Source organism: Parasteatoda tepidariorum, unplaced genomic scaffold (genome assembly GCF_982258835.1).
Source record: "Parasteatoda tepidariorum strain Cologne lab strain unplaced genomic scaffold, Ptep-v5.0 scaffold_12, whole genome shotgun sequence".
Lineage (NCBI taxonomy): Eukaryota > Metazoa > Arthropoda > Arachnida > Araneae > Theridiidae > Parasteatoda > Parasteatoda tepidariorum.
In genome coordinates, this window is record NW_028257371.1 from 1,135,519 (window position 1) to 1,207,607 (window position 72,089).

General features: G+C 30.6%; 3 protein-coding genes and 1 long non-coding RNA gene across 4 annotated transcripts; 2 read left to right on the forward strand and 2 right to left on the reverse strand.

Moving 5' to 3' along the window:
* The first annotated feature begins 19,798 nt into the window (after positions 1-19,798).
* On the forward strand, positions 19,799-23,618 carry LOC147800852 (uncharacterized). Its single transcript, XR_015431072.1, has 3 exons — positions 19,799-20,228; positions 22,741-22,942; positions 23,466-23,618. It is a non-coding gene; the product is annotated as an uncharacterized LOC147800852 (long non-coding RNA).
* A 2,100-nt stretch (positions 23,619-25,718) lies between these two features.
* LOC147800853 (afadin-like) lies at positions 25,719-35,881 on the forward strand. The gene is made up of 7 exons (XM_087156300.1): positions 25,719-25,845; positions 27,545-27,712; positions 28,708-28,882; positions 30,074-30,162; positions 31,740-31,868; positions 32,807-32,875; positions 35,684-35,881. The coding sequence occupies exons 1-7, from the start codon at positions 25,831-25,833 to the stop codon at positions 35,879-35,881; spliced, it is 843 nt and encodes a 280-aa protein (XP_087012426.1). The 5' UTR covers positions 25,719-25,830.
* An 11,590-nt stretch (positions 35,882-47,471) lies between these two features.
* On the reverse strand, positions 47,472-48,267 carry LOC147800854 (uncharacterized). Its single transcript, XM_087156301.1, has 2 exons — positions 48,086-48,267; positions 47,472-48,033 (listed from the first exon to the last, which is right to left on the reverse strand). Exons 1-2 carry the CDS (start codon positions 48,265-48,267, stop codon positions 47,472-47,474), a joined length of 744 nt encoding a protein of 247 aa, XP_087012427.1.
* A 1,238-nt stretch (positions 48,268-49,505) lies between these two features.
* On the reverse strand, positions 49,506-53,125 carry LOC147800855 (uncharacterized). Its single transcript, XM_087156350.1, has 2 exons — positions 52,466-53,125; positions 49,506-52,420 (listed from the first exon to the last, which is right to left on the reverse strand). The coding sequence occupies exon 2, from the start codon at positions 50,261-50,263 to the stop codon at positions 49,676-49,678; it is 588 nt and encodes a 195-aa protein (XP_087012476.1). The 5' UTR covers positions 50,264-52,420; positions 52,466-53,125; the 3' UTR covers positions 49,506-49,675.
* Between the last annotated feature and the right edge of the window lie 18,964 nt (positions 53,126-72,089).

Here is a 72,089-nt window from a genome sequence, read left to right on the forward strand (position 1 = left end):
GATAATTAAATTTTTTGGTAGTTTACAATATGGTTTACGACAGTTTTAAACAGCTTTAAGCTGGAGTGAATATGATGGCATTAATCCCATTAATAATATTTTAGTGGTAGTTGAAATATCATCATTGACCTTTGGCCGTTACGTGTGATTTGGATGTAAAAATATGATAATTGTCTCAGAGAAATAAATAAAATCATTTAAGAAAAATTGATTTATTAATTATTGAAAATGGCCATAATTCAAAAATAATAGGAAAGGGCAGCACCTCATAATCAGTATTAGGTTTGAAAATACTGTTTTTCATTTGGATATTGAGCATTATTTTGAAAAGCATTGCTCGTAAAAGTAAATATATATGCATTTTAATATTTTAACAGGATTCCTGTGGTCCTTAAGAACGTAAGAGATCCGTAGCATCAGTATTGTAACTATAAAAGTTATCTTTAAAATTAAAATTTTGAGACCAGAAATTTTGAGTTAAAGAAATTAAATATTTTAAGTTTTTGTGCCTCCATTTCAGTATCTTAAGAGCTTTACAAATTCTGTATCGTATCAGCTATATATAAGAAAAAGAAATCATAGTAGCGGTGTAATGAATGTAACTTATCGTAATTGAAGAACATGTTGTGTGACATTTTATGGTGAGTTTGCGAAAAAAAGTTTCAGAATGTATCAAAACATTAGGGTGCTATTTGAAAATCATCTTTGTCCAAAGAAGACCATCTGGCTGAATGAAGCGATTTTTTAAACAATTCAGCAGTAGCATTTTTAAAAAGTGCTGCTTCTTTTCGATTTTTGTTTTTTAAAACACCTTAAAGGCCTAACTAACCAGTTACCTAAATTAACCAGTTAATTGGAACGCCTAAAACTTGCAGGCAATGCCTGAAACTATTCATATTTCACACATTTCCTAAGCATTCCATATAATAAAAAACCTGAAAAGTATAAAATGCATTTCCAATTCGTTTCGAAAGTAATGAAATGTAATTCAAACGTCATTGAAGCTTACCATATTACAGCATGTAAATTAATTTCTTCATTTGTATATGAACATTTTGTTTCCTTGAATAAGGCATGAATTCTTCAAAGCCTAAATTTTGTTTTATCCAACTTTCCCTACGCATTTTGAATACATTTTTTTAATGGCGCTCTCATTATTTTTTCTTAATAGCATTTGAATTTTTGAGGAATGCACGGAATTTTAATTTACAGAATAGCCTTATCACAACCTTTTTTTCTTACTTTGCCTAATATCATTTGTCATTCTATAGAATGGCAAATTACATATAGTGTCTATGGAAATACATATAGTGTCTATTACATATAGTGTCTAGGGAAAGTATGTAATAATTCTCATATTTCGTACTTTGCCCCCCCCCCCAAATAAAAGGACTAGCATTTCATGCAATGTCACGGAATGTTTCATACTTTGCCCAGGTAACATATACATGCATACAACTCTGAATTAAAGGTTCATAAATGAGTTTCATTAAAAAATTTTAAGAAGCATTTTAAAACTTCGTTAAATAAAACAGGCAACTTAATTTGTCACGAATCGCCAACAAGACTGAGAATTAGTATAACCCTGAAACGGAAAAATATTTGTGGTAAGAAATTAATAATAAAGAGTTATAAATAGATTTTTGTTTTCCATTAGGCGTGACAGTGAGTAATAAACAGTTAGCCATTACTTTGATCGATACGAAAAGAATAAAATATTTTATGTTAAATTTTTATAAAAACTAACTAGTTGATTTAATTTAAATATAATATAATTAATAATGATTAGTAAATAAGTTTAAGTTATTAAAGAAATTTTAAAAGCTAGGAAATATTGTGTCATCACTGAGTGAACTTTTAATTAATAAAACCAAAGTATTTTAAAAGTTCTTTTAATTGCTCAAATTCATTATTTTTTATAAATTAACGATTCGCCTATTTTACAAGTATTTAAAAATATGTAGTGTACCGAAATTTGGTTCAAACCGTGCTATCTTTCCCCCCCCCCCTTTTTTTTTTACTTGGTAATATATTTTACAATCAACATAATTTTTTTTTAAATAATTATTTTTTTTTAAAATTAGATGTAAATAAAATGAAGCTTATCATAAAATGGACATAAAAAGCTTTACGTAGATTTAAGCTGATATAAAGAATTTGAAGAGATGCTCTCAGGATGACGAGATGCTAGGACCAGTGGGACGGGAGCGCTAGGTTCTGGGTTCGATCCTCGGATTGGGCAAGGTTGACTCAGCCTTTCATCCCTTCAGTGGGGTGATAAATGAGCACCAAGAATGCTTGGGAACTAAACACTGGGGGTTTTGCGTTCGGCTGATCACCTAACCAGAACAACTGCTTCTGCACCCCAGAGCATAAGGTCAAGAAAATTGAGAAGGGCACTGTAGGCCTTGGCCCTCTATGGGCTGTCTGGCTACCGGGTTTAGTTTAGCTCTTATTGTTACACGGGCCTTGACTGCTAGACATAAAGACACCAAACTGTGATTGGAAAAATTACAATATGAGACTACAATGAATATAAATTTGTCCATTGTTCACCTCGCATTATATTTTCCTATTACAATTCAAAAGAATTGTTTCTCTTACAACTCAGACAAAACCTTCTTTTACAGAAAGGGAGGTCGCATGGATGAAAGAACATAAAATGAAGGGGGGGGGAATAGTTAATGCCCGTTTTTCAGAAAAATAACGAAGATTTCTAAGTTTGACAAATTTATGACGTGGGTGGGTTTGCTGCTGTGCTGGGGTTTGGTTTTTCCTCGAATTAGCTTTCTTAAATAAATCAGCTTTCTTAGGCATTGTTTTTCCACTATGATCTTCAGTTAAGTTAATTTAATTAGATTATTAATTAGATATCAAAATTGATTAGATATTTAATTAGATTGATTAACTTGATTACTATTTAGTTAATTGAGCGATGATGGTTCTGGGGCCATCTAATGAGGTGAATCGGGTTTGAATTCCAACAATTGCTAGTCGCGATACGAAGTCCGCATCCGGCTTGCACCGACTACAGTGCTGACGTAAAATATACTTAATGGTAGAGGAATCATCAGGGATCTGTTTAGAAGAAATTTGCGTCCGTTAAAGGACCCTTCACAAAATATCTTTTCATTAAAACGGACCCTTCACAAAATATTTTAACTTAAAAACGGACCCTTCATAAAATGATTTTTCTTTTAATCGGACCCTTCACAAATTTGTTTATCTTCATTATTATTTTGTTAATCGAATAAACCCTTTCCAGGGCAGAAAACAAGAAAGATGGATGTAAACGAATTAAGTTTTGTCTTCGGCAGACGATTCTTCCATTATTCGTCCGAAATTAATATTCTGCGTTCAGCAGTATAGGCTTAATACCAAATATTTGTATGTTGCATCTCTAATTTAGAAGCAGCAATTGTTGTTTATTTTTTAAAATTTAAATTTTTTAATTATAATTTTACAGTGTTGAGCATAGTCTTGTATATCTTTACAATTTAAGAACTCCTTGAAAAAGTTTTTTTTTGCAATAGCGGACCCTATTTGCACAAATTCATAAAAGCGGGCCCTGGTTGAAAGAATGTGAGTAATTTTTTCACAATTTCACGAAAAACGGGACCTTTTCACAAAATATCTGGACGGATCATGGTGTGTGATTCACGTTGCCGTGAGTCTAACAGTGGGAGGTTTTCGTGTTTTTCCTCTCCATGTAGTGCGTGTTAGTTCCACCAAAAAGTCCTCCACGAAGGCAAATTTCTGCCAACTCGTGATTATTTCTGGCAACAATACTTTTCACTAGCTTATGAATAAATTAAATTTGGGGTGCATCCTCCCTGCTTAATAGGTTAAGAGAGCAATTTGTAATTATTATTTTTTTTTCTTCAAATAAGTGGCAATAAAGCAAGGTGTAATTTGATAATGTCTTTTTTTCCCTTCTAAACAAGAAAGGTCAATTGTCGAGTCAGACCACAAAGATATATTATCAAGATTTTTAAATAGTTCCTTGAGATGTTTCACCATTCTTGCGGCTATGATAGCTCTCATTAGCTCCAATCTGGGTAGAGTTAATTTCTTAAGGGGTGCTAGTCTGGACTTAGAAATTACAAAACTAGTACTAAAAGTACTTCTAGATGTTTTGTACCTGAAGTATGCTACAGCACCAAAAGACTTCAGTGAAGCATCGGAAAATACGTGTAGTTGCATGTCTTTGTCTACTAAATTTAATTCGGGAAAATAATATCGAGGAATATTCAAGTTCTGAAGTTCATTAATTTCATCGCACCATTTGTCAATTAATTCACCACTAACATTCTGTCAGTGATGTTTGACTTCAATGAACTGTGTCTTAACGATCAGTCCACTGAGGGATTTCGATGAGCTACGTTCATAATTTTGCCATAATTCAATATTTCGTTTTAGCTCAGATTACAGGTCACGCGATTTTTCCAGATGATAAGTGATTAATAATGGTCGGAGTTAATGCTTTTTCCCCCCATCATACTAGCCGTGCATTTTTCCATATATGTCTTTGCATTTTCACGAGTCTATGATTTGATTGTGGACTCTGCGCTGCAAAACAAAACAAGAATCCAAAACTAAAGCTGATGCGTTTTCAGAAATAAAAGAAAATATTTTTTAAAAAGATAAAGAAACTGCAGACTTTACAGAATCTCTCATTTTAAAACAGGAAAGGAATTTTTTTTTATAAAAGTATTTCTGTGAGATAAGTAGCATGAAATTCTCTTAGTAGCGTATTTTTAAGATTTGTAGCTTTTGAAAAATAATAAGTAGCCCAAAAAGTAGTGGGTAGCCCAAATTCGATTTTGTGTAGCGGGCAGTTCTAAAAGTAGCCCAATCCGCTACTTGTAGCCCAATCTGGCAACACTGGGCATGAGTGTATCGAGAACAACTAAAAATAAATATAATTTGATTGGCGACGAATTGACGCCGCCAAAAAGAATTAATTCGTAACAATTATTATTATTATTTCATAAATTACTGTTACAGCCATGGTGGCTCGCGGAATTGAGCGTTCGCTTTCCAATGAGGTGAACCGGGTTCGAATACCCCACCCGGCTCGTATCGATCACAGTGCTTATGTGGTACCCTCAGTGGTAGACGGATCATAGGTTAGTCCCCTTGCTGTCAGGCTAACCGAGGGAGGTTCTCGTGGTCTTCTTCTCCATTTAAGGCAAATGCGGGTTAGTTCCATCAAAAAGTCCTCCACGAAGGCACATTTCTCCTAATACTTGATCCAGGACTTCCGTTGTCTTCTGGATTGGGTTCAAAATTACAAGGCTGCAGAGTTTAACATTAGTAGTCGTAAACCCAAAAATCATCTTTGTGAGTATAACCAGATGATCTTCATATTTTTCGAAATATTTAATTCAGCACAAAAATAAAAATAAATCGCAATTTAAGTGTCAGTGTAAAACAATATTTATAAAATAATTTATTTTAACCAAGATTAAATTGAACTTAAGATTATCAACTTTAGCTTTATACGCAAAGGAAAGCCACAAAAATGGATTTCAGATTGCTTGGCGGTAATAGGATTCCAGCTAACTTTTCATCATCATCTCAATGAAGTTATATTTTATAAGCAACCATTTTTTGTTATTGATCAGGCCGAGCCATTGTGGCTCAGAAGACCAGGAGTCCCCTTGCCATCAGGCGAACCGTAGAATGATATCATGTTTTCCCTCCCTATGTAACACAAATGCGGTTTAGTTCGATAAAAAAACTCCACGAAGACAAAATTTCTCTCAATATTTGATCCAGGAGTTCCCTCGTCTTTTGGATTGGGTTCAAAATTACAATACTACGGAGTTGAATATTAGTAGTAGTAAACCCTAATTGGTTGAACAACCCGGTTGTTCAACTGCGGTTATAATATTTAATAAACTAATTCTAACAAAAATAAATTTATAATAACTTTTAAGTTTTATTCAAGTGCAAGTGGAAAGCAACATACGGTAGCACCATGTAACAAGAGAATAAAATGTACTTAATTTCTATGCTTAATTTTGCTTATTTTCGCATGCTTAATTTTCGTTTTCTTTTTTTTTCAGTAGTGAAAAATAATCCATTTAAAAAATAAAGATAATTTTCTAATAAAAATTCAATTAAATTTTTCAGAAAAAGGGAGCTAAACGCTTGAAGAAGCGTCATGAAGAGTAAGTAGTGATTTATAATTATTATTATTGTAAGATTTAACGCATGAAAGAATATATTTTTATGTTTTCAATGCTGATTTCCTAAATATATTTCATTCGCAAAAAATAACTTCAAGTTTAATAAACTAAAGTTAATATTTTTCTAAAGATTTTAAATTTTTATTTCTAGACTTTTTAAAATGGGTCTTAATAGTTTGATAGGTTATGTATTTTTCACCATCAGAGTTTAGAGAGAAGTCCTTTTCGTGAGTACTTCATTGAACATCGTTTGCTGTCAAGGAAATTAGGCGTGGTTTGACTCATTGAAGATTTTGATGAAAATAATAGTTGAAGATGAAAACATAATTAATAAAACTTTTATTTAATAGTTGATACAAATTATTATTAATTTTATACATAAGACTTTTTAAGTTATATTACACAATAATACTAATAAAGGACAATTGATGTGAATCCCACATGACCTGTCTAATCAAAAGCCAAATTAAATAGTAATTGAATTGTTCCCAACAGACAGTTGTTGTTAATTTACGTCGCACTAGAGCTGCACAATGGGCTATTGGCGACGGTCTGGGAAACATCTCGGAGGATGATCCGAAGACATGCCATCACAATTTTGATCCTCTGCGGAGGGGATGGCACCCCCGCTTCGGTAGCCCGATGACCTGCGCGTGAAATCGAGCACTTTACGGTACCACAGTTTAACGAGGACCCATACCGCACACCCTCGGTCCCTACTCAGACTGATCCAAGTGGTCACCCACCCGCACGCTGACCGTAGCCAGTGATGCTTGACTTCGGTGATCTGCTGGAAACCGTGTCTTAACGATCAGTCCACTGCGGGACCCCAACAGACAGTTATCGAAAAATAATTTTCGGGGATTTATCGAAAAATAGCATAGTCCAAAATAAGACCCCTTAATCAATATTAGGTTTGAAAAATACCTTGGCGATCGCCAACAAGAGTAACTGAAACATATTTGAGGTAAGAAGAATAAAGAGTTATAAATGTTTTCGATTACAGTGAATGAATGGGTCTGCATTGGTAATGAAATAAAAAAGGCTTTTAAAGCTACTCTACTGATTGGCATGCACGATATTTATATAAATATTTTTGTTCTTTTAGTGAGCTGGTGCTACCAACCTGCTCCTGTTGTGTGGGCCGGAAGCGTCGTCGTTCTTCCAGCGATGATGACAACCTCCCTGAGGCTGTGAGTTTAGTCTTTTGAATTATAATGGAATCACTTTTAATGTTTTCTGCACTTTTTTTTTATCAATTTTTTCTTTTTTGAATAAAAAAAAATCAACCTATTTTTTATTTTGTAAATAAATATAAAGAACTAAAACAAAATTAATACAAAAGTTTTAAGATGAAATTTTAATTTTTTTATGTGTAAGAAAAACAACATTTAATTTACCATCAGTGTTCAATTCCGAATTATCTCTGGTAAAAGGAAAAAAAGTTAAATATTAATCTTTGTATGATAGTTTTTTAAAAAAGGGACAACATAAAATGATACTTTCCAGTGAAGTGATGCGCCATTTTTTTTTTGTCGATGTAAATTCAGCAACCATCGTAAATACAATCGCACAAAACACGTGTCCTACAATCCAACACCTAAATAAAAACTTGACAAAGATCAAATCACAGCTGATTATTATTTAAGACAAGAAAACAAACCGAATTCTGCTACGTCCGAATTTTCTCGGGATAATAAATATTCGCAATATACCAGAGTTAATTCGGATTTATTAGGAAAGTGGTTAATAGAATGCGTCATTGTAACTGAGTGTTGGATACTTGTCTGAATAATTAGTGCTCGCAAAGTCACTATCTATATTAAATCGACAGACGGCCAGCCAATGGCTGCGGGTTTGAATCCTGCTCTGGGCATGGATGTTTCTCTCTCTTGTGTTGTCCTCTGTTGTGTGTGATGTATGAATGTGGCCCACCCTATAAACTGGTTTGTGGCGTGGGCAACGTTACTCGCCTGGCAGTGTGGCGTTATTCGCCTTCGTGACTTTGGTTCACAGGAGCCCACTGGGTAACGTGAAATGAGTTACAACTCTGGCATCTTCTAAGGCGAAACGAATGAAGTTCAGTGCCTGCCATTGGAGAAAAAAAATATTAAATCGTTATCTTGGAGTTGTCTTTATTTGTAAGTAAATTGTGAAGCCAGACTTTTAGAAATAAGTGTCTCTTCAAACATGCTGTTTGTTTAGTGGTCCTAGAAATTCTGTCATTGCAAAAGAGCTGTTTGTTACAGAAACTAAATGGATATTAAATTAGATAATAATTTTCGCATTAGAGTTCAGGAAAACATATCCCAAATTCGTCAATGAATGACATTTGATAAATTAATTGAATTATTGAAATTCAATTTTTTTTTAACTATTCCAATTTTATTCCATGAAAGCATCCTAAGCGAATGTTCTCATTATCAAAACTTATTTGGCCCATCTTGCTGACGGGGCCTGGTTAATTACTAGTCAAAAAAGCATTTTTTAAAAAAAAAAAATGCTAAATTGTCTCATTTTTACATAAAAAGTTTTGCAAATATTAAACTGATGCTTCCAATGAATCGTGTTTAACCTCAATTCTAATGAGAGTACAAATGTACACAGAATACAATACTTCATTTATCTAAATGGAAATGTCAGATGCATTTGTTATAAGAGCAAAATTATACTTTTCTTTAATAAAACCACGCACTATCAGAATGGTATTTGAATCGAGCTTAGAGATTTTTTATATTCTGTTTAAATCCTTTTATTTCTGCACTGTAAAGCAAAATAATTATGGAAACTTTTAATGGTTTGAGGAATTTTAAAAGAAAGTGTTATAGTAGAATCTATTGTATTTTCGAGATGGCTTTAAAATTATCTCTTCCTTTAATTTGAATAAAACTTCCTTTAAGCCTCATATAACTCAGAATGCAATTTGATATAAAATAATGATAAGTATAATAATAATAATAGTAAATAATCTGCGATTAATAACCTCTCTTGAGGGCTCTCAATTTATCGACCTAAAAGTACTTGGAATCACTGACGCTCAACACTGAAAGTATTTTAACATTTAATATTTTTAAATTGAATAAAGGTTTTAATAGGAAAAACTAATTGAAAGTTTACACTTTCGTATGTATAAGTCTTCGGAAAAAATTAGTTGACATTTCTGCAAATTTGCAGCGAAAACTTAGTTATTATATATATTTAAAACTTTGTTTTGGTTTCTTTGTGTATTTTAAGTTGCTTGGTTTTAATTGTGTTGAATTTGTTTTTATTTTCAACAAAATTGGGGATGAATGCAGTTTATGATATGGTATAGTTTTAAATAACTTTACGCTAGTGAGAAAACTTAATTTTTGAAACTTTCATGCAAAATATTATTAGTTCTTTTTTTTTTCTGAAATTCATTATTTTTTATGTATACACTCTACCACTATTTGAAAAATGGTTGAAAAATATAATACAACAATATAGTTTTATATGGCTTTAAATATAGTTTTTAAACAGCATTATTATTATTTTTTTTGCAATATTTTTTACATCCTCGCTTTATTCATTAAATTATATTTATTTTGAAAAGAGACTTCCAAATTATCCTTTTTCGTTACGCAATCCCTGACTGTAATCAAATAAGACTTAAAAACTGTGATTTAAACTTTATTACAATATGAAACTACAATTAATAAAAATTTGTCATTCGTTTGCCTCACGTTAGTTTCTCCTTTTACCATTCAAAAGAATTGTTTCGCTTACAACTCTGGATGCGCAAATCTATAACGTGGAAAAAGTGGTTCTCTCCGAGAGTTATTACAAATTTAAGATGGGCCGGGCTGATGTTCGGTTTTTTTCCGAATCAGCTTTCATGCACATAAACCATTCTTCCCCTTCATCTATATATGCATTGATTACTGTTTAATTAACTGTGATTCTACCAAAAATAATTTTACAACTTTATTCAAGAGCACGTGAATAGCAATATATTGCAACAACTAAATGAACTTCTCGAAAGCAATGTGTTTAATTTCAGTTTTCTTTTTCAGCAGTGAAAAATAATCTATTTACTTAATTTTCTAATATAAATTCAATTTAATTTTCAGGAAAGAAAGATCAAACGCTCGAAGTGGGAGCACGAAGATCTGTAAGTAGTTTTATTATTAATATTTTAATGCTGAAAATGTTCATGAGAAGCTTTTCAACCGATCTTTGTTTTGACTGCTGCTCATTCGACATTTATTTCAAAAGTTTTTAAAGTAAACTTAATATTTTTCTTTATTTTTAAACTCAAATGTTTTGGAGAAATATTGTCATATTTGAATCTCTTGTATTATCGTTTGTGTTTTGACACCCTTATTGAGTTCAATTTTATTAAGTTTATAATACAGGGATGAGATTTTCCCGCTTTTTACCGGATTTCCGCCTTTTTCGCTTTTGTCTCGAATTTCAGCTCTTTTATCAAAAACTCAGATTCTCTAAAAGTTCAAGTTTTTTTTAATATAAATATTCCGCTTTTTCTGAAAATTCAGCCGTTGAAATAAAATAATTACATTTATTTCCGATTTGATATATAGATATAATATATCGAAGGATATATAGAAAATTCAAACTACGTAACTGCCAATCCTTCCACATATCTACTTATTTTAGTTATTAGCTTTTACGATCAGAAAATAAGATTTCCTCATTTTTACCCGTCCGCTAGATAGCTCGTATTTTCGTAATCCAGACGTTGCTTGCTGCATTTTAATGTCAAACATCGATTTTCGTATTTACCTGATTTAAAAGTTGCGCGTTGCAATTCCTATTCTCGCGATTTTAATATTGTTCATTGCAATTCTTATTTACGAAATTTAAAAATTCAGTTCCGCGATTTGTATACAGGCGTTTTTAAAATTCTATGCAACGATTCGTATTCACGCGAGTTTAACCAATGTCGTGATTCATTTTTGCCGTTGTAATATCCAACATCTGGTTTCGTATTTACATGTGATTTAAAAATTAGGCCTTGATTTCGCATTCGCGCCATTTAGAAAATATGCATCGTAATTTTTATTTACGCGATCTGAAAGTTACGCATCATGATTTGTATATTCACATTTTTGAAATCCAATATCGAGTTTCATTCAAGTGATTTCAATATCGTGATTTATATTCATGCAATTTTAAATTCCGTTATCGCGATTCTTGTAAAAAGTAAGTTTTTTTCTTGAATTAGTTACTATAAATGTGGCAGTTTTTCTGTCGACGATTATTGCTATATATAGGCATTACAATATCAGCGAAGCTGGATGAGAATATGTTTCTGATATTTTTGCTATAAATCACGTAAGATTTACTCTCGTGAAAATTCAGTTTTTTTCCCTTTTGGTCAATCTCATCCCTGATAATGCAATGTACTCGAGCATGATATTTTTAAATTTCATTTATTATTGAAAACATGCATTTTAACAAAACATGATCTTTTCAGGGGCGCTTTTGGCGCACACATGGAGATCATGCAACAGAGATACTGGGGCAGAGGAAAAAGATCTGCCATTCTCGAAGCCATACAACAGGAAAGGTCAAGGTTGCAGGTAATTTTTTTTTTAAAATTAAATGTTTACCATTGGATGCACCCTCCCGAATGAGACCCCGGAAAACGTTGCATAGATATTAAAATTAAATAGTAAATTAAGTAATTTGGATTAATTTGATTGGTATCTTTACCTCAGCCAAAATTTCAAATTAATTTGGATCTAAGTACCCTTCTTCTTGCGCAGAATGATTTTTCAGAGACTTTCGACATCAATATGGGTGTTCGATAGATAGCACTATAGCCTCTAATTTTCTGTTTAGTACAGTACAGAACTCGTTATCCGGAAATCAAAAAACCGGAAAACCGGAACGAAATTCGATAAATTTTCCTGCCATTTTTCAAACAAAAAAAAAATTTTTCCTCATAGGATTTTAGGATTTTTCTTTCTATTTTGAAAGATCTTTACCTTACCATCATTTTGGAAATAATCATTAGTGTATTACTTTATCGTTTTTTGTTCTTTTTAAGATTATTTTCAATTTTTTTTTTTTTTTAGTTGGGTTTAACGGTAAAAAAAACGACTTTTTGTAGCGATTCAGAAAACCGGAAAAATCAGTTATCCGGAATAGCGATGGTCCCGATCGTTCCGGATAATCGGTTCCCTATACTTGAATCCTTCATTAGAAAATTAGATATCAAAGACTTAATTACCAGTAAAACGACTCGCAATTTGTGCCTCTGCTGATGACATAACAATATTAGGTGAAAATTTTAAATGATTTAATTGCATCAACAAACAGTAGCATGCTTTACTTAATGAACAAAAAATAATATATATGAAGAAAAAAAAACTAATATTACCAGGAACTACAGTGAATGTTTTAATGTGCTATCGTGGATGGTTTTGCATATCTAGACTCAGTTATAAACACTTCAAATACAATTTCCGAAGAAATTTCTTAAAGAATTCGGGACCAACACTCAACGTACCCATTACTGGTCAAATGACCGTTCAAGAGCATCGAAAATGCGCTTATCGTTTTTGCACATTTGACTTTTTCTAACAAAATCTTTCTTTTTTATATACAGTTAATAATTATTTTTTCTATACATTTTGTTTGCTTCGAATCGTCTACCTATTTCTACCACAACATTGTACATCTATCATAATTGTAATTAAATATAATATAAATACTTTTATTATTATCTTTTATGTATTTTTTTTAAAAAAAACTTTTTAGGCTGATTTTCAGGAACCTGGCCCATCCCATGCATCCATCTTTATTCCATCTCCTGTAAGTATCATAAACCACTTATCTAATGCCTTTTTATACTACTTTATTTAACTTTTAATTCCTAATAAAAATTCTTTTTTATGAGAATTAAGTAGTATTGTTTCTATTACTTTCGAGAACAAAATGTAAATCAATAAATCTGTAAAAAAAAAAAAAAAAAAGCAAAAAAGAGCTTTATCATTTATGCAGGTATTCAAACAAATTAAGGCGATGTGAACTTGGGAGTTTTCCTATTAATTCTGGCAAGTGCTTCTCTGATCATGCTACAGGCCCAGATCAAATTGTATTAGATCAAATAGTATAATTATTGTGTAGAAAAATAACCTATCAAACCAATAATCTAAATTTCATAAGATTATATTTATAAGAGAATTTGATTTATCTTCATTTAACTTTCAAACACTTCACAACTTAGCTAATTTACAAACTTGAAAATGCAATTGCAAAACCTAATCACGCATTTCGATAAAAGCAGAGAAAAAATTCTTCTCTTTGTTCAATATTTAATTTTAAGAAGTATAAGTATTATAGTATAACAAAAGAAATAATTAAATATTACAAAAAATCTCAAATGTTAGAGAACACATTCTTTTTGTTTTAATTTTTGAAAGGAATCAGACTGAGAATGTGTCAAACTTTTTAAATTAAGAATAACTTCCTTAAGTAAGCGCATTACATTTTTTTCTGTTCTTTTTCAGCTTTTTTAATGTGTCGGGATTTAACGATTCTTGTCAATTATTTTTACTAGACCTACTGTTACTTTCAGTTCTGAACTCAATCTATTTAAGAAAAGAAAAAGATTTTTCATTGATTTTTTTAATTATTGTTTTTCACTTTAAGCGTTACAATTTAATAAGGGTATTTTATTTTTAGCTTTGTTATAAAAAGTTCATTTTTTTTTTAAAAATTTATTTGATAAAATTTGATTATTTTTAAACCAATAAATCTTCAGTCATTTTTAATTATGAAAAAAAAATAAAGCAGAGCCTACATTTATTTAATTTGCTTTGATTTTTGAGAAAATTAAAGCAAATTTTGTGTTATTTTTTGTTAAAAAAAATTGGCTATTAGTTAAAACAAATAATTTTTATTAATTAAAATAAAAAGTTAAGAAATGTTTTGACTCGTTTTGATAATTTAACAATTGTACTTAAAAAAAAATTTCATTTAATTTTTCTTAAAATTCTTTCAATACTTGTTTTTTTTTCTTTTTTTTTCTTTTTTGAAAATTTGTTAGATAGTCAGTATTGTTTCTAAACAAATAAATCTTAGTCGATTTTATTTTCAAAAAAGAAAATAATGATACATAAATAACAAACTGAAATTTATTTTTACACTTATTAAGCATAGAATTTGACCATTAGTAATGTAACTTTATTATTTTTAGTAAATAAATAACAAGGTCTAAGGTTTCAAAAGCACGTTCTTTTTTCAAAAATAATTTAAAATTTTTTTTACTAAACTGAACATTTCTTTGGTTTGTTTTTAACTTTCGTTTTTTTCCATTTAATTATAATGCATGATTGTAAAATATTTTGTTACGGTTTTATTATTATTTTTAAACCAATAAATTTGAAGTCATTTTTAATCTTAAAAGAAACTAAAATAAAGCTTGTGTTTGTTATTACTTTAAGACATCTTTATTATTTTAATTGAAAAAATTAAGCAATGCTTTTGATAAATACACACGTGGGCAACCTTTGTGCTAAAATACAAAGTAAGGTAAACAACGTTTAAGAGCACAAAAATATTTATAACGTTGTTTACCTTAGTAATGCTTTTGATGCTTTTTTTAAAATTAAAGATTTTTTAGAAGAAACATTTTTTTAGAATTAAGACTTTTTTTCGTAATAGATTTATTCCCTTTATCTATTTTTGATTGATTTAAAGATTTCTGATGGAAAATTTTTGAGCCTATGCTAATTCGCGATACACTGCTATATCGCGTTGTCTAACAGACGACGTATCACGATATAAAATTTCCTACATCGCTCACTCCTAATCGTGAGTAAAAAATGTTTTCGTTCGGTTTTAAAATAGTTTTCCACTCTTTTACTTTGAAGGATTGTGCATTTATTTATTTTTCTGCTTTCAGGATGATGAAGATGACGATGGCGATGATGAAGATGATGATTCATCTCTTAGCATCCGACCAGTTGGCCTGTCGAAACGACGCAGACTTAGCACTTCGAGAGATAATGAAACATCCTCTGAAGAAGTGAGTTCATTCTTCTAACTGATCACTTTTATTATTTTCTGTTCTGTTTAGCATCTTTTTTGTAGTTTTTAATCAGTAGTTTCAGTTTTCCATCTTCGACCAATCGATATCTTAGTTAATTACAATTGAGGTGGGATTTTTTTTATTTTTTATAACCGTCGTTGAACAGCCGGCACAATTTCGGGGTTACGATAATGTTCAATTTCGTAGCCTTGTAATTTTGAACCAATCCAGATGACAAAGAAATTCCTGGATCAGTACCCCCAGAGGTATAATTTGTAATGGGAACATGGAGGACTTTGTGACTCGACAGATTTAACGTGCATCAGTCACCATTTAATACACGGGTATTCTTCGTCTTGATTTTTTATTTATTTTATGACCGTCGTTGAACAGCCGACTCGATTTCGGGTTTACGACTACTGATCAAAGCTAACCCCATCCCGCCCGGGTAACGACTACTAATGTTCAACTCCGTAGCCTTGTACTTTTGAATCCAATCCAAAAGACAAGGGAACTCCTGGATCAAGTATTAGGAGAAATTTGTCTTCGTGGAAGGCTTTTTTGATGGAACTAATCCGGAATTTTGAGCTACATGGAGAGGAAAACCACAAGAATCTCCCACGGTTAGCCTGACGACAAAGGGACTCTAACCCATGATCCGTCTACCACTGAGGATATTTCACGTCAGCACTGTGGTCGGTGCAAGCCGGAATTCGAATCGACCAGCCATAGCCGGGATCGAAACCGGTTCACCTCATTGGAAGGCGAGCGCTCTATCCCCTGAGTAATCGCGTTCGACCTGATTCTTCCCATTAGCTGATCTAGCTTGCTGTCCATATTGCAACATCGGGAACTGGTTTCGAATTTTCTGACCATTGAGCGATCTATTTGCTTAAAAACAAAACTTATTTTAGTTCGGAAATATTCTGAAAAATATGCATTGAATTAGTATTTGCCTATAAAGCTAATGAGACTGGAAAAAAATTGATCTGCAATTTCAATATTCGAATAGCTTTGAGAGGGAAGAGCAAGATAGCATTTAATTTATCTTAAGCTACTTTTGAATTTTTTCAACAATAGCATAGTTCTGCTAGCAGATAATTCAGTTTAATCCAAAATTAGTTTCATTGAGAGTTTACGATAGCTTCTTAATAATCTTAAATATTTTATTGCTTATGTGAAATGAGCGCAAGCACTGAGTGAAAAGAATAACTTTTTTCCCCAATTATCGGATTTTAGGACTCAATTTTAGGACTCATAAGTTTTAGGACTCAATCTTAATGCTTCGAGGAGATGATTTCAAATATGTTTATAAATTTTTGTAAATAAAATTTCAAAATACACCAAATTCAAAGACACCAAAAATCGCACTTTCTCTGAATAAACAAACCTGACTTTCTCTTGGCGGATTTTTGATCCCCAAAATTTAAGAGCTGACGCCATATGAAAAATATATTCCCAATAGTTTGATCAGGAGAATGGTCAAAAATCTGGTCTCCTAAATGGTAATTTTACTTTCTGCGTCTTTCATAATTTTTTTTTTAAGTGAATTGAAACTGATTTGCATGCAAGTATAAAATTCGTTTTTCCTAAGAAAATTCCATGCAAAAAATAAGTTTTAGTAAATATTTAGTAGTATAAATATTTACTAAACCCTTTATAAGCCGTAATACACAAGTGGGCGACCTTTGTGCTAAAATACGAACTAAGGTAGACAACGTTAAAGAGCACAAAAAAATTATTAAAAGCAAGCAAAAGCACAAAAAAAATTTTTTTTTGTGCTCTTTAACGTTGTCTACCTTAGTTCGCCTTTATAAGCCGATTAACCATTTATAAGCAGATTAACTCCTTTATGAGGCAATGTGAAATATACTTCCCACACATTTTCTTAGTTCTCAAATGTAGAGTGGGAGAAATTTTTCACAAATGGTTTGAATTGGGACTTACTTATAGCTTTTACAATTTCTTAAAAAAACATAAAAGAAGTAGAAGAATTATGGACAATAGAAGAATTATGTTTTAAAAAAGTAGACGTTAGCGAGAGGAAGCGAGTTAGCATCTATTTTCTCTTCTGTCAAGTGCGTTTGTTCTTTTAATCATCTCTCATGAAATTCATCTGTGGTTACAACCCTAGCATTTATAAATTTAGTTTAATTTAATCTAGGTTCAATTTGTAAATTTGGTTTCTTTGATAATTCTTTACAGTAGGTAAAATTTCCCAACCACTTTCTAATTAAAAAAAATAATTAAAAAAATGTAATTTTATGCTGAATGGATTTTGTTTCATAAATAAATATCTATCCAGACAAGCTTAACATAACACTTCTAGAAAAAATAGCCCTGTAAAGGTTTAATAGCAAAATATAGTATTTGGCTGTATTAAATATGTTTAGTCATAAATTAATGCTTTTGATAGTAGTAAATTAGAAATTTTCATTTTCCTCACAGGCATCTCCACCTCCTCCTCTTGTGTCAGATGATTCTGATGACGTTTCTCCTCATGATGAACCTTCTCGGGATGAACCCGTTTCTGCTCCTCCATCCCCAGCTAGAGCGGGACCCAGCTTCATACTGAGTAAGTGTTCCTAAGTGTGCAAGTTTAAGCAGGGGTCTGTCCAGACATTTTGTGAAAGGTTCGTTTTTCGGGAAATTGTGAAAAAATTACTCACATTCTTTCAACCAGGGTCCGCTTTTATGAATTTGTGCAAATAGGGTCCGTTATTGCAAAAAAAAACCTTTTTCAATGAGTTTTTAAATTGTAAAGACATACAAGATTATGTTCAACACTGTAAAATTATAATTAAAAAAATTAAATTTCAAAAAATAAGCAACTGCTGCTTCTAAATTAAAGATGCAACATGCAAATATTTGGTATTCAGCCTATACTGCTGAACGCAGAATATTAATTTCGGACGAATAATGGAAGAATCGTCTGCCGAAGACAAAACTTAATTCGTTTACATCCATCTTTCTTGTTTTCTGTTCTTGAAAGGGTTTATTCGATTAATAAAATAATAATGAAGATAAACAAATTTGTGAAGAGTCCGTTTCTAAGTTAAAATATTTTGTGAAGGGTCCGTTAACGGTTTCTTCTAAACAGGTTTAAGTAAGTGTTCCTATATGCCAATTGGCATAGTCAGTAGTGTTCGCAAAATGAATGTTGCGGAGTAAAAGTCATTGCGTTTTGTGTAAAAAAAAAACCGAAGAATTTTTAAGTATCCGGAAAAGTGTTCTAATAAAACCATTTTTCAAAATAAATAAAATTTCATTCAAAACATGATAAACATTACAACTATTTCACAGCGAAATAATTTTATTTTAAAACAAAACACACTATAAATGCAATACATTACCTTCACTGTTTAAAATAAATGGTTTACAGTTTGGTAAAACATGAGTTAAAATATATAACTGTTATTAATTTTTTTCATGACTTTTTGATACAGTTTGAGTTTATTCCTCCGATTGAAATTCTTTGCGTATTTGAAATTAATTTCCAACCAGACATTAAAGTTGAGCAACAGTTAATAATGTGTGTACCACACAAAACCGGGATGAATATCTCAGATTACCCACTTTCTTCAAACTTTAGCACCATAATCAATGTAAGGACTTTCCGCCATGCCAGATTTAAAGTGAACCTTGTTAAATATCCTCCCAGCTTTTCATTAGATTGTGCAATTTCCATTTTCAGTGTCCAGCTGCCCTTCTCAAAAATGAGTCAGCCCAGAGAACTTTCTGTAGTTGAAAACAAATAGTTTCTTCATAGTTGATTTTCTTGAAAATGAAGAGCTATTGCTGAAATTGAAAAAGAAAATAAATTATACTTTTCAACGAAAAAAATCCAAATTTAAAATTATGAAACGGTGAATATTTATTAGAAACTTAAATTATTTAGTTCGAAAATGTTTTTTTAAAAATTGTAATATCCTTTACAAGGAAATTCAATAGGTAATACCCGGTGTCGATAACTGCTTCAAAAAATCTCAGCAGCGCCACACAGGAATCAAAAAACAATTCAGTCAGTATGCTTAATTAAATGTTTTCACATATTTATTATTTTTATGGTTTCATTAAATTTTTACAACCTTAGATTATTTCTAATTGAAATTTTTTTCAAAAAATATGATTTAATCAAAGTAAAATATAAGTTTCCAAAATGTGACTTTTAACTGTCTTAAATGGAATTTTTGTGAACCTATTGATATTGGTCACCAACTCATTAGGTTATTTTCTGGATGTCTTCTCATGATATCTTCTGGCTAAAATGGCATTGGCTGAAAATGATATTTTAAGTAATATTTAATTTATTTTCTTCCATAAATAAATGTCTGTTTATTAATAATATGGGGTAACCCTTTCGCAAAAAATGTCACTGGACCATAAGTAATGAAATGGATAACTTTATAAGCTCGAATGTTAGATTGAATACAATTTAATGCTATATTACATTAGTTCTAATATTAGAAGATGGGATTCATGAGTCTAGCATTTTCTAGCATGGCAGTATTATAATTGCATCTTTCTAATGATATAATATCAATAATTTGAAATAATATCATTTTTCTACCTGGTTATAATAAGCTGATCTTTACCCTGCCACTCTCCCCTCCTATGTTATTTATCATCTCGTTTAATTTTTCTTTTATAGGTGACAACTCATCTATGTTTTCTGTCAACACTTCTGATTTCTCCTCAAGCTCTTCATCAGAATCCTCCGACAGCTCCCCCGAGTACTCCCCCGAGCCCTGTGTGAGCTCCACTGAGTCCTCCGATACCTATCAGAGCTCAGTTAAATCAGACAGAAAGGGGAGAAGAAAGAGTGAAGCTGAAAGACTAAGGGAATATACAGCAGAGATTGGAGTGAAAATATCTGTGGCTCGAATGATGGAATTGAAACCAAGGTTAAGAAAACGACGGAAGGCGGTTTCATATAAGGGGATGTGCTGATCAGACCCTCGGATCTGATCATCCTGCTGCTTGTCTCATCCCGGTGGTGATTATCTTCTCTGGTCAGTTAAGTTTTTGTATCCTGTTTTGATTTTCTTTGTTAGGTTTATCCGATCAATGATTTAATTTTTTCCTCTTGCCTGAACTTGGTTGCTTAGCAACGGAGTAAAGTTAGTTATTGCTCTCTAGAATTAGTCTGGATTATCTTAAATTATTCCTTTGCGGCTCGATTTTGCGAGGCAAGTTTTTTTGGGACTTTCGCCTAATATATATAACCTCTTAAATCCCTCCCACAATTTATGATTCAATCTCTTTAGCATTTTGTCTACCCTCCTATTTTGTGGGTCAATCGAAATATGCAAAGAAAACTAAGTTAAATGGCAGAAAATACGTTTTTGTGTCTGATTTTGTAACTTAAAAGTTAGCACTAATTAAAATTTAATTATAATTTGTTTATAATTTCACTTATTTAGATTCATTTTGAATCTAGTATTTTTAGAGCATACGTTATACTCGAAATCTAGTATACACACACACACACACAAATTCTTTATTTTATTGTATGTATAGATTAGTTGTCGTCCTACCTGATGGCTTTTCATTGTTAGATAAAGCAAAACACATTTTTACTAGTTCATTCTATTAAAGATTAACTGTAATCCGTATTATTTGGCATAATGCGTTGCTCAAGGCAACTCAGGATATTTAAAATATTCCACAGTGAAGCTACTTTTTCCTGCACTTATCTATCTTATGTATCTAATTGTATTATAAAAATGTACAATATTGGTGCAATTGTACTCGGCACCAAATTTACTTAAAATGCTTTGTACCTATAAACGAGTATATTTAGTACTATAACTAATTTAAAGTTTAAAAGATAGTGTTTTCTGGGAAACCTAGAGTAATTATTCCAATCTCTGAAAAATTTGAAAAATTTCAAAATTCAAACAAATTATTGGAAGAGAATTTCCGTAATTCTAAGTTATTTTCTCCTTTACTTTCATTCTGGTATTTTAAGAATTTCGAAATTTCGTGGTTTCCTCCAGGTTATGTCTGAACTCACTTTTTCTATACTTCAAATTTTGAATTAGTTATGAAAGTGAAAAAGAATTATGATCTCCCGTGCTATGGCGTTCTGATAAATTTCACTCATGAATCGTTCATGATCGTTAAAGTCCTATAACATGTAAATCTGGTCATTTGATCAAAAGTTATTCGGAGTTTTCCGTTTTTTCCTATCTGCTCTGTACTACTTGCTATTTGTATTTTCTTTACTTAAAAATACACACATATTGTTGGTGCTACATATTTTTTAAGAAGTTTTCTCTCAGCTCTTGAAGTTAGAGTAATGTTTATATCGCTTTGAATATCATGTACATCTCTTAGTAACATCTAAGAATATTTACTAACATCATCAGAAAAACATTAATATTAATAAAAAAAGTAAAAGTTTAAAATTAAAAAAAATGTTCAAAATTGGAATTTCTTAGTACAACTGTGTTTTAAAGAGGAAAAATAATCTTAATTTCTGAGAATTTAAAGCTTATCTCTTAAATACACAGCTGCAGAATATTTTCATACAAAAAACTTATTTTATCCTGAAATAAATATATTTTTCTTTCTACGTACATCACGAGTAACCAAAATCTGCTAAAACGTTCATGCTGTCTTGAGATTTCCACATAGCTGGGAAAACCTATAATTGTCTACGATGTTAATTTAAGCAAAAAAGGAACTTTATATTTTCAAACCAAAGCTAGGGAAACCCTTGCAACAAACATGGAAAATAACCTCTCTCAAAATTCAATGAAACGATAAGTAACCCATAGATTATGAAATAAATTTATACCTATCTTGAATTTCAAATTTTTGCTTATTTATGTTTCTAAGAATTTAAATAGCCTCAAAATTTAAAATTTAAATTTATCATAACTTTAAAATTTCTTTTTTTAAAACTTCTTAAGTTATTAGGTATGCATAAATTTTTTTAAATGCATTTTTTTATGTACATAGAATTATATTCCCATTAGTTTCATAAGAGTGAGACTCTAAAACTAAGGATGTAAGTGTTTAGAATATTAATAAAAAATAATATAGATAGAAATAAGTTTGTTTCAACTGTTTTTCATTTTTTGATTGAATTCTTTTAATTGACTGTTATTGAAGTTTATTGTAGTTTTTTATTGTAGTTTATTATTTTTTGCAAATATTTGTCATTAGTACTCAAGCACAGCATGTTTATATTTTGTCATTTGCTCTTTTTAAAAGCTATCTGGTACATGTATACTGTAGCAAATGTTATTTCTGTTTTAGCTTATTTCTTATTTATTTACTTAATTAATTCTTTTTTTTGAAAAATTTTGATTTTAATTTGTCTTTTCTTTCTTGTTTCCTTTTCTTTTAAAATCATGTTTTTAATTATAAAGCAAGATTTTGTTTGATTAATTTTTCACGTTAACCAAATTACACGTTAGAGATTTGATAATGAAAATATATTATTTTTTTTATAATTGATCTGAATACTTCTTAATATTTTCTGTAATTGGATTTTAAAAAGTCATTCTTTTACAGTGATCTTGAAGATAATGTTGATCAGAGTGAAATTTTGAATGCGGATGAAATATATATGTGGTCTGTTGCATGCAATACACTGGGGGATTAGACTAATTTTGTAGACAAGTTTGAGGATAGTAACACAAAGTGCGAGACATCTTTGTTTGAAGTTATACAAGCTAATTTCTTACCTGCTCTGAAAGAAATATACCAAGAAAAGGTATTTTTAAAAATCTCTTAAAAGTTGCTATTATAAGGATCGTTAAAATATAACACATTACTTTGGCTAATTTCTTATGTGCTCTGAATGAATAATTTCTCTAGAAAAGGTACTAAAAAAAAGGTTTGATCAGATGTGTATGTAGTTTGTTTTTTTACGTTTGCTTGATCAGATTATTACATCCAAACATATTGTTTAGTACAATTTTCTTCACAAATATGTATTTAGTTCATGCTATGCATCACCAAACAAATAATATCATTCTAGGATACTCATGAAAAATCCGTATTTTATTCATATATCTCTTATTAATAATTGAATAAACAAATTTTGTTTAAAAAAAATTAATCTTTAATTGCTTGTTAAAAATTGCTTAACAGCATGATTTGTAAAATTTGTTCATATTTAAAATTTAAACATTCATTTTTTGCTAGAATTGTAGTTTTTAAGGAAAAAATGGGTCTGCAAAATTATTATTTTGTGCTAATGTAAATTTGTGTTATATTATTTTTTTTTATTTCAGACTATAAGTCATGACTAGAAATTCGATTGATAGAATAATGTTAAAGATAACTTAAAAATAGCACATCGGTGTGAATAAAGGAATCGTAAGTACAATTTTAATTATTAACTTTTTTTTTGATTGAGATTAGAGTATTATTGCCTAAATATAATTTGTTCAAGTAACCTTTTTATGCTCATAGTTTTTATTTCAATTGCCGATTGTGGTATTCTTTAATGTTAGTTTCTATAGGGTTGCTTGTAACGAACATTAACGGAACACAATATTTGCTCGTTGAGTGTTTGTGAGAAATATTTTCATGAAAAAATCATTTGAGATCATGCATACTTATTAAGTTATAGGTCACTCCAGAGGGAGAATAGGGAAAAACCTGGAAAATACAGGGTATTTAAAAATCACCTAAAAATAACAGGGGAAGGCAAGGGAACTTTGAGTCTTTCCTTACAAACTGAGAAAATACAAGAAACATATTTCTTGTTTTTGTTTTTTAAAAAGTGGTGACCACTCAAAGCAGACTCCTAAGAGATATTTAAGGTGCATATTTCTGCTGTACCAAACTATTTTACTTACTGTAGCATTATTTGTTTTTAGAATGTTAAGCTATTTCTTATTTCTTTAAGTTTTTCCAGCAATTAAAACTAGTATAGTTAGCCTAATATATCTCACAGAAGAGTACAGTGATTGTGGGTTTCCTCTTAATATACTTAACTTGAAATTCTTCACATCTGTAGTTATTGCTTTCATTATTTATTAATTTTTTTCATTTTCTATAGCTTAACTTTCAACTACAATGTTCTCAAGAATAAGTTTCTTGGGAGTGATAACATAAGTGTCAGTTTAGATCAATAAATCTTCTTTAATCAATTTTTGAAATTGTCTTCATCGGTCACACAAGGCTGTCACTCCAGAGGGAGAATAGGAAAAACCTGGAAAATACAGGGAATTTAAAAATCGGCTAAAATAGCAAAGAAAAAACATGGGATTTTATTTCTTATTTTTGTTTTTTCAAAAAATGCTCACAAATCGCAATCTATGAGATATTTAAAGATCAGCTATATTATATTATTTAATTTATTATAGTATTATTTGTTTTATGTTGAGCTGTTAAAGTTTTTCCAGCAACTAAAACTATCATTTTTATCTTAATCTAGTTTACCAGAGTGCAGTGAGTTTCCTCTTAATATATTGGTTATCATATGTTCAGGGAAAACACAGGGAATTTTTTTTACAGATATCAGTGGCAACCCTGGGTTTGCTCGTTAAAAGTTAGCTATAATCTAATAGATTTTTACTTTGTACCAATCACATATTTTCATATTTCTCATTCAGAGGATTCACATTAAAGACGAGTTTGACTGTATTTTTTCTTCATGCTTTCAGATAGAACAAGTGAAGTGTCCACTCTGATGGTTAGGAAAAGTTTAAAATACTTTGATGAAGAAATTTCAGAATGGTCTGATGATACAACACATTATAATTATGTTCAAGATTATCAGCCTCTCTATAGGTTTGTCTGATTATTGATGATTTTTCGTCGTAATATTTTGATGTTGATTCTCTGGTTTTAGATGTGAGGTGTGTTAAGTAAACAGTATTTAATGTCCTAATTTGTTATGATTCAAAATTTGTTCAGAGCTGCTGATTAGCTGCTCATAAGTTTAATAGCAAATTTAATGGTTTTTCTAATTGCAGAAATCTTCCAGCCCCCACTGGAAGTTGTGGGTTATCTCAGCATCTGCCAATTATTTTAAATTTTTATTTTACAATTTAATCAGATATAAGCTAAACTGGTTTCTAATCAAAATTATAAGGCTAAGTTGAGAGAACACCACAAAGAGCGAAAAGTAACGAAATTTTTTTTTCAGCTACTCAATTATAAAGTTTTATAAGAATTTATTTCAAATTTTCTGAATATCATATGCAATTCAAATTTAATTTAAATTATTAAGATTTATAAGTATCTTATTTTTGCAATTTTTGTTTAATATATGTGTTAAATTAAACAATAATAATCTATAGTTCCATTTATGTGAAAAATCTGATCAAAAGTCGTTCAGCGTGTTCACATTTTTTTTTTGCACTGTACATAGCTGCCGGTGGCTCCTTCAAAACATGATAGGGAATAATATTTTCAGAATTTTGTTTAATCTAACATAAATTCCACATCATAGTCAGATATTTAAACTTTTAATGTTCACAGATTTAATTTACGTTTTCTTAATATTGGTGATATTAATTTAAGTACTTATTTTCATTTGCAGCAACCAATGGATTTATCAACTATTTCTCGAAAGCTGCTGATATTGTTATATTTCTGTTAATGATTTGATTACAGACAAATTGGTGTCGATTTCTCGTCTATATAATGGTGAACATGGTGGTAAGTTTTTTTTTATAATGATTTATTATGCTTTTAAACTTTTTTATTATCTTCTAAATTTTCGCATTAATGGATTTTTATTAATAGACACATTTAAATGTTTTCCATTACCAGTTACTAGTTAATGTAGGAAAAAAAATTGAATGAATGTATTGATTTCTTACTCCTTTGTTTTGCAGAAAAATTCTTTTCTCCTTTTTATTCTTGTGAAAATTTTATGTCTTTAGCATAGTTCTTACAAACTATTTGACATAATCAAAATTTCATGTGCTATATAAATTTTATTTATAATTCATATTATATAGTATCTATAAAAACTAATAGTTTTTTCCTATGGTTCTTGAAAAATATTTCAAAAAAGTAACTAAGTGATCTGCAATTGCTTTACATGCTCTTAAAGTGTCATATTTGTAAGATAATTTATGAATCCCAATAAAAAATGTACCAAATAAATATATAAAAATTGTCACTTTAAAAGTTATAAATGCTGTCTAAGTTACAATAAATTTTTATTACAAACAAATTTGAGCCTGAACCATTGCTTGAACTCTTTATTTCATAAATACATCTAATAAAGGATGCTACAGAAAACGCCACAATTTTTTTTAATATGACTTAATAATAAAGAAGATTTACAAACTTTTGTGTGGTTTAGTACAGACTCTCGACTAGCCATAAACTGAAGAATCTAGAATGGGCCATACACTGAAATCTATGGGATTGAGATATATCAAGTAGGGTAGCCATTCTTCAGAAATATAATCATGTCCAGAAAATGCACACCACTCTTGTCTTTTTGACCTACTGAGCTAATGTGGTGCTATAGTATATCTAATATACTACTTTAGGGCTTTGACATAGGTGAGTTTTCTCACTTAATTCTCCAAAGGCAAATCTTTGAAACACATACGGAACGATAATAATTTTTTTAAATATAATAGCACAAAAATGAAAAGGGAACTCGGGTACATCTATCGAGAGCCACAAATAATCCTTCAAAGAGCCGCATGTGGCTTGGAGCCGCAGGTACTATATGATAACTAACTGTACTATATGATAACTAAAATTTAACTAAAAAGTTATACTAAAATTTTAAAACTCTTTAAAACATTTTCTACGTATTCAAACATTTTAAGCTAATTTATATGGAAAGGATTTCTATCTTGTTTTATTTTCCCACTACTGGCTTGTGAATTAATTGCATGCAATAATGTTTGAAATTTTTTTAAAGATTTTATATGGGATCTTTTTGGAAATAAGGAAAATTTTTAATTTTTCATCACTTCCATTAAAATCCACTTTCAGACAAAGTATCCCAGTTAATAGTCTATATCTATCTTTAGAATTTTGTGTTGAAGATAAGATGTTCCTTTTATGGTGTAAGAAATATTTTAAGATTAATTTTATATTAATAAAATCTTAATAATGCTGAGAAGTTATGTGAGAAAGAATTTAATTTTTCTTTACATTTTCTTATAAAATGTATGGTTTGCATTTAAAACCTTGAAACTTTTTAAAATTTAAATGTAAACTTATAGCTAAAATAAAACAAAGCTCAAATTTATAGTTAAGTAAATTGTTTTTTTTGCCTAAAGATATTTTTTAATAAAAATTTAGAATATGTAAACTGATGCTTGTTTTTTGTACCCAACATATTTTATGTTGATTATAATAGTGCTTAAATTTAAATGTGTTTTAGGCTGCTCATTTACTGCAAGCTCCAAAAAGCAATTCTGAAGACCTGGCTTCCATTAGTTCTCTTTGTTTTAAACTGAACTCACTGCAGTTACAAACACTCTTAGAAAGCTATCTACCTTCAGATGATGAACCTCATATACCTCAGGAATTTATTGAAAGTATTGTAAAGGTATGTGTTATGTATTTGTAGTAACCTGACAGAGTTCTTTCACTGAATAGTTAGCTGTTATTAGATCCATGACTAACTTTATATTGTAAACTACTGTACCCAAACTTTCTTATAAATATAAGGAATAAACTTTCAAAGCAAAAAAGGAAGAGGGAAAAAGTGAATAATTCTCAACTGAAAGTTCTGAAATGGACGTACTACAGTTTCAGTTTAAGAACCTTCCTCGGTGTCTGGATACCAAAATGATGGTAGCAAAGTAAAGAGACAAACACATGCTAAATGGTTTAGCCAATAGAGACAGAGGAACAGGTTTGAATAATATAATAAAAAATAAGATATGAAAAAATGCGTGAGGGGATCTGAGGAGAGCTCCAGGGGACAACAGATTAAATTAGAGTACACTTCCAAATATTGAAAAACAGTGGGATGCAGAAAGGTCATTAAGTAAATTATTATAATTTTTCAAAGTATGGAAGGACAACCAAAAATTGAATTCGGTAGATTAAGAGCACAGTGTTAAATGATTTTAGCAGAATAAAACTCAAACATGTGATTAAAATTCCAACTATGTAGAGCAATGAAAGATCGATTAATGTCCTGACTTTGGTCATAGCTTTCTCTTTTTTCTTTTTTTTTAAGTTGAAGTTTAAGGGTATGTTTAGTTTATCCAATATATGCAAGACTACAGTGACACCAAATTTGATAAATACACCAGCTTTTAATATCAGCTATAGGTTCTTGAAGGTTGGTGAAATTTAATTTATTAAATGGGGAAGAAACTATTTTAAAACTGAAATTTATTCAAAATCATAGCAATTTGGGAACTGATTTTCAGATAATAAGGTAAAACAATCAAATTGTCAAAATCTGATTCGAAATTTTGGTAGATATCAAATTGAATTTTTTATGGATGGAATCAATAATATTAAAAGGAAATCACTGTCTACAGCTATACCTAGAGAGCTTTTTAGATAATAGTTTTTTTTATATTTTAGGTTGCTGAAAATACTGCTGATGAACAAGCTAGAAGTGAAGGCAGAGATATTAAACTCGAAGAAGACTCTGATTCACAATTGCCTTTCTTGTTGCCTGAGGATGGTTATTCTTGTGCTATTGTTCGAAGAGTTCCAGCTGGATTGCAAGAATTTTTGCAACCACTTATTCTAGCAGGTAAAACAATTGCTTTATTATTGATGTACAAATATTTTTAATTTGCTATTTTATATTTATTTAAAATTGCTATACAAGTGAATATTGAAAATTAAATTTAAATATTTAAATGAAAACTATTTTCTTTCGTGACTTAAAACTAAATTTTCAATAACATAATTAAAATCATTATTTATAACTATAATATTTCCTTGGTAGATGAGTTTCTGATTTTTAAATAAAATTGAAAAAAAAAATTAAAAGATGTTTCAATTTGCCATCAAAATCTTTTTCACTTTTAAATTGATTTTGAAAATTATTATTTAATACTTGAAAATAATAACTTATGCAACTAATCCAACCTCCATTTTTTTTATCAATATAAAGAATATTATGTATGTAAGTAAATTAAAAAAGAAAAAATATTTAATGTGTTAAAATTGAGAACTGCTAAAATTTAATAATTCTGAATTAAGCATAGATTTTAATGTTATTTATTGTTTTATTACCTTTTTCAATATTCTGTTATGATCAGTTTAAAAAATTTTTTTATCACATTTTGATGGAAATGTAGAGTAAATTTTGGTAGAATAGTTTTGAATAATTATCCATTATAAATCGAAACTAATAATTTTTACCTTAAGAAATAAATTGCTGTCATGAAAGTGTTCTCACAGTTAGAACTCTTTAGAAGTCTTCATTTACCTAAAAACACAACTACAAATATTTCATATTTTTAAAGCCTCAGTTAAACATTACACACTCAGTTTACTTTGATATATATGATTGTTAAGCAAAAACCATAATTCAGTTAATTGGAAATGGGTTTCACTTTAAGCTTTAACAACTTTTAAAAAACATGACTAACATTTATTTACTAATTATGTGATTTAAATTAATGTTGAATATTTTCTGATGTCATGTGTTACATTGTTGTCAGCATACTAAATGTCATTGTAGCTATAGTTTTTTCCCCCCTGCTTTTTATTATAATTATTAGAGCCACATCCTTCTCCCTTTTTAAAGTGAAGTTTAAAAAGGTGAAATTTGTTTATTCTGACTTTTTTTAATGTATGATTAGAATTAAAGTATTTTTGATTAGAATTAAAGTATTTTTGAATTCATTAATGTAGTAGCTTTTATTAATAACTTATTTTACTTAAATATATTACCAGGAGTATTGTATATAACATGTTTAATATTTTGTTAAAGGTCTTTGTCGTCTTACAATTCAGCCTACATCTTCTGGGTATTGGACTATTTACATGTCTGATCAAGATATTGGCAGGTTGCCTTCTGGGGTAATTAAAATTTATGTATTACATTCAAATAGTTAATTTTATTTTGATATTGTTTCTTTCAATTGTTCTGAGAAATTGCTTGAAAATTAATCTATGTATTAAACAATTTAAGTAAATGTGTGTGAGATTTTTTATATATTTATTATGTCATTCATAAATATACTACTGAGTTAAAATATGTGAGTTTTATACTTAAAGTCTAGCTTTAAAAAACTGAAAAAGAAATAACTGTTTTATTTTGATAAACTATTAACATTTGTAAAAAAATTCTGACTTCACTATGTTTTTAATATTTTAAGTGAAATCAACATATTCATTAAAATTTATTTTTTGAACACTCTTTAAACTGATATTCTATATCCTAAAATAATAATTATTTGATGAAATTTCCATTGATATTAAAGGACACATGACACTAAATTTGCTTACTGTGAGAGATGTATATCAATAATTTTGTCACTAATGTTTCAAAATAGTATGTTAATTCTTCTACCAGGATGAAAAAAAGTTCACATAAATTTGAAAAGAGTTTTTTACAATAAATACTAACTATTGGAAGATTTTGAGTTATAACTTACTTTCTGTTAAGTTGAATGGAAAGTTTTGTTCACGAAAATGCATGCCTTATTTTATATTAATGTTAAGGTTATTTTATGAAAGAAAGTGGTAGGGTATTTGTCCTATAACTCAATTGTTATGTTCTAGCTTACAGAGACACAGGTATATGGCAGAAAAAAGGAATGTGCATACATATTCTCACTTGTATCGAAAGTATCCAGCAGAGCTAAGTGATAACCCTAATGTATACATTTAAGGATAAACACCCTACCATTTTTTTAAGGCACAGTTTGCATCTTTGTTTAATGAGGTGCGCCAAAAGAAATTTTCCTGTGTACCTAATATAATTTATCGTCAATCCAGGATTCATTACCAGATTCAATTCTTTTGGAATTTTGTGAAAACAATATTAAATTTGTAAATGATTTTGTTCAAAACTAAGATTGTAATCTCAAGTGATACATATTTTTGCAAAAACCACAATTATATATGACTACATGAGCATTTAAATACTAAGAAATAAAAACTAATTTGTCCACTATTTGGTTGTTAGAAAAATTGCATCACCAATTTATTTAAAAGTTTTCCAGGAGGATTTTAATTTTTATTTGTCAATTATCCATATAAAAATGCTCATGTTTTTAAAAGATAAGTTTGATGAACAGTTAAGTTTTTGAAAAGTCTTGTCTTTTTTTTTCAGTATTGTGATTTTTGTGAAAGGTTCTATAATAAAATGGTCCTTAAATGGACCTAATTTTTTTCTAGGTCATCCCCAATTATTGATTCATGTGGTCATGTGTGAAAACTTGTCTGTATTTGTTCTGTTGTGTTTTAAGAGACATTTTCTTTACCGTCTTAATTTATTTATTATTCTTATTTATTCTGTGAATACGTAAGATTACTTTTTAAAGTACTTTTTAGAAAGTGTGCCACTTTTAAAAAGTAACGACTTTGTCTTTAAAAAATCTAATAACACGTATTTGAGAAATGTTAGAATTAAATTGTAATTTAATTTCTAGGCTCGTAGTCCAAGTTTACACAGTCATGTTGATGATAGCAGCAGCTGGAAAAACCAAGAAGCAGAAGTAGATACAATCCGCTTACAGAAAAGTAATGATGGCATCGGTCTGAGCATTATTGCTGCTGGGGTAAACATTTAATTTCTTTCCTTGTTATAAAAAATTGTTTAACTGCAAAATACAAGAAGAAAAAAAAGAATTCTCAGTTTTGAAATATCTTTGCATTTTATAAATTCAATCATTAATTTAAAATTTATATTAAAAATATTATTTTTAACTAAAATGTAAATTTTTAATTGTAGTCTTAATAATATTGTAATTTTTAAAGTATTCCTAAAATTTTCCCTAGGAGCAGAATTATGTTGAACATTTTACGTCAAGACTTGAGAATCACACTAATAAAATTATTACTACTCTTTTTTAGTGACGAATAATATTGTTTTGCAAACTAAATTTGTAGGCCTTAATTAGAAATACCAAATTATGTATAATTGCTTACGTAACAGAACAAAACTTGATAACAGCATATAAAATTTTCTTCACTTTTAGAGTTGCTTATTCTAACAGTTCTGCTCCATTAATTAGTTGTTCTGTTGGGATTTCCACATACGTTGCAGTTCTGAGCATTAAGCATTTCTTATTATTCTCTTAGAATTTACAATTTTTGTAACTGTTTAGTTTTAATTATTTATTAATATTTTTTAAAAGCTTAAAAAGTTGATTAAAATGTATGCTGCAAATATATTTTAAAATATATTTAGGTGACACTTACATAATAAATGTTTAATATAATAAAATTTTATATTTTACAATTAATATAATAAATATAATAAAATATAATTATTTTATAATAAATGTAATTATAATTTTAGAATTTATTAAAATATTTTCTCTAATTAACATTGTATCCGAAGCATTGTTTTAGGATATGCCGTAATTCGAGTTAAATACCAAGAAATATAAATGTCTACAACATTCTAGCCTTGTTAAATTTATATGTTTTTAAAATTTACATATGTTGAAGCATACACATACTAAGAAATGATGTATGGTATTTATTCTTATAGGCTCCCTCTGACGCTGGCAAGATCGGAATCTTCATAAAATCTGCTGTAAAAGGCGGTGCTGCTGACCTAGTAAGTGGTTATAATTGAAGTAATTGTGCTGAAACTAAGAATGGCTTAGAAATAATTGAATTGTAAATGATGACTTAAACCTACCCCTCCCCCCTTACTTAAACATTAGATTTTTTACTATAGAAAAATTTGTTTCTCAGGTATGTATAGTGAGTTATTTAAAAGCATATTTTGTATGAAAGATATAAATCAGGATTCATCATTTTCCTGATGAAAAGTATTTTTTCCTCATTTCTCCTGCTTTTAAGATTTTGTTATTCCTGATTTTTTTTTTGTATCTGCAGAATATACCATTTCTGTAATGCGTATATTAAAATAATTTATTTTAAGAATTGAAAGATTTGGATTTTTTTTTATCTTGATTGGTAATGCTAGATCACAAAATTTGATCGATCAAACTTGGCGACTGTCTACTAATTATAAGCATGATTTAGATAAACAACCTTACTCCCAAGATTCATTGCTTCAAAATTTTTGAGAATTCAGTCATTTTATGTGAAAGGAAACTTAAATATTTTACAAAATCAAATTTTATAGTGATGAGTTCAAGGGAGATATGTTTACTTATTATTTACTGAAACGCACACTTCCATGGTGGAATTTTGTGCTTTTATAATTATTGATTCATCTGATTTTAAAAATGCCTACTTATTATTTTCTGAAATGCACTCTTCCATGGTGGAATTTTGCGCTTTCATAATTATTGATTCATCTGATTTTAAAAATGACAAATTTCAATCGACCTTTTAGTAATTATATAACTAAATTATATTTTTACAAATGATAAAGTAGCATATTTACTGTGTTTTCGTTTTGAGGTCATTAACACATTAAAATTTCACAAATCAAATTATTTTAAAGAAACTCTATTACAAATTTTGAAAAAGGGGAATATTAATTCATTTTATCGCCTCTTTCCTAACTACTTTTTTAATACAACAATACTATCATAATTTTTTTATGTATATTTATCTTAAACTATTATAAATTTTGTTCAGTGATCCTCCAATAATTCATCTGATTTTTACTGGAAACTATATAAACTTTCTGTTCTAAACAAATTTATTCTGAAATTCAAAATTGTTTTTATTATTCTTTTGGTATAAAATTTGCTTTCATTAAACTTAACTAAAGCAGAATATGCTTTCTTTTTTATAGTAATCTGGTATGTGCCTCCTGCTCCAAAAATGTTCTGATATTGAAAAATATTGTAAATTGATAAATATTGTACAATATTGTAAATATTGTAATTAAAGCCGATATAAATACGGATTATGTTTTATCATCAGAAACTTTCGTCATTGGACTAAAGAACTAGAAACTGAAAGATCCATATATGTAACCATGATATTTCAGTTATACTAAGCTATTTCAATTATTATAGCATTATTTAAGTATGTTCAGCTGTTTTTAAAAACTATACCCGATTTTTAAAAACTGTAACAACTGAAAAATTATTACATTTGCCATCTAGTGTGCTGTTTAATGACATAAAGTGAGAGAAAAAATAGTTCACTACAAGTATCTTTTATATTAAAAATATCGGGACAGCTACTGTCACCGTTGTTTTAGATGTTCCACCTAACTTTAAGTTTGAACTTGCTGCGAATTAACTAATAAAAAAATAAGAAAACTTAACAAATGTACAAGGAGTGCTAAGCAATAAAAGAAAGTTAGTCCGAGAATTATCAACCATTAAATTTGTTGTAAAAAAATGCAGAGTTTTTCGATCATTTGATTAAAACTTAAAGTTCTTTTCAATGTCCGCAACTTTAGTGTTAAAATTTGACGTGCTGAATGGTTTATTTTCCTTTTTGAATTGAGTGCAATTTTTTTTCAAAAATTAGTTTTATTTGAAAATTATTTCAATTAACTGTTTTTTTCCCCAAATTCATTTCCCTTTTTTCTTTACTTTACAATTATCTATTGTTGTAAAAAAGTATTCACCTCACTCAAAATCTTCGTTTTATTTAATCTTGCTTGACTTGATGTCAAAATGAACAACCAGAAGAAAGAATAATAAATGCAAAAAGAGAGTTTAATTTTAATACTTCGAAAATGTAGAAAGTTTGAAGCAATTTTCATAGTAGTGTTTGCAGTTTTTTAAAGAAAGTTCAAAACGATAAGGGATTTTTCTTATATTAAATTTCACCATTGCTGTCCATTTATTCTGAGGTAGTGAAATTTGCAATTCTACGTAAAAAGTCCTGAATATTTCGAGGTCTTTTAGGAAGTACAAAATCTACTGAGAAAATTGCTTGAAACTTTATCCTGCTTTTAAAATACTTATATCAGATTTCTTCCATTAGTTGCAAAATACAATTCACTACAAAATAATGAAGGTATAATTTTAAAATTTTTCCACGCATGCTCAGTACAAATAAAACTAATTTAAATGCTCATATCTTGTGAATTTTTTTTCTTCGAATTTTGAAAGCAATATTTTTAAAACCAATTTTAAATTGCAGGGGAAGAGCTCACTGATGATGTAAAAAACTAAACATCGTGTCGGACCAAGGAATGTAAAAGCTTTGTATCAGTATGGAAAGACGAAATAAGGTAGTTATAGAAGTGGAGTGATATAACCAAGATATTCTTGGATAGAAAGAATTTGGAAAATTCAAGACAGGAAACGGCAATGCAGTCCTTTATTCGGGTACTGATTAAAGACATGGAAAAGGTGTTGGATACATACTAAGAAAAGAAACAGCGAAAAGCTTAATTGAATGGGAACCAATTAGTGATAGTAGATCAAGATTTTATTCCAAATACTAGTTCAAATTATCAGTCTTACAAGTTTATTCTCAGACAAAGGATTGTGAAGATGAGGAAAAAGAACGATTTTACGAGCAATTGCAATGTGTAGTAAATAAGTTACCGAAACAAGATGTAAAAATCTTAATGGGAGATCTTAATGCAAAAATTCGAAAAAGATTGTCAGAAAGCCAATGCTATGTGGGAAATGAAGCTATTGAAGAAACGAAAACTTTTTGTATCCTTTTGTGAAATGAACGAATTTGTTATTGGTGGAAGTTAGTTTAAACACAAAGATATTCACTGGGTATCACCTGGTGCACAGGAAACAAATAGACCACACTGCAAGCAGAAGAAAATTCTTCGGCCCAATGAAAGATGTTTTAGAGTGAGGAGACCAGTGCAAATTTCTTATTTCGTCTTATTTGAAATTAATGCTTAGAATACACCCAAAAGTTAAAAGAAGAATGAACTTCGACACAGCCAAATTTGACAAGGCGATCGAATGACAAAAATATTTATTTCGTTATCTTATGTTCATTTCTTTAACATGTATCATAACTTTGATGATATTTCTCTCTTTTGAGTGAATAGTTTGTCCTTTTTGAGACATTTTGCTGGGAATATAGACATTTTTAAATTCTAAATATATTTAATTATCTAGAGTAATGAAAGCTAAAATAGTAGATGATAAATCAAAGTAAGTGACTGAAAAAGAATTCACTGTTTGTGCTTGGGACGCATTAAGGGTTGTATTAATTTCAAGAGCGGAGATGTTTCCCCTCTCACTCCCTCGCTAACATGAACTCTGAGTCGGAGGAGGTGGAGCCAAGTGCCAACTCCTGGTGAACGAACTATGTATATATTTTTGATAATCTTTAGTACATTTCTAGGAAACTTTTTTTTTCAATTCAAAACGAACAATAATTGGCATCAGATAATACAATTGATTTTTGGAACAAATCAACAAGTTAAAGTTCTAAGACCGATAACTAAACAAATTTTTACTGAAAGAACTGGACTGAATAAATATAGAGATTGAACAAGGACTGCGAAAATCGTAAGGAAGAAGAGAGGATGCTTCCGAGAAAAACTAGAAGGATATCCAGGCGATAAAATGGAAAGAAACTAAACACCGTAGATCAAATAAAACAAAATGGGAAGGAAGTGGATTGAAAGTCATAGAGTAACAAATAACTGATTCAGGTGATTTTTGACCTCTTCATTTGAAGTAAATGTTCTACAGTTCAAACAATTTTGAAATGACCGGAACAAATAACAATCCGAAGACGCCAGATCTGGAGAATATGGTTGGTGTGGCAGTGCATCCCATTCAAGCTGTAAAAGCTTTTGGCGTTACTTTGACCAAACTTGTATGAGATCTCGCATTTTCTTGGTGGAACACTGTACCTTTTCTGTTGACTAATTCTGGCCTTTTCTGTTGAAGTGAATCTTCCCGTTTGTCCAGCTGACGTCAGTAGACTTCCGAATTAATTGTTGTGATATCCGGTAAAAGCTCCAAAAAAGAAAAAAATATATTCCTTTAAAATCTCACCAAACAGACAGCATCATTTTTTGTAGGATATTGGTTTTCGAAATGCTTTAAGCCGGTTCATCGTTTTTGCTCCATGATCTCTTGTGTTTGACATACATATCGGTTAATTTCTTTCTGGCATGAACAGCACTCTTACCTTTTTTATAGTAAAAAAGTAAAATATGACGAAAATGCTGCTTATTGCTCTCCATATTTAAAAGGGCACCAACCAAAAACTACTGCGCAGAATTAATTAAACTTTTTCACACACCAGCCTTGCTATATCAGCTCTCAAAACAAATAATGATATGTGGCTTAAGTGTGAAGTTGGGATCGAAAAAATACAATTAAATCCTCTGTCGGAAAAACGAAATTACTTTCCGAACAACCCGATAGTTTGCTCACTGACATCTTAGACTCCTACATTATAAATCAATACTTTAATGAGTGAAAAAAAATCAGATAAAATAATTTTTCCACAGCATGTAAACGAAGGTCCATCTCTTGAAATCTACCGACTTAATAGCCTTCTATCAATGCGTTTAATAGTAAAAATAAAGGAAGCAAAATTTCATATCTTAAATTGTCTAATCAAAGCATCAAGCGCTCTTATACTATCAGGTGTTTTGGAAGTATAATTCATGGAACGCCTGATATAATGCAGCAACATCAGAGCGGACACATATATCAAACAATTTATTAGTAAGATCTACGACAAAGCATACCAGCTACTTAAATCAACTGCTTGAGGTTGAATTTAATGACGTTAACACTAACTACAGTATAATAACTGTTTTTCTTCCTTAATGTGTTCTGGCACTGTTTCTTTACGTTTTTCAGAATTTACTTGAGCTAATTTCAAATTAATTCTTTTATTCACATGCACAGTTTATACACTACTGCAATTTATCGGTGCCTCGGTATGCGAGCAACCCCTTTGGGTAGCTGCCGAGGGATCAATCAATTGTTAACTTGAGAGTAATGACCAACCCAGAAACGAGTGGTAATTACCAGGACGCCTGGGCCATTGCATTAACAGAGATACATACAGACTTATATTTTTACGTTAACGTGTATTTCTAATTATGATTCTTTGTGGCAGCTGATTGAGACTATACGTTCTTATAATGTTTAAATATGCCACTTTTAACGCAGATGGGACACCGGTGTCTCTTTTTTTTAAACTGTTTGTCTGACTCTCTAATTTCAAGAAAAATATATTTTAGAAATTTTAAAAAGGCGCGTGTCCCACAGGAAAGCATTTTGTGACCGATGCTCTACCAATCTATCACCTTTTTCATCATTGATGATATTAGAAACGATTTTATTTCTTTTTACGCGGATGACACTGCAATAGCTACGAGATAACTAAATCCTGATCACGCTGTAAAGAATCTAAGTTTTAGCTTAAATCTTTTGCACAAGAGCCAAAGAAGGCGCGCTCAACAGTTGGTTAAAATTAAAAGTCTTAGAAGTGTCTTTAAGATATTCAAGAAGGTTGTGGATAGTCTCCAATTAAAGTCGATTATTTAGGATATTCACTGTTAGAGTATCGTCGTCTCTTAGCTTTAAAACTGGAACACTGAGTTAAGATGTTAATTATGGTTAATGGTTCTTTGCAACTGGAACAAACAGGTGCTGGTTCGTTCAGTAAGAAGCGTCTATGTGTTAGTCTTGTATGACCTATACGTAATCTGTTTATTAGGACTTTAATTTTTCTGCAGCAATTAAGGATTTTAAAAGGGAAATTAGTGGTTTTATTATTTCTGTGCTTCAGTTTCTTTATTTCTGTGCTCCATTATGTCTGCCAATTAGTATTTAAAGCGTTTATTACTTCGGTTTGAATATCAAGTCTTAAAACGAGTGGCAAAATTTACATGGCCAATGGTATCCCACCCATTGTGGTGGTCCTGAAAGAGTGGACACCACTTCTGGAGAACGCACTAGGTCTGCTCATCGGGAAGACTGATTGTGCAGCTCATAGGAAATAAAAAAAAGTTCATTTCATTATGAATTAACTATTCAATACTGATTAACTAATTCAATACTGATTTCACGAGAATTTTTTTTTCCATAAGATTATTTAGGTTTTGTTATTCATATGCGAGTTAAAATTAGAAATGTTTTAAAATTTTGGTGTTTTAAAGCTTATTGAAAACTTTTATGCACCTTTAAGTAAAAAGAAAATAAAGTTTCAGTAAGCGTCATTGCCTTCAGAGAAATTTTATTGATAATATTTTAATTTGTTACTGCAGTCATACAAAGTTTCATAACATATTTGACATTCTGAAAAACGATCTTTTTTTTCTTTCTTTTTTTTGTGTGTGTGTCTTTTTTTTCTTTAAAAAATAGAATGAAAACTAGTTGTATACTTGGTTCAGGCATATAACCTAACCAACAGGATTCATGGTCTTATACTTGGAAATAGATAATGACCAAAATAATTCCTCAGGGGATTTACTTGCGAGTAAACACGGGTGTCACAATCCCGAGGTACCCCAGTGATTATTGTTTTATTTAGATTAAGTTTAATTTTCTGTGAAGAAGTATGTGCTGTCTCTGGAAAAAAATTTGCCGACAATGTCAATGAAAAAATTGTTTCAACACGTTTATATAAATGTCAACATTACTCCTTCAAAGGAAAGCTGTACAAAAAATTGGACAATATCTGGAAATTATTACACGCCCTCTGTTAAGAATATAATAACCAAATTACAACAAATTTAGGGGCGATCCCATGACGTAGCACGTAGTCTCAAGCTGGGTGCAAAGCATGCCCTACCAGCCGGTTGAAAGAGAGGGGGACCTAACTTCCTTCCTCTCGTCTAAAGTGAAGCACGGGATATAGAGCACGTAACCTGTAAACTCCGAGATAAAATTACCCCCTCGATTGAGAATGCAAATAGGTAACTTCAGGATCCCCTTTTCTACCTTACGAGAGGCGGAGAACATGATGGTCAGCAATAGCCAACATTGTTAGTCTATATGCTTTTTTTTTGGGGGGGGGGAAAGGAAATCTGTTACTTAAAATAAGTGAAACATAATCCTAACAAAAGCAGCAATTTTGGATCTAAATGAATGACCAAGTAAACAGTACTTAGATCTTTTCTTTCCATAATGAAGTTGAGGTATTTTGTTCTAAGGGTGAACAATTGTATTACATGATCTTATAAAAAATTTACTTTCGTATTTTTTTTCATAGGACAAGGTGAAATTCAAAGCACTCCATAACTCGTCATCAGCAAACAATAAGATACTTATAACTGGGGCATATTTGAGATTAGTATCGATTAATTCATCATATTAAAAAAAAACTCTGACTCAGTCCCGTGTCTTGAGTTAAACCCTGTTTGTTTAGACACAACACACAGTCTGACTATATTTAACATTAATGAAACATTGCTTAAAAAGACTTTTAATCTACTTGTATGTAAGTTATCAGAAATGCCAGCCTTTTTAGCAATTCATTTCCCTAAACTCATGAATTTTTGAATCCCACAAATACTATCTTTGCTTTCTCTGAAGGCAGTCTTTTGTCTTTCGTTGTGAGCGGATCAATTTGTTTAGCATATCTACCAAACCCTGCTTGCTTTCCTTAAATAACTCCTATTTCATCAAACAAGCAGTAATCTGTTAATAATCAGTCTCTCAACTAAAAAAAATTATTTTGTCGCTGTTTTTCTTATTTTCCTTTTTTGTCTGTCCCATTTTCTGGGGATTAAAATGTTTGATACGGATAAATGAAAAATTTTTAATAATTTGTAGTGTTACTTTTTGAATCTCAAAATATTGGTATTTCTACTAGTTGTATACTTGGTTCAGGCATATAACCTTACCAACAGGATTCATGGTCTTATAGTTCTTGGAAATTGATTATGACCAAAATATTTCCTCAGGGGGTTTACTTGTGAGTAAACACGGGTGTCACAATCCCGAGGTACCCCAGTGATTATTGTTTTATTTAGATTAATTTGAATTTTCTGTGAAAAAGTATGTGCTGTCTCTGGAAAAAAATTTGCCGTCAATGTAAAGGAAAAAATTGTTTTAACACGTTTACATAAATTTCAACATTACTCCTTCAAAAGAAATCTGTACAAAGCATTGGACAATATCTGGAAATTATTTAACGCCCTCTGTTAAGAATATAATAACCAAATTACAAATTTCAAAGGTTCCCAATACTTCAATTGCAAGAATAGAACTGAAAACTAGCTCTGAATAATCCGTTACAGCCATGTGATTGAATGTAAATTATTTTATCAGCCTAACTGAACTAAAAACCACTATTAAGTACTGCAAACTAACATCACCATGTAATGCACAGAAATAATATATTCATACATCTTCCAAAGAAGATAGAAAAGATTATGGGTCGCTTTAATGTTTAGAATTTGTATCTCCTGTTTCCATCTTTCGCATTGTCGGGAATTAACAGAATAATGTTCGAGATAATTTGTACATTGTTCTGGTGATATGCAGGTTTTAAAATTATGCCCCGATTGACAACATCGATAACCTCTGCAATTATTCGTATAGTGGCCAAATTTTCGGCACTTAAGACAGATTAGATGAGGATTAGGAATGTATGGACGAACTTTGCAGTTTACGATAGCCAGCTTTTGTATCTGTAGGTAGTTGAGGATTATTATCTGTTCCTTTTTTTATGTGTAGATTATCAATTACGCCTTGATTACTCAGTCCTTCAACTATTGCATAGATTGAGAGAAACTGGAATGCTTTATCGGATATAACAGTTTTAGATATGTTCAGAGTATTGTGTGTTACAATTACAGGGAAGGTGCCAATTTGTACTTTTAAAAGTGATACGGTGTGTCTAGCAGAAATTGTTTCAATTTATAAATCACCCGAGGGTAATTGCTTAAAAAAATTGTGTCTCAAGCGAGATTTTTGTACGAGAGATAGCGATGGTGTCGAAAATTTGTTTTCATTTGTACTTATTGGAAATTTAGTTTTTGTTAATCTAAATGATGATAGGTTTCGATTGTGAGAAACACTTGTTGTCTCCATAACGTATGAAGATGTTCCGCTGAACACTCCCATTCCCACCATCCATCCCAATAAGGGGAACAGAAATACTTCAGCATCGGTACTTTGTTAAGGGTGGATCCAGCTAGATCACTACCCCAGGAGAGTATGGATCCGCCATTACTATATAGCTTAGGGGCAATCCCATGACGCAGCACGTAGTCTCAAGCTGGGTGCAAAGCATGCCCTACCAGCCGGTTGAAAGAGAGGGGGTGAAGCACGGAACAAAGAGCACGTAACTTGTAAACTCCGAGATAAAATTACTCCCTTGATTGAGAGTGCAGATAGGTAACTCCAGGATCCCTTTTTCCACCTTACGAAAGGCGGAGAACATGATGGTCAGCAATAGCCACTATTGTTAGTCCGTATGCTTTTTGGGGGGGGAAATCTATTTAAAATAAGTGAAACATAATCCTAACAAAAGCAGCAATTTTGGATCTAAATGAATGACCAAGTAAACAGTATTTAGATCTTTTATTTCCATAATGAAGTTGAGGTATTTTGTTCTAAGGGAGAACAATTGTATTATATGGTCTTATCAAAAATTTACTTTCGTATTTTTTTTTCATGGGTCAAACGCCAACAAAGTCTATTTCTCATCACCCAGATTTGTAAAGAACTCTGGTCACGTTTACCCCTTATCAAAACTCTAAAACCCTTTTTACCAAAACTCTAAACCCCTGGGCGGGTGCCTGTCACAAACCTGTGGCGGGTGCCTGTCACAAACCTGGGCAGGTGTATTTTAAATCTTGCAATCCAATTCTTTTCTAATCTTTTTATAAGCTTAAAAATATTTTTTTACTAACCTGAACAGATGTCTGTATCAAGAATAACTGTTTTTAAGGGAAAACATGTGTCTTCCTTTCTAAGAAATGCTCATCTCACGCCTACTTCCGATCTGATTTCAAAAGAAACTGAAAAAACCATACCATGTGTATCAAAGTTTTCTTAAACCAGGGTGGAACAATGAATGTAGACAAGCACATTAAACCCTCAAAGTAATGCATCGAATTCCGTCGTTATACAACTACTGAAAACTCAATAGATTTTAAGAAAAGCGTGATCTTGAAAAGTGCGATGACAGATCCAAAGAAACTTCTGGATTCAACGTGTTAACAAAATACATTAAAAAAAACCATTTACAGAAATTAGGAGAAAAAGCCGAACATTATATGGCCATTATAACACTTATTCTTTTTCAAATCTTGAAACCAAACTTAATAATTTTTATATGATGTTAAAGAAATAGTTCACAGCTTAGGTGAGAATTTTTCAAAGGCTAAAAATCAATTTCATTAATACCCTTCCTTCGAGCAGTATAAATCTAAAACTGAAAGAAAAAACCCATTAAAATGTCAAATACAGCCGATTGACGGGTGGAATTCCATTATTACACAAGCTGGGTTAAAGACTGCTGTAAAATTACCACTTCTTGCCCTGATGATGGCATACTAAAAGCTTTCTCAATCCCATTTTTTGAATATTTAAAACTTAACAGCAAATTTAGATGTGAGATGAATTTTTCCTCAAATGGGTCGAAATCGAATGTAATTGCGGATCTGAAAATTACTAGAACTCCAAAACTAAAAAAGGCCCAAAGTATTCATCTAACAAAAAATCAAAATACATCCCATCTTCTAAACAGGGTTGATTCCGAAAATGCCTTTTCATAATTGTGCTTTGTTCATAATTGTTTCATCACAAAATCTATTGATCAGGCTCACCCGTTTTTTGCTTTGACGTAATTAAGAAAGTAACAGATACTTTAACAATTAGCAGATGGAATGGGTCACAAAGATCATTAAAAGAAATAGTTCCAGGAAGGTTGTTAGTATTTTAAACAGATTACGAATTGGCCATACATGATTGATAATCATTCATATGCAACAATCATAGACTCCTTTTACTAAGCGAACTAGCTGCTGTTTGCCCTAATTGCAGAGAACCATTAAGCATAAAACACATCTTAACACTGTGTTCTTATTTGAAAAATGAGAAACGTCGTTTGTTTAATAATTTCTTTTTCTTTATTTTCTTTACTCGGTAGAACTTCTCATCGAAACCTTATTGACATTCTTAAAGATAAAGGATACTTCCCTTTACCTTAAATCATGCTTATATATTGACTAAGTGCTAGGTGCAATGTATCCTGATTTGGCTCTTACACAAAAAAATAACCATATCCTTGATTATGCATCAGACAATATATTGGACCACCTATAGATATAAACAAATCGTACAATTATATAAAAATCGATTTTCATATCATGATGTGTTGATATTCGGGCAAAGTGTAAAGGAATATTATTTTACATATAATTACAATTCAGTTATTACTTCCTTACTACTTAAAAAATACCTTCAGGGAGGGTGAGGTAGAAAACAATATCTAGCTTACCACTTCTGCATATACAAAATTATCGCTGATATATAAATGTTTTATTATCATATGAAGATGCGTTTAAATTCCGGCAAAATATAAAACAAATATTTTAGCATGCAATAATAATTTGGTTTTCATTTCCAAACTACCGTGAAAATTCCTCCTAGGAAACAGTAAAAATGAGCAAATATTATACAGGATTTCTTTTCTCCAACTACCTCAATACTCAAGTACTGATGCATTACTAGTTTTTTCAGTTAATAAATGTTTGGGGATTTGAAACAAATTTTTCTTAAATAGCGAAATAGATGCTATCGTTATAAGATTTTTTTAAATATCGGTTGCTAGTCAAAGAATCTATATCTTCCTTTAGTACAGAATTGAATCGCAGCATATCCAGTATCTATTGGTTTTGTAAGTAGGCATTCCTTTTTTCTCTAAAAAAGCAAACATAAATGACAATTTCATAGTAGATCCCAGCTGTATTATAAATCCATACTTAACACGTTGACCTCTGTTCTACCAATATTGAAATTACGTCAGTTTCATGTGAACAAACCTTCTCTATTAGAATGGTAGTCAAAAGACTCATACCATGCTATGTGTAGTACCTGCATAGGAATGAATATCTTGACATTTGCCACTGCATTATAGACAATCAAGAAGGTGTGTAATCTATAAGTTTGTAATTAATAGAGATCTATGGAAGTGTTACCCTACTTTCTTATCGGAATGAATATTGAAGGTTTCCCATTGCCAACTAGTTTATTATTTTAGAGCTGGACCATTGCAAGCTTTTTAATGTTGTCAATAATTGTTAGAGAATTCGCATTAAATATTTTTTAAATGGTTTAATAAGTTGGTATAATTAGATTTCTATTACCAAGCAATCATGGATGCTAATTTAAGAATAGACCCTGGCTCAACACTACCCTAGCTACCCATAGCAGCAGAGTTATGAGATCCATGATATATATTTTCCAGAATTTGTGTTATATATATATTATAAATTGCTCTAAGGTATTTAGTAGAAACTTTCATTTCAATAATGAAGTCATTATTCTGATTTCTTTTTATCTAGAACGGCTAAGAAACTGCTGTTATGTCACAACAACCAGAAATAAGACGTGAGTTGTATCAAACAATTTATTTAAACATTCACACGAAAAATTACAAAATATTACCCAAAGAAATATCTCTTCTCAGAAAAAAACTCTTTTTCAACTACACAAAAAAGAACATCACTTCTCGTGTGTGTCTCTCAAGCAACATCATTTTAGCATTAGCACTCGAGGAATTGATGCTGTTAGCTCAGTTGTCACACAATGTTACGTTACAGTCCAACTCCTCCCTTCCACGGAGTTTTCTTTGCAAAAGTAGGAAATGGCAAAAAAAAACATACATAAAATTTTGTCAAAACTGATCTATATAGGTTGACATAAAACTGTTTTGTTTATCTGTTTATAGGAAAATAAAAGTTAACAACGGGCTCAACTTGATGTGCCCAACCGATTAAGTTAGTCGGCTCAAACTATCAGCATTAATATGCAAAGTTCCAGGTTTGTGTATAACGTCGAAGTTCAAATGCTGCAAGGATAAGGCCCATCGTAATAGTGGGGAATTGATTCCAGTGTTTTTTTTAAGCCATACTAAAGGATTATGATCTGTTTGAATTATAAATTTGTGAGGACCATCTATATAGCACTTTAACTTCTTGACAGCAAATATAATTGTCTCTACGGTACTGTACCTACTTTCAGCTTCACTGAATTTTTTATTTAAATATAGTATGGGATGTTCTTCTCCTCTATCATTGATTTGCAATAATACTACACCCATTCCAAGGTTTGAGGCATCACACTGTACTATAAAGGGTTTATCAAAATCAAGACTGTACAGAACGGGGCTCGCAGATAGCGTCAATTTCAGGGTTATAAAAGCCTTTTGACATTCGTCATTCCAAAGTATAGACTCCTTCTTAGATTTTCCTTTCAATAAATCCGTTGTTGGGTTTGAGATTAAGGAAAACTCTGGAATATATTTACGATAATATCCAGCAAGTCCCAAGAAAGCCCGCACTTCACTCTTGGTTTTTGGTACAGGGAAGTCTTCAACAGTTTTGACCTTGAGTTCTCCTGGACTTCTTTGTCCTTGTCCCACTTAATGGCCTAGATATTTTACATAGAATTGTGCAAATTTACATTTAGATGGCTTAATCTTTAAATTGGCGTCTTGAATTCTTTCCAATGTGGTGTTGAGATGAATAATATGTTCATCCCAAGTGTTCGAGAAAATGGCGACGTCATCGAGGTATGGAAGAGCGTAATTTTCACATCCTTTTAGTATTTCGGCCATTGGTTTACTAAAATAAAAACGTGTATTCTTTAATCCAAAAGCCATTCTCAGTGGTCTAAAGGATCCAAAAGAAGTAACAAATGCAGCATATCGTTGAGCTCTTTTACTCAAAGGCAGCTGCAAATATCCTCTGGTCATATCGATTAAGCCTATATACTTAGCTTTGGACACTTGCTCTACTCTTTCTTCAATATTTGGTAAAGGATAGTATTGGCTACGAGTAATTTGATTCAAACGTCGATAATCTATACATGGCCTAGGATCTTTTCCTGGAGCTTCAACTAATATTAATGGTGACGCGAAATCAGATTCGCCTGGTTCAATGATCTTAGCCTTCAGCATTTTCTCCACTTCTTCTTTCAATATTTTAGTTTGACGAGGAGATATACGATAGGGTTTTGTATATATTGGCTTTTCGGTTCTAGATCAAATTCTACTAAATGAGTACAACCAGGGTCAGTTGAAAACAAATCAATGTATTTATCCAGTAGAAGTTTCAATTCGCTTATTTGGTGATCATCCAGTCAAGTTTCTACTTCACTATCCTGCAATAATTTCTTAAACTTCTCCTCATTTTCAAAATTAACCGGTTCCATCGAATAGTGCAAATCCAAAGCACTTGGAGTCATCAGTTGAACTAAATTAACGGTTTCAGTTCTTTGGAAATAAGGCTTTAGCATATTAACGTGATACACGTGAGTCGTATCTTTTTCCAAAGTTTGAACCACATAATTTGTTTCAGATAGTTTTTTCACCACTTTCATTGGACCAATCCATTGCACTGATAATTTATTAGGTCTTGTAGGCGCTATAACTAGAACAGCGTCGCCCATTTTAAAATCTCGCCTAATGGCTTTCTTATCATACCAAATTTTTTGTTTCTGTTTTGCATCTTCCATGTTCTGAATTGCAAGTTCCTGGCTTCTTCTCATTCTATTTAAAAGGGAGAAAACATACTCCGTGACCGTATTTTCAGAATCAATTTTATCAGATAATTTTTCATAAATTAATGTCATGGGCGTTCGAAGATTTTTTCCATCCACTAGTTCAGCTGGAGTAAATCCGGTACTATCATGTACCACAGACCTTAAAGCAAAAAGTACATGAGGTAAATGTTGCTCCCAATTCGTTCCAGTACTCTAAGCATAGGACGCGTAAAATTCTTTTCATAGTCCTACGAAAGTGTTCAACCGGATTACTTTGTGGGTGCTGCACAGAGCTATGTAATACTCTGATTCCAAATTTTTCCAAGAATTCTGTTGTAAGAGCGCTGACAAAAGACGTTCCTTGATCACATTGTAACTCTCTAGGGAAGCCCATTCTACTAAAAATTAACACTAATGCCTCCACCACTCTATGTGAGCTAATGTCTGTTACTGGGATGGCATCCGGATATTTAGAAGACAAACAAATTGCAGTAATGAGATCTATTTCCTGAATCTGTGATAAGGAGAGGCCCACATGCATCGACATTTATTTCAGTGAATATCTCTGGAATAACGGGCACTAACTTTGAAGGAGCTTTCCTTTTATCTTGAGATTTTCCAACCCGGTGGCACAAATCACATGTTTTAACAAAGTCTTCAATATCTCGGTAACAATTTGGCCAATAAAAATTTTTTGCCATCGCATCCTTCGTTTTGGTAGCTCCTAGATGAGATACAACATTTTCATGACAGAGGTTCATCAGCTGAAACCTAAATTTTTCTGGTACCATTAATAGCCTCCTTTTTTCACCACTTCTATCTTTCTTCATAAAATATAAAATTTCATTATAAATCTCGTACTTATTCCGTGACAAAGGAGAGTCAAGAATCTTTTCAAAAATAATTTTAAACTCTTCACTTTCTCTTTGGGATTCTTGGAAATTTTGTGGCGAAATATTTAACAGTTCGATACCAATAAATTCTTTATTACAAGGTAATATCTTTTCAGTGAGTAAGTCATCGCTTTTCGCCGTTTGATCAGAAGTAACGATGTGTTCATTGGAATCGGCTATACCGAGCTGTACATTATCTTTATTTTCTACTTCCCTCCTTTCATTCATTTTTTCTTGTTTTCGAGTCATTACAGCACTTATCATTGGGATTTCAAACGAATTTTCCAATATAGCAGCCGTTTTGTTACCCAATAAATAATACCCTTGATCAAGAGAATCACCTAATACAACTGCCTTAGTAACCACTTTTCCTAACTTAGAGTTTAATTCAACTCCGGCTAATGGGAAACAAAATGATTCTTCCTGTATAGGAGTTTTTATAAAAACAAATTCACCCGTGTACATTTCAGGTTTTACAAATCTCCTAGGAATTAAATCCAAGGTTGCGCCAGTGTCTCGTAGCATTGAAATGCCAACGCCAATTACCACGCCAATGTTTGTATATGGTGTCATTATATCAGGAAACCTTGGTTCCGAAACGTGAAGTGAAGCCGCAGTTTCTGAATTTGTTTTCGCCTTGGGACAATGAGGGCGTAGATGATCATAAGAACCACATTCATAGCATCTAAGCTGTCTTCTTTTTTCAAATTCTCTTTCGCGAACATTTTCTTTAATATTATTTTTCTGCCAAGTCAACTTTTCTTTAGTTCTGGTATCACTTTGGTTCAGAGATCGCCAAGAATCATTTTGATTACTTCGATTATAAGACACAGACTTTTCCTTGAAACTGTTTTTTAAACTTTCATAGTCGTCAAGAAAATGATCTCTCATGTCATTTGGTACATGACGTTACATTTGCTCGGTAACCATCAAACTATTAAGATCATCGAAAGTGGTAATTTTTACTTCAGAAACCCATTCGCTAAAATAGCAATTTAATTCTTGTGCAAAATTCCGCCAAGATTTTTCAGGTGATTTAAAATGTCGATAAAAATTTTGTTTGAGTTCCTCTGCATTAAGCTTATATTCTTTAAGAATCAATTCTTTTACAAAGTCGTAGTTATTGGCATCATTAGGAGACTCTCTCGCCAACATATTTAAAATGTCGGGTTGTACTACGCTCAATAGGTAAGGCACCCATTCATCTTTAGGAATTAGTGCAATTTCTGCTCGACGTTCAAAATTTATCAGATACAACGACATTTCATCTTTACCTTCATTAAATTTTGGAGTTATTTGTAAAAACTGTATTTTATGATTTGTTTCACCTGATACCGGTCTGTTTTGGTGCTGAATTTGAGAATTTGCTTCTAATTCGAGTCTACGCATTTCCAATTGATGTTGCCGTTCAAGTTCTTCTCGCTGTTCTTGTCTTTCAAGTTCTTCTCGCCTAATTCTCTCCTCCGTTATACGAGTCAAACACATCCTCAACCTCATAATGTTTACTAGTTTGAATTATTTTTTTAATTTCACAAACATTTGCTTGAGGTGGAACAGATTCACCTAATTCGTCGGCCAATTCTATCAAATCCACTTTTTTCGCATTATTAAGAAAAGCCATAATTTACAACTGATAAAAACTACATATACAATCACTGACTACCTTATATCAACTACTCTTACTATATCCCGCCGCTGCCACCAGTAAAATTCTGTTGTGTCACAACAGCCAGAAATAAGACGTGAGTTGTACCAAGAATTTATTTAAACATTTACACGAAAAATCACAAAATATTACCCAAAGAAATATCTCTTCTCAGAAAAAAACTCTTTTTCAACTACACAAAAAAGAACATCACTTCTCGCGTGTGTCTCTCAAGCAACATCATTTTAGCATTACCTCTCGAGGAATTGATGCTGTTAGCTCAGTTGTCACACAATGTTACGTTACACTGCTTTTCACAACTTATGTTTCTTTCATAAAATCCTTTAAATTCATCTTGATAAGAAATCTGCCATTAAAGCTCATTTGTCTTTTAAGTAATGTATCCTGTATGCACTATTAAATAGCTTCCTTTTTTATCACTGCAATTCACTTCTTGTATTTATAAAAATAAGATAATGCTCAACTAAGGGGGGTGATCAACGTTTTTTTTAAAATTATTATTATTATTAATCAGCAATATTATCAAAAGCTTCCGTTTAAAAAGCACTGAAGTAGCACTGTCATAGGCTTGGGAATTACATCTGAAAGTTACACTAGATCCAAATGCTTGCTGTGCATTTTTAATACAAATGCGCCATATGTTCTTTCTTAAAACTGCTAGCACTAAACATAGAAAGATAAATTTGGTTTAGCACATAGTAAATAATACTTTTTTTAGAATTATTATTGGATTTGAGTAGATAGTAGAGGGTGGAATATTTACTTCCATTAATGGCAATTGGTTACCCTTTTAGCCGCTTTTAATTGTTCGGCTGTTAAACATATAAATGGACAATATATACATATATGGCCTTTTTTTTTTACCAAAACTATAGACTGGTGGCAATGGTATCTTCCGTAAAAAAAATTTCATCCACTCCAATACTTTGATCCTTTAATAAGCATTTTCTTTCATTTCTAAATATGCATTTACTGTAGATTCACCTGTATCTGTTCAGGCTGTAGAGAAGCTTAAAGAAATTTAATAGTCCTATTATCTTGTACTAAATTCAGTTGAATATCAAATTATAGTTATAATAGTTTTAGCAAAGTGAACTCTTAACAGCTCAATATTGATTATAATGGCAATTGTTTCTTACTCTTCACCTTGGAAGAATATCGAAAACATATAAGCATTCTATTAAAGAGTAGAACTATTCGAGCCCTATTTACTTCATTCTACAAATAGACACATCCTGACACTTACTTGCTCCATAAACATCTTAAAGTGCTTGACATGGAAATATGCAGCCCATTCACGCTTTCTCTATCTTGCACCTCTCAAGTAATTTGTGAATTTTTTTTTAGCTCGAATTAAAGGAATCGCCTCATAAACATAAACTGAAGTAACACGTTTTGTAAATGTAAGAACGGAACTCGATCGATCAAAGTTTAGAAAAAATTACTTTACTCAAATAACAAGATATCTATACTTTTTCATAATATTATCACTGTAATATTGTACAAATATCACAAGATTGTAACGCGTTTCATACTTTGCTCGGTATTCTACCAAACTGATGAATATGCTTACGCAACCAATAATTTACAAATGGAAATGATCCATTTCTCCTCTCAGTCTGGGAAAGAATGCTCAAAAGCATCAATATATTGAATAGCATAACTATTTACCAATGTATGTGTTGGAAAATATCCTGAATATAAGTTACTGTCTTATAAACATACACCTTAACTTTCTTTAAAGGGGAAATTCTTAAAAGTTTTCTGTTTCAACATTTGTGTGCTACGTTGATAGTTCTATCAAATAACTGTTTCGAATTAAAAAAATAATAGGCAATAGATGAGTTACTTCATCGGCTTAAATAGCTTTGAGAAAGGCTGCACATGATTGATATTATGGTAAATATTAATAAAAGACTGTTGCCTGTCGGTGGATGATGGTCGGTAGTTAGATGTGGCGGTTTCCTGTCACAAACCTGGGCGGGTGCCTGTCACAAACCTGGGCGGGTACTGTCACAAACCTGGGCGGGTACCTGTCACAAAGCTGTGGCGGGTGCCTGTCACAAAGCTGTGGCGGGTGCCTGTCACAAACCTGTGGCGGATGCCTGTCACAAACCTTGCGCAATGGAAATATTCACAGACTAATTCTAAAGATCTCATGAATACAATGTGGACCCAAAAATTCTCCTGAATACAAACAAACTATGAAAAAAAAATCTGACGTTACGAAGTTCCAAATATTTTTAAGTGCCCATTACAAACTTTTGATGGACACAATGCCCTAAAGAACATGAATGATCTCAAAACAGTCAGTTATACCTCGTAATGTCACACGTCAGAACTATCGAATGACAACAACAGACAATGAATAAAGTGCTGGAATGGGAAGATGTAAGCATTTCTACAATTTCTGAAGTATCATACATACACGCTTGCAGAAAACAAAATATTCAACCTGATTCTGACATATACAGGGTCGGATTATTGAAGGGTTCCGAGAGAGACAAACAATACATACAGTACTGGACGAACATACATAGTTGAAATTATAAAATAAATTTTATAAAATCCCTTAACTGCAATCCTTTATGGGGTATTTCGTAATAAAAATGTCATAGTTTAATAATCGTTTGTAGAGCATTTTATGTGAGACAAATCTGTTAGAGAGAGAAACATAACTCTCCATTTAACCAATTCTTACCTGAGCGAATGCCTGAGAAAGATCGCAGGCACCTAAGTTAAGTGATTTGCATTTCATTTTAGTCATCAGTTTTTTGATAGAAGAGTTAAGGTCCTTAAACCAACTGTATTATCAATTGCTTATAGAATTTTATTGCTAGTAAATGCATTGTAGCATTTTAACATTTTTTCTGATAGAAACATAAAGGAAAAAAGAAATATTTAGTTTTATTGCAGTTCGTAATAGGGAAAGGAATTATGTGAGAGGAGTTGAAAAACCAGGAGCAAAATAGGGAAAATTAAAAAAAAAGGACGAAAATAGTTCAATATTTTACTGAACGTTATAAAGTTGCTCCATGTTCTTGGAAGTAACTTCTAATTATGAAATAATTAGCTTCATATTTAAGCAAGAAATTTGCAAAAAATTATATCTCGTTATAGAAAAATTGATTTTTTAATAAGTCATTCATGAAGGTTGCTATATTTTTGAAACATTGTAGCATTTTTTTACAATGTGAATTAATGAAAGTAATTATTTAATGATTTTTTTTTTGACTGCATATAGCGCAGATTATAAAATTTATAAAGTGAACGCAATGCAAAGTGACGTGTAAGTAAAGTGCATATGCACTAAATGGAAGATCAAAAATAAAATTTAAAGGAAATTACGAATAATTTTTAAAAATTTTAATGAATTGAAACTTGAAGATAGAACCACCCTTCTACAAAATAAATATGTTCAACAAAATAAAATTAAATGGGAGACTTTTCTAAAATTTATTTAAAACAAGGCTTAAAGAATTGTTAATTCTTACAAAACTTTTTAAGTAATGCATCTTTGAATTACAACAGATTTTAAAATATTTTGTTGCGTGAAATTTTTGTGTTAAATTTATTTTTAAACTAGTGGCGGATCATTAGGCATAATATATACTATCATGTCTGCTGTACTAATATTATTAGTATTCCCATCTCTGACCATGTTTTATATATATATATCACATCACATTGTTGATATCGAAGGCCCAACTCTTACATACTGCTGTTGATACTAGTACAGATAATGGGATTATAAGAAACGTAATGGTTTTGGGGTGTTAGATTTTCACCTCTCAAACTGCCAATTTCTTAAGAGATTTGCAACAGATAGTGTTTTCACTTTTTTTTCCTTAATCATTTTCAAGAGAAACATCTGTTTCATTTAAAACCAAATATTTTTGTTACATTCAAATACGCTATGAAAAGGAACCTTTTACCTTCTGCTGTCTGATCAACAAAAACATATGTTCTAGGAAATGCCAAATAATCAAAATGGAACAGATACCTTCATAAAGATACCTCCATTTTTACTACATGCATCGTACTGTTCTCTGTGGGGTGTAACTTTGAACAAAATACAACTTAAATTTCTCTTGTGTCATTTTGATTGAGTTTGTTACATTTATTAAGCACTGTAAAATTACGTATACATGGTCTCAATTATTCTGTGTCACAAACTTGAACCAACATTTTGATGAACCGAAAGCATGTTTCTGAAATAGAGTCAAGATTATTCATCAAATGCAAATGTTCTCAAGGTAGATTGTCAACTAATTGCATATTTTCAGAACATTTTGTACTAGGTTATAAATATCTACTGGAAGTAATACAAAGAATATTGTTTGCTTAGGCAAAAGTTTATCACAGAGAGAAAATAGATCCGGGTTTTGCTATCAATCAGATACTATAAATTCAACAAAGATTCTAAATACTTCCTTTGAAGAATAAATGATTCTCTTACAAATTGTTGGATGGCGAAACGAATGAAGTCTTGTAAAATGTTAGCCTGTAAAAAAATTCCGAGAACTCTTCGAAACATTTTAAAAGTTTTTCACACACTTCAGGCCATGCTTAAAATAGTTCATTAACTCACGTGTAAGACAGCACTTTTTTATATCAGGCATTTCAGAATGCCTTTGAATAAATTCTATGCATCATGTTCCATAAAGCAGGAACATTACCGAAGACAGACTTTCGTTATCTGTTCCATTTCCTCCTTAGCTCAATATTCTATTTCATATCATTGCAATTTTCGATAATTAAGCGAAGCAACTCTCTTCACCTGTAATATATTAAAAAAAGTTCTTTCTTATCGTGCATTCCATTAAACTTTTAAACCCATGCCTGCCGATTTCTCTAAAATTTACTACCATCTGCCTTTGCTTCTTTGTCTTTGTTTATTTCAATGAAATTTCATTCTGCAAGTTCTATTTTCATTTTTGATTGCCAAATAATCTTTTTATCTTTAAAATGCCTTTCCATTTCGAAACATAATAATTAAATTCATTTAGATTTCAACAGCTGCTTGGTAGCTATCAAAGTCTGCCATACTTAATCGTGATTATAAAGATTTCAGAATTTTGTTTTCCTGGATTTCTGAGGGATGTAGGAATCTCAGGAATTGAAAAAAATCGATTATGAAGCAAAATTCAATAACAATCTTTCTAACAGGTCTATATTACAACATGATGTTCAACCCGTAATAACAATTGCTTTAAGTACCTATAGGCAGACAGAATTTAATAATGCATGAAATAAAATCGTTAATTTACGCATTTATTACCTGAAATCGCTCCAGAAATATCGAGGCTCTCATAAACAAATTACGTACGTATTGGTCATACAAGATGAAGTAATTGATACATCTTACTAAAAGAACCAGTGTCTGCTTACTCGAGTTGAAGAGAGCCATTAACCATAAAGCCCATCTTGACATTATATACTAATTTAAAAAATTAAAAGATGATATTTTAATTACTCTTTTCTTTATTCAACTACCTTCCTTAGCGACTCTCTACATCGAATCCTTATTAAGTATCTTAATGACATCGGGAACTTCTCAAAAATTTTAATCGGAATTCTAAGATAGTCTTAGTATTAGGCATAGCTAGATAATTGGCTCTTGCACCAAAAATTGAAACTAACTGAACTATTTCTGATCAAAATAAACTAGTTTTGATGACTAGGTAGATTTTTTGTAGGTTATTTTCGTTTAGCCTGCCTCCTACCTTGCTACCAATATGCATACTATTGAAAAACAACTCCATATGGTTATTAATAAGAATTTACGATGACAGATTTATATAGTTTTTCAGTAACAAACCCCTCATTTCCGTAATTCATCCAGATACGCATTAACGATTTCCAGTGCTAAATGAAGTGTTGAGCATTATCTTTGATTTAACATTTTGATCATACATTGAGTATCTACGAAGATTAATCATTCTCAAAATATTACATCACACATCATAAGGTGACGATTCAGTACTAATAGATAACAATAGATCTACCGATCAATTGTTAAGTCAAAACTTGATTATTTTCCCACAATCTCTTCATCTGCTATAAAGTTAGTTTCACTTAGAATATTTAGAACAAGTTGCTAACTTTTCTTAGTTTCCTTATCGTTTAGTAAAAAATAAATTTTGGTTAAGATATAAAAAGTTAAAATTATATCGAAAAGCTGTCCATAAAAGGTGGATTTTTTTAGATAAAAGGAAATAAAAATCATTAAGTTCTCTACTATTTTAAAACACCTAACGGGAGGTGTTGGGCAAAGTTATCACCAGAATATAGCTTTGAAAGTTAAACTAATTTTATCTAATAAGCTAAAGGAATTCTTTTCTGATACCAATTTTAATTCGAAAAATATTTTAATTTACCCTTACAAGAAATCACGAGCATGGCAAAATGTTCCAAGGTTTACCAGTGATGAAAATAGAGGTATCAAAATTGTGCTACATGAAAAATACAATGAAAATAACATAGAAATAAAATAAATTTAGATACATAATACATTTGAAGTAACCGAAATTATTCAGGAATAGAACTATTGTTTTTAGTATTCATGGTAGTTATTTATCAAAGTTAATTTACATGGATATTAAGGCAAAAGTAATTTTTTTTATTAAATTACTATACGATAAAATGATTAAAAATTCTTATTTGGAATATAGGACCATATCAGGGAGAAGATTTAACTTAAAGAAGGAATATCTTATAAGCAAGCACCTCACTTTTCTTAAAGCATAATATTTGGGAAAGGTTTTTTATTTTAGCATTCCACATTTTTGAACCATATGCTTCGTTAAAAGTTCGATGAATAAATTATTTTAAAAGTTCAAATCTACGAATAATGTGCAATACAGTTTATTAATAATCGTCATATAGCATTGAGGAGGCTGCACATGATTGTATATTCTGATGTATTGGTAAAAATTATAAATTTATAGAACTGAGCAAGCAGTTTTTGAAACATGCTACACATGTATGCCAATGTGCAGCTAACTCTACATTTTTTTCAAGGACTTTTCCCACGTTATTTTTATTGGAAATCTCAAAAAAATATTATGTACAAAATTCAAATGATAATTATGTGGTTTACCAGTCCAAAAAATATGAAAATTCAAAATAGAAGCATATCATGAATCAAAATAAAATAATATATAATCTGTTGAAATGATGAAATTGAAATTCCGTGTTATGTAAAAAAAGGCTATAGCAGCATTAGTTTTCATTTGAAATTTTATAATACATAATTAAACTAAATTAAAGCTAAAGTGAATTTTGACTAAGTTTGGAAATTTCTCTGATTTGGTCTATCTTGCTCGGCAACTAGAAAAAAATTTTCATTCATATTTTAGTGCATTTTGTCAATTCTAATTGCGTAGCTTCACTTCTTGTTCCACTTTGTCATTGACATAATTTAATGCCGCAACCTTTAAACTATGTGTTGTTAAATTCGGAATTTGTCCATTCTGAAACATTTTTAGGTAAGCTTTTGAGTCATCTGTATGAAATAAAAACGAGAAATTTGCTCCAGATAAATCAGGAGCAAGTGTATTTGCTGTCAGAAATTGGATTTTCTAAAATCCATTACATGTCTACCTTGCAATTTGAAAAGAGTATCAGTTAAATTGTTTTTGAGGTTTTCCATTCTTTTGATAGAACTTTGCTACTCTAACAAGCAATCTATAAGATGACAGTAGTGATTTCAAAGAATCATTGATTAAACTCTGAGATAGAATGGGATGGTCAAGGTGATATTTTATATGGGAACAAAGTTATTACCATTCCAAGACTCCATATGGCAAAATTACTAGTTATCCACCAACCAGGAATTGTAGTTGAAAGTGACTAATTCTGACTAGATTAAAAAATTCAATTAAGATTAGAAATCAGTTTAAATAAAATTCATAAGTTAAAACAAAAAGAAAACACTTCATTACGTATAAGTTTAAATTGCAGACCCATGTCAGTGTTACCTTTTGAGATGACTTTATATGATGTAAATGATGCTATAAAAACTATAAAAAAACATTATAGATACGCATGAGTATTTTGACACTGAATATTACCACCGTGTAATAAACTGGTGCACGTTTCTTCTGTTAGGGTCACAAAGTCCTCCGAGTTCCCATGACAAATTAATACCTCTGGGGGTACTCATCCAGGAGCTCCCTTGTCTTCTGGATTGGAATTAAAATTACATGGATACGAAGTAGAACATTTGCTGTCTTAAACCCAGAATTGAATCGACTGTTCAACGTCGGTTATGAAATAAAATTAATGAAATAAGTATTTGAGTTTGAAAAATACTGAATTTAATGATATTTTTATGGGAAATATGAAATAACGATGTTTTTACTAACCCCTAAAGTAGGTTACAAAACTGAAATATTTGATATATCAACATTTTAAGTGAAAGAGAATACTTTTAGATTTTTAGCAATGTGCTTAGGTTGTATTATTCACAATGATATTTGTATGGCAAAGACTTTATCTTCCATCACCTGAAATGACATTTTTGCAATCCCATAGAGACCGACTGGGCAAAAGATGCAGTTCAATCTTACAGATCTCCATCTTAGTGGAATTAAGTGAAAATATGTTCGAATAATCTATAGGAATCTAGTGGACATACTAGCATGAAAATGATATGCATTAGACTGTTTTATATTTTTTTTTTTTGACTAAGATGCATATCAGCTAATATTAAGTCATACTTTTGATTTGTTTTGTACACGATTCAAAAAGGAGAAACAAACTCTTTGGCTGTTATTATCCTGATCTTGAGTCTCTTCTCGGTGGCCCTACATTCTTTTCAATTTTTTTCAAAACAATAGGACTAGATTCATTACTTCAAAATAATCATTATAACTTTTTAACGTACTGACTGGCCATTAGTATAGCCACTCTAGATTCCACAATAAATTTCAACCAACATAAAATAAAACAAAAATATTTTTATTAAATGAAAACGAAATATATAATACAGTATTAAATATAACTACATGGGGCTGAAAAGAAAAAGTAAATTATTCCGGTTGAAAAAATCAGAACAAGCGTGTCAACATTTTATAAATAAATTTTTTCTTTTTTACATTAATTTCAATTCTTTTCTGAATTATTGCTCCAGCATTGAATGATAAGTTGACTCTAATATTCCTTTTCTTCAAATTGAGTGGAACAGGAAGAAAAAAAACAGTAATTGATTTACATTATAATTACCATTATCCCAGAGCTGAAAAAGTAAAATTTTGTTGTTAATTTTATAGTTTTAAAGAGAAAAAAGTGGATATATATAATCTGGAAACTTCTCAGATGCTGTGGATGTAGTTTTGTTGTGACAAGCGGTATCCAACATAAAAGCTTAAATTGTTCTTTGTTTTCATCAAGCTTAAATAAAAAAAATTGCTTAAGAGCATAGCGTTGATTGCGAGTTTTTGAAGTTTATGTTGACGAGTGGATGCCAGTGCCTTATCTAGAATTTCATTTGATATTGGGTTCAGTGCATTCTGTATTTTAATATATGACAGACGAAGTATAAAAGTTAATAATGTCATATTTCTACATAATATAATAAATGTACATTGTAATTTCCTGTCAAAACTTCCTTTAGATATTGTTTCGAGTAGTTTTTATATTGATTTTATAAGTATCACTAATATTTACTCATATAGAATTTCTTCATCAATGAAAAATCTTTATGGTCTAGAAAAGTCTTATGCTCAGAATTTTTACATTGAGTTTTTTTTTAATGTTTAGTAATAAATCAATTTTTATTCTAAAGGAGGACATTATTTTATGTAGAGTAAAAAATAACTTACTGAAACAAAAGTAAAGTACAAATATGGTTTTCAGTTATAGTTTCAAAATCCTTTCTCAGTGTCTGCAGACGAAAATGACAGGAAAAAGTTAAATAAAAGTTGATCACTTACGAAGTGATTTCCTTAAGTAAACTGAAGAGGAAGATAAATAAAAAAGAAAGACATTAATGAAGAGGGATTTAATCGGGAACCCTGGAGTGCCAAAGATAAAATTCGGATAAATTTTCAAACTTTGAGAAAGGGTGGGATACTAGAAATATCATTAAATAAATTATAAGAGTCATTCAAAATGTGGCAAAGATTTCTAGAAGTAAGGGTTGGTAGATGAAGAACAGCGTTGAATGATTTTAACAACAGAAAACTTATGATTAGACCTCCAGCTATTTAATGAGATGAAAGATCATTCACCATCCCGTTTTTGGTCTAATTTTTCATGTTCTTTTCGTTGAAATTTAAGGGTATTATGCATAATTATATGCAAGATGGACCTTGTGGAACCATACTTTCATTTCAATTCAACTTACACTGAAAAAAAATTTGATAAATATCCTAACTATTAAGTTATTTGTTTACGGGCTAAAAAGCAACTTTAAATTCGAATTTACTCAAAATCTTAGAAATTCGGGGACTGATTTTCGGATAAAGTAAAACAATCGACTTTATAAACTTTGAATTAGACAATTTTTTGGATGGTGTGATTAATTTTCCGTATATTGAATCTATAATAGTAGAAGAAAATTCAAGATCAACAAGATAGCTCTGAGGAGCTTTTTAATCAGAGATAACTACTAGGACAAATTTATTGAAGAATCAGGTGAGAGTAAGGTGATTATCTTTTGTTTAGGGGTTTATGAGAAGGTGAAATAATAGTGATCATATCAGTATTGTACTACATCGATGTGAAACAGTCGTCAACATATCGTCTAGGGAATTACAATTCGCTAAGCTAAGTCCTCGACCATACGCCAATATTTTCTATTAAAAGTGAAATGCTCTTAATAAATGCCAGTTATCTGTACTAATTCGTCTTCTAATTTTATTTCTTTTTTTTTTTTTTTTTTGTTTTAGCAATTAAGGGTACCATTAAGAGAAACATTAGTAAACAAACTTTTTACATCAAAACAGATCATTATGTTTTCACTAGGTTTTAAACGTAAGAAGTTCATTAACAAAATTAAATCAGTTTTTTGACACTGTTCTAATTCAAACAGGAAAGTGGAGAAAAATTGAAACGATATGCTTAGCTAACTTTTAAGATGCTGTGCGATTAATGGAACAAAATGTGTTGAAAAGAAACTTTTTAACCTAAGGTAAAACGTGAAATCAAGTACATATGTGAGAGAATATTTCAGATGATTAGGAATAATTGTTAGGAGTTCTGATGACAGTTGTAATTTCTTAAACTCAGGAACACAGTCGGACCTTTAGATAACATTCTACATGAGAAATTATCAATTAATTTTAAGGATTCTTGTAAATATCTAACTTTGTCTAGAACTACAATTTAATTCCATTTATCCTCATTAATAATAACACTGCCTGAGTTGGATTTTAATGCAGAAAGAGCAGTTGTGCTAAAATTATTGGTAGAAGGTCGAGAAATTAAATCTACAGTATTAACATTCTTTTTTAACGGTATTGAAAACACTAAATTAAAAAGAAGAAACAAACTTTGAGGGTCGGGAGGAAAGAGCAAAGTTATTACATAATAAGGTCATTGAGTTGGTTATTATTCAAAGGAACAGAAGAGAAATTTACAACAGAATTTCGATTAACAGGTAGTTAAGTATTACGTTCAGAAATATGATTAGATTTGAGTAATTTATTGAATTTCTTCTCAGTTATTAATTTGTATTTAGAGTTGAAAAAGTCGGTTATTCGCCAAGAAAGTCTATCAAATGTGTCAAAATTGGAATTCAAATAACTGATATTTATATGCAAGTCATATAATTCTCACTCAGCAGCTAACGGATTTCTTGAAAGTAAACATAAAATTTTGTTGAGGGAGGAAATTTTTTTGAAAGATAATAATTAAAGATAAAGTTTCATGCGCCTACAATGAATTAAGAAAATAAAGTGATTTTCAAATTTGTTTTTCAAGTCTTCCATTGCAAAAACAATTAATGTGATTTCTCAATAATTTTGACGTCTATTTTAAATTTACCGTTAGCGATGATATAAAGTTTATACTAGTTGCTTTCAAAGTGAACTAAAATTACTTTTTCTTCTTGGATCACATAATATGCAGGATATGTTAAAAAAGAATTTTTCTAAAATTAAAAATGGGAGAACGCTATTAAACCTAAACATGATTAAATAAGTGCATTATTTAATTATAATTGCAGTTATTTTATTATATAAATAGATATCTACCACACTCTGCTCACTATCGCTCAACAACCCTCAAATTGACTTCGGATATCTTTTTGCTAATTCGCCAGTAATTGAAAAACACCATAATAAATTTTATTAATTTGTCTGAAATTCAATTCGTCAGCACTCATAAAGCAAACTTGTATGTACTTAATTGCTGAGAGAAGTACTATACACAAATGGATAATAGATAAATAATGTATTCTTCAAACAGAAAATTATGGTACTATATCACTCTCCAAGGGCAAACAATGAGTTTATAAATCTGTAAAAATACGTATTTATTCACAAATAAAATAAAAAGTAATTTAAAACATAAATTTAATTATTATTAATTATTATGAAATTAATTTAATTATTTCTGAAGAAGTCTGGCTTTAGCAAGAAATGTTTGCAGCCTAACTTAAAAGGTCTTCTAAATATAATTTGTCGACAAAATTTACTCACATTTTAAGAAAAAGATTCCATAATTAAGAAACCAGGATTCTTAAAGAGCCCATCGAAACCTTTTGATGAATGCAATGTGCTACTAAACATAAATGAACTAGACTTAGAGAGATGCAAAAATATTTCTCTTAGACACTATATATGTATCACTATATTGTTTTCAAATACCTATCTGAACCAGACCTAAAAATAGGTGATCTTGCTTGAAACTCGCAACATATTATCGATAAAACTGAATGGTTTCCTTAAATTAGTCTTATTATGCAAATTATTAGAAAAACTAATAGATGTCTGACTAATTCACTTGTTTGAGAGTTGCAACAATGTTACTGGATGGAGATGACAAATGCTGTTCGACATTTTACAACTATGAACAAAACTAAGGAGTCTTTTCTACAAAAACATCTAATCCATGCCTTTTTTGCTTAAAAAAGCTTATGAATAAACACATTGTTTTGAAATTTTTAAGAAATAGTGATGTACACTATTACTGGAAATGTGGTTGTTTTTTTTTAGTTGATCCAATAAAATTTATGCTACACTTTTAACCAAGAGGACGGCGTTTTACGGCGAAGCACCATAAGTGTCACTTTATTCTAAATTAAAATTAACCTGCTTTTTACCAAAAACATCAAATAATGCTGAGTTGTTGGTTGATGGTTTTCTGTTATAACTTTTGGATCACTATCGGAAGACAACTATAACTTAATAATCAATAAAGGGTTGGATTGCAGAAATATGAACGGTTTTCTGATGAGTACGTTTTTGCGAAAAACGAAATATTTATCATGATTCTGACATAAAGAGTTATCGAAGGGTTTCTCCAGGAGCAATGCAATATGCAATACCAGGAAAAGGCGGATTGTAAAAAAATAAAATGCATAAAAATCCTTTACTGTCATCTCTTATGTGGCATTTTATAATAAAAATTGTATAGTTTAATTAACATTTGTTTTCAAAGCACATTCTGTTAAACGCAAAAGAATAAGAGAGAGAGAGAGAGAGAGAAAATAACTATTTCCATTTCAATGTTAAACCAATCCTTGCCGGAACAAGGAAAACGGCTGACGCCTTCTCCCCCAACTTCAATAATATGCTTTTCTTTACAGTTTTAAGATAGATGAGTTAAGGTCTTAAATGCCACTTTATCATCAATGTGTTATGGATTTTTTTTTACTAGAAAAAGATTAATTTCAGTTTAAAAACTTTTTTGGTAAATAAAAGTGAAAATTTTTGGTTGTATTGCTATTAGTAATGTGAATAGGAAATATATTAGAGGAGATGAAAAACACAAAACAAAAATAGAAACAAATTTTAAAAAAAAATGCAGAAAATAGCTCAGTGATATCATTTGCTGCTGGAAGAGACTTCTAGTTTTAAATTAGTTGTGCTTTCATATTCAAGCAGGAAATTCGCATTGAACTATGTCTTGTTTTAGACAAAATTTTTAATAAGTCGTTCATTAATGCTTAAAATTTTTCTTAACATTATGAAAGTGTAGTTACGAGAATATTTGTTAATGTGAGTAAGGATTCAATGACAAATAACTTCTGAATCAAACTATCGGTGTCAGTAATTGAGGAAAAAAATGATGTTATTTGTAGATTAAATTTATTTGTAGATTCTACACCTGATTTCTCCCATATAGACCAGTTGTTGCATATATACTAAAGTCAACTACACTTTTAAAATATATCTTGTGATATACGTAACAAACTGTGAATCTAAAAAAAAAAATTTCAAAACTTAAATCTGAAAAAAAAAGAAAAAAAATGTGTGAACATGTTAAAAGAAAGCCATAATAATTCGCTCTTTTTATCGATAGAAGAAAGAATTATAAAATATCTTTCGTTTGACGTTTATGTTTATTTGTATTAATGTGAAACACCTATAATAATTCAAAATAATCGATACACAGAAAAAACAGAAGATGTAAATTGAATGAGCCAGTTTTGGACATTTAGGTCTATGTCAATGACTACAGAAGTTAATTTACATATTGTGGCAAATAATAATAAAATAAACATCAATATATTAAAAGAAAACACAAATGAGTTAAGAATAATATTCAAAACTACAATTTACATATAGAAGGGTGACGAGCATGAATGCCAGGTTTGAAGCAAGTTAAATCAGTCATAAAACCTGAAAAATGTAACTATGAAAAAAGATATACGTTTATAAAAAATATAGGAGTAATAGAATTACTATGATAAATTTACTTTATGTATAATTATGATAACATTATGTAGTGAAAAAGTAAGACTTATTTAAAATTATTTAAGCAATTTGTATTTGATTTTTACCAGGGAGTAAATTAAAACAATTTGACGTTAAATACTTTGCGAAAAATGTTCATTTTATGCTTGGGTATAAAATAAATTTGGCTGGATGCTTTCCATGCTAGTTGTACCTCTTTTGTTACAAGCGTTTGATTTTGTGATAAAACGTAGACATAGTTAGCAAAAAAAAAATGCATCTCGGATAGATAATATGTTGAGTAACTGTTTTTTGCGTTAGCTAATAAACCTTAATAAATATAATAATTGCTTAAGCATGATATGAAGTACGGAAGATTAAACTACGGCTCAGAATACTTAATAAAAGTGCCTGAAATATCAATGCTATATTTCGCAAACAGACCAAGTTCTGCGAACACATGAATACATTTAAGCCCAAAAGCCTCGGAAAATGTTTGATGAGCCCAGGAATTTAATAGTAAAAAAAACACCTGAAGAAGCTTTACTTTTTTTATTAAGCAATTCACTTTCTAAAGCTCAGTATACAAATATGAGATTAGCCAGCATAAAAAGTGGGGCTGATATTTGGCCTGCTTATAATATTGTCAGGGAAACTAAAACTATTTGTAGACCACCATCAAGCTCAATCATTATAACTGAGACAGTTGCAGAAGTATCACTTCAAGGTTTGTTAAACCACACCGTAAGCAGAATTTGTAGTTATCAGTCAGAAGTGATTCTTCAACTCATGAAAACAGCAAATACAGTAGAAACAGAAGTTTTATTATTTTGCTCATGGGGTTTTGACGGAAGTAGTGGATATTCTTCATACAAGCAATTACATAAAGAAGAAATTGATCACTTAGCTGATGAGCACTCATTCGTAACTACTTTAATTCCTCTTCAACTATCAAACCAAAATGGTGAGATATTATGGTATAATAGAACAACTCAATCCACAAGATTTTGTCCCATTAAGCTTCAGTTTATTAAAGAATCTAAAGAAGTTTTTCTGCAAAACAAGATCGCTTTTGAAGAACAAATAAGGAATTTAGGGAACACAAACGACGGCAATACCGCTCGCAGAACATTTCATGTTCCTGAAAAACTTACTGCTTGTCTCGATATCAATAAGAAATTATTGTGTCATTTGAAAAACAGTTTAGTGTCTCTATCTTGTCATTTACCCATTAATCCAGATTTCTTTGAACGATATTGTTTAGCAACTGCTAAGCTTCATGTTTTTTTATATCCATGGTTTCCAATGTCAGCTACATTGCACGAAATTTTGATTCACAGTAGTGAAGTCATTCGATCATGTACATTGCCAATAGGTGTATTAGCAGAAGAAGCCTCAGAGGGAAATAATAAAAACTACAAAAGTTTCAGAGCACATCATAGTAGACAATGCAGTCGTCGTGCAACACTACTAGATATTTTTAATCGTGCAATGGATTGTTCAGACCCCATTTTTATCGAGTATGGATTTGCAGGAGCGAGTTTCAAAGCAAAAAAAAAAAGAAATTTTTTCTCCTGAGGTGTTAGCTGTATTGGATTTGCCTAAAATTCCACAAAAAAATTGCGATACAGAATTGCTAGATAAAGATGGAGTAGGAAATTGGACAGATAATATGGAGTTAACAGCTTCTGAAGACGGAGATTAAATGTTGGTTACTTAAATATCGCATTATAATCACATTTTTTTATATTTTTGATAGCAAAAACAGTGAAATATTTCATATCTTATGTTAAACAATCAACGAATAAATAATTTCTTGGTTATGTTGCTTAATTTTTATGACCGAGCATTCTTTTACTAATTTTAAGTCATATTTTTTATATATTAATAAAAAATTAATTGTTTTTAGCGATTGTTATTATAGATATTATTCGAAAATCTAATATGCTTTTCATTTTTAATATAAAATTACTAAAATTATTATATTTCCACTGCTATATTTAATTATTTAAAGGTTCAATATATTTTTTTTTTGCTCGCCATATTTCAGGCTCCCTTTTGTTTGTTTTTCGGTTCAAAATTTCAACTTTGAATTCAATTAACCAGCACATAAAAACCCCTAAATACAAATTTTGAAACAAATTTTATCGAAATACTAATTTTGGCCACGAAACCTTGAATGCTGGCCCACTGTGCGTTGGTATAACTTTCATCATTACTCTTTCCAAATAAATCTGTAAAAAGATTAAGCAATATCTTGAAGTTATTACACGCTCTCTGTCAGCAATATAATAACTAAATTTCGAAGGTGATGCATCGTGAACTAGCTGAAAACTTTTCAAATGGGGGAAGTTTGTCAAATTTTTCCCAATCTTTCAATTGCAAGTGTAAAACTGAAAAATAGCTCTGAATTGTCCGTCACAGCCATGTGATTGAATATAAATCATCTTATCAGCTTAACTGAACTAAAAACCACTATTAAGCACTGCAAACTAACATCACTATGTAATACGCAGAAATTATATATTCATACACCTTCCAAAGATTCAACTTTTGAGAGTTGTAAAATTGACAGAATGAAAGCTGAATGGAACTTTCCTTCCAGTTCATTACATAGCACTCACGAGCGATAGAGACCAGGCTAGCTTATGTACTTAAAAATGGTCAAATTTTATCGAATAAAGAGATTTTAAAAAGTTCCATGCCACAATAGGCAAGATTTTACTTTTAGAAGGCTTTTTTAATATAAGAAGTATTGTTGCATTTTTGGTTTTGAAAAGGTTTCCAACCAAAAGTGGCGCCATGAAACTTTAAAAGCCTAATGATGCACAATATCATGGGGAATGATTTTATTTCATCAATAACTTTTTAACTGGCTGAACCTTTGAACTAAATCTTAATGTAGTTTCGTCAGATAATTTTATCCAAGATGAAGATATACCATGCGGAAGTGTAATAAGCATTTCTGTGCTTTAATAACAATTGACGAATTTTTATCTATTTAGCCAGAAATCGTTCACGGAAAATTAATCTTCGCTGATTTTAAATTAACTTACTAATCATCATTTATGCAAACTCTTGAACCCAGTTACAACAAGAAAGGAACTAAAATGAGCATAACTAAACGTATTCATATTTTCTGATTCAGAACATTGTATAAACTATAGTCAGCCAACAGATTTCTGTGTTAAACGACTTTTGTGAGATTGACTGAAGGTAAAACATCTCCAATGATTTACAACAGTTAGTTTCAGGTTCAATTATGTAATTTTAACGACTTTCACGTACTACATACGCATGGCTCTAATTTAATAGACGTGTTGGTTGTGTTCAATGAGGAAGTGATTTTAGACAGTCTAGCGTTTCTATTTTTCACCAAAATGTTGTTCCGTTGCTCCCCAGTTTATTTCAAACTAAATTTTAAAAAATGGTTTATTTTTCCTAATTTTCATTGTTGTTAACCTTGCTCTATTTTTAAGCATCGAACTCATTAACAATGGTTACGGAATAATATTTGGTTTAACTTTTGGGAATAATGAGTAATGAAACAGTTAATTCAACAACCGAATCGATCCACAATCTTAGAAATAAACTCCTCTGTTTACTTGGCATTCGAAACTTGGTGACACTTTTTTAACCAGCTTAACAAATTATTTGGAATGCTTAACTAAACAGCAAATTGCACGAAATTAAACTATGTATTTGTATCATATTACTATATTTGTACTATGTAACTATTCCTACAATAAGACACTAGTCTCCATCAAAAAAAATTTATTCAACATCTCCGCTTAACGCACAAATACTTACTTCTAAACGAAGCATCCCTACAATGCAATTTTTGTTGGGAGCCTCTCACAGTGAAGCAATTTTTAAGTCTGTGCTTAAAATCTAATATACAGTAGACTTAATCCCTCTTCTTTAAAATACACTTCATCTAAACTTAATGCTTTATCTTAAAGATACTGTATTTTATAATTCGACTTAGCTCTAATTTTTTACGAGTTAAATAGTTTAAACGTTATTGTATAAATTTAAACCAAGCTACATAAATTTTAATCTAGTCTTAGGCGCAATTTTAAGCATCACTCCATTGCCATCACTCTATTGAAGTAAGCCTCTATCTTAGTGACCACTTGTTGAAAAGGTATCAATATCAAATAACACATTCAGATTTTCATCTATTTTTCAATTCTGTTTTATTTGATGAATAAATATTGCCAGCAGTATTATTTATATATCTGCAATCCACATAGCAGAAAACATAACTTTAGCTGCTGATGAAGATCTACTAAGTTTTTCAAACAAAAATTTCCTAAACCATGGCAGAACGATGAATGTAAACAAGCACATGAAACCCTCAAAGTAAAGCAATGAGAAAATCCCGTCGCTATCTAATTCAATAAATTGTTAAGAAAAACATGATCTCTAACTTGAAAAGTACGATGACAGATCAAAAGAAATTTCTGGATTCAATGTGTAAACAAAATAAATATAAAGAAGAATTTTTCCAGAAGATAATTTCTCAAAGATTTAAAATCATTCAAATTAATATCCATCCTTCGAACAGTATAAATCCAAAATTAGAACAAACATTAAAATGTCCATTATAGCCGATTGATGAGTATAATTCTATTATTACACAAGTTGGGCTAAAGACTGCAGTAAAATTACCACGCCTGGTCCTGACGATAGCATACTAAAAACTTCTCAATTTTAACTTTTGAATATTTTTAAACTTTATGGCAAATTTAAATGTGAGAGGACTTTTTCCTCAAATTAGAGGAAATCAAATGTATAATTGCTAATTTAAAAATTACTAAAACTACAAAACTAGAAAAAACCCAATGTATTCATTTAACTAAAAACCAAAATACAACCTGTCTTCTAAACAGGGTGGATTCCAAAAATGCCGTTTCATAATTGTGCTTTGCTCATAATTGTTTCACTACAAAATCTATTGATCAGGCTCACTCGTTTTTTTTTTTGCTTTGGCGTAATTAAGAAAGTAACAGATACTTTGACAATTGGCAGATGGAATGGGTCACAGAGATCTACAACAAATTTGAAATCTGACAGTAAGTCACCCCTTTTAAAAGAAATAATTCCAAGACAGTCATTAGTATTACAAACAGATTACGAATTGGCCATATGTGATTGATAATCATTCATATGTGTCAATCATAGACGCCTTTTACTAAATGAACTAGCAACTGATTGCTCTAGTTGCAGAGAACCATTAACCTTATAAAAAACCTTGACACGGTTGTAATTTAAAAATTAAGGGACGTCGTTAGTTTAAAAATGATTTCCTTTTCGGTATTATTTTTTAACTTGGAACAATTTCGCACCAAAACCTTATTGATATTCTTAAAGATAAAGGATACTTTCCTTTACTTTAAATTGTGATTTTATATGGAATAAGTACTCGGTGCAATGTATCCTGATTTGGCTCTTCACGAAAAAATATAAGCAACCATATCATTGAAAATGTATCTCACTATATATTTGACCATCTATACATGTAAACAAGTACTGTTGTATAAATACTCGATTATTATATGAGGATGTGTTGATATTCTGGGGAAGTTTAAACAAATATTTTTGCATGTAATTATAATCCAATTATCACTTCCTTACTACTTAGAAAATTAATTCAGGAAGGGTGAGGAAGAAAACAATAACTATCTAACTTACCACCTCTGCATATAAACAAATATCGCTGATATATAAATGTTTGATTATCATATTAAGATGCTTTTAAATTCTGGTAAAATATAAAACAAATATTTATAATACAATAATAATTTAGTTTTCACTTCCATACCACCGTTAAAAAACTTCCAAGGAAAGAGTAAAAATTGACAAATATAATACAGGATTTCTTTTCTCCAACTACTTCAATACCCAAGGATTAATTTATTACTAATTTTTTTAGTTAATAAATGTTTGGGGATTTGGGACAAATTTTTATTAAATAGCAAAATGGATGCCATCGTTATTAGATTTTTCAATTGCAAGTCAAATAACATCAATCTTCCTTTAATACAAAATTGAATCACAAAGTATTCAGTATATGTTGGTTTTGTAAGTTGGCATCCTTTTTTTCTCTAAAAAAAGCAATCCTAAATGACAATTTCTTTGCTGTATTATAATCCCATGGTCAACGCGTTGACCAACCTTGAAATTTCGTTAGTTTCATGTGAACAAACCTTCTCTATTAATATGTTAGCATCAACTAATGGTATGAGTCTTTTGACTATGTGTTGTACCAGCAAAGGCCTAAATATCTTGACATTTGCCACTGCATTATCTAGAAAGTGTGTCATCTGTAAGTTTGTAATTAAGTTTACCATCGCAACTAATTCTATATTTAAGAGCTGGTCCACTGTCTGCTTTTTAATGTAGTCAATAATTGTTAGAGGATTTTCATCAGATATTTTTGTAAGTAATTTAATAAGTTGCCATAGTAAGTTTCCTATTACCAAGTAAACATGGATACCAATTTAAAAATGGACCCTAGCTCAGCAGTACCCTAGTTACAAATAGCAACAGAGCTATAAGATTTATGACATATATTTTTCAGAATTTATGCTACGTATATCATAATTTGCTCTAAGGTCGCTAGTAGAAACTGTCATTCCGATAATGAAACCATTAGAAACCACGGCTTAGAAACTGCTTTTCACAACTTCCTTTCCATTTATAAAATCTTTTAAATTCATCTGGATTAGAAATCGGACATTAAAGCTCGTTTGTTTTTATGAGCAATGAATCCTGTATGCAAATAACTTCTTTTATTAAGAAGTAT

Bases quoted from the DNA above. Each gene is read 5' to 3' on its own strand.
- LOC147800853 (XM_087156300.1), top strand. The intron at 28,883-30,073 runs GTAAAACAATTG...ATTTTGTTAAAG, and splicing joins GCAACCACTTATTCTAGCAG to GTCTTTGTCGTCTTACAATT. The intron at 31,869-32,806 runs GTAAACATTTAA...TTATTCTTATAG, and splicing joins TGAGCATTATTGCTGCTGGG to GCTCCCTCTGACGCTGGCAA.
- LOC147800854 (XM_087156301.1), bottom strand. From the start codon at position 48,267: ATGGGCTTCCCTAGAGAGTTACAATGTGATCAAGGAACGTCTTTTGTC. The intron at 48,034-48,085 runs GTACTGGAACGA...TTTTGCTTTAAG, and splicing joins TTACGCGTCCTATGCTTAGA to GTCTGTGGTACATGATAGTA.
- LOC147800855 (XM_087156350.1), bottom strand. From the start codon at position 50,263: ATGAGGTTGAGGATGTGTTTGACTCGTATAACGGAGGAGAGAATTAGG.